The sequence below is a fragment of the Spinacia oleracea genome, chromosome 1 (assembly GCF_020520425.1).
Source record: "Spinacia oleracea cultivar Varoflay chromosome 1, BTI_SOV_V1, whole genome shotgun sequence".
Lineage (NCBI taxonomy): Eukaryota > Viridiplantae > Streptophyta > Magnoliopsida > Caryophyllales > Amaranthaceae > Spinacia > Spinacia oleracea.
The window spans coordinates 96009645-96081259 of record NC_079487.1 but is presented as its reverse complement, the minus strand read 5'-3'; the positions used below and the strand labels follow the sequence as shown (position 1 = coordinate 96081259).

General features: G+C 35.7%; 6 protein-coding genes across 15 annotated transcripts; 5 read left to right on the top strand and 1 right to left on the bottom strand.

Moving 5' to 3' along the window:
- Window positions 1-13817: 13817 nt before the first annotated feature.
- On the top strand, window positions 13818-15537 carry LOC110779368 (amino acid transporter AVT1I-like). Its single transcript, XM_021983882.2, has 2 exons — window positions 13818-14186; window positions 14341-15537. The coding sequence occupies exons 1-2, from the start codon at window positions 14012-14014 to the stop codon at window positions 15474-15476; spliced, it is 1311 nt and encodes a 436-aa protein (XP_021839574.1). The 5' UTR covers window positions 13818-14011; the 3' UTR covers window positions 15477-15537.
- Window positions 15538-27782: 12245 nt separating this feature from the next.
- Window positions 27783-31158, top strand: LOC110779367 (cytochrome P450 76AD1-like). The gene is made up of 2 exons (XM_021983881.2): window positions 27783-29700; window positions 30367-31158. The coding sequence occupies exons 1-2, from the start codon at window positions 28810-28812 to the stop codon at window positions 30976-30978; spliced, it is 1503 nt and encodes a 500-aa protein (XP_021839573.1). The 5' UTR covers window positions 27783-28809; the 3' UTR covers window positions 30979-31158.
- An 819-nt stretch (window positions 31159-31977) lies between these two features.
- Window positions 31978-33849, top strand: LOC130467891 (amino acid transporter AVT1I-like). Its single transcript, XM_056836887.1, has 2 exons — window positions 31978-32498; window positions 32653-33849. The coding sequence occupies exons 1-2, from the start codon at window positions 32324-32326 to the stop codon at window positions 33786-33788; spliced, it is 1311 nt and encodes a 436-aa protein (XP_056692865.1). The 5' UTR covers window positions 31978-32323; the 3' UTR covers window positions 33789-33849.
- Window positions 33850-43987: 10138 nt separating this feature from the next.
- Window positions 43988-48770, top strand: LOC130467880 (protein FAR1-RELATED SEQUENCE 5-like). Of its 2 annotated transcripts, XR_008927863.1 has the most exons (4): window positions 43991-45499; window positions 46479-47429; window positions 48303-48419; window positions 48528-48770. XR_008927863.1 is itself a non-coding variant. In XM_056836869.1 (3 exons), the coding sequence occupies exons 1-2, from the start codon at window positions 44148-44150 to the stop codon at window positions 47422-47424; spliced, it is 2298 nt and encodes a 765-aa protein (XP_056692847.1). In that variant the 5' UTR covers window positions 43988-44147; the 3' UTR covers window positions 47425-47429; window positions 48528-48770. The 2 variants fall into 2 exon arrangements, 1 of the variants encoding a protein (XP_056692847.1); XM_056836869.1 differs by lacking the exon at window positions 48303-48419 and having other exon boundaries at window positions 43988-45499.
- Window positions 48771-49508: 738 nt separating this feature from the next.
- Window positions 49509-57790, bottom strand: LOC130467883 (uncharacterized). 3 transcript variants are annotated; one of them, XM_056836879.1, is made up of 14 exons: window positions 56704-57011; window positions 56449-56578; window positions 55751-55836; window positions 54719-55475; window positions 54444-54626; window positions 54267-54347; window positions 54087-54182; window positions 53233-53460; window positions 52448-52660; window positions 52017-52357; window positions 51744-51936; window positions 50816-51055; window positions 50529-50738; window positions 49548-50058 (listed from the first exon to the last, which is right to left on the bottom strand). In XM_056836879.1, exons 3-11 carry the CDS (start codon window positions 55822-55824, stop codon window positions 51822-51824), a joined length of 2088 nt encoding a protein of 695 aa, XP_056692857.1. In that variant the 5' UTR covers window positions 55825-55836; window positions 56449-56578; window positions 56704-57011; the 3' UTR covers window positions 49548-50058; window positions 50529-50738; window positions 50816-51055; window positions 51744-51821. The 3 variants fall into 3 exon arrangements, with proteins under 3 accessions (XP_056692851.1, XP_056692857.1, XP_056692852.1); XM_056836873.1 differs by having other exon boundaries at window positions 49509-50058; window positions 52017-52660; XM_056836874.1 differs by lacking the exon at window positions 56704-57011 and adding an exon at window positions 57666-57790 and having other exon boundaries at window positions 52017-52660; window positions 56449-56574.
- A 73-nt stretch (window positions 57791-57863) lies between these two features.
- Window positions 57864-67572, top strand: LOC130467871 (uncharacterized). Of its 7 annotated transcripts, none has more exons than XM_056836856.1 (13): window positions 57864-58064; window positions 60728-60928; window positions 61673-61715; window positions 61911-62636; window positions 62731-62823; window positions 63999-64076; window positions 64505-65796; window positions 65872-66055; window positions 66132-66224; window positions 66589-66720; window positions 66821-66945; window positions 67034-67106; window positions 67202-67572. In XM_056836856.1, exons 3-13 carry the CDS (start codon window positions 61674-61676, stop codon window positions 67307-67309), a joined length of 2946 nt encoding a protein of 981 aa, XP_056692834.1. In that variant the 5' UTR covers window positions 57864-58064; window positions 60728-60928; window position 61673; the 3' UTR covers window positions 67310-67572. The 7 variants fall into 7 exon arrangements, with proteins under 7 accessions (XP_056692834.1, XP_056692829.1, XP_056692836.1 ...); XM_056836851.1 differs by having other exon boundaries at window positions 61869-62636; XM_056836858.1 differs by having other exon boundaries at window positions 60728-60964.
- The last annotated feature ends 4043 nt before the right edge of the window (window positions 67573-71615 follow it).

The window sequence follows — 71615 nt, the reverse complement described above, 5'->3', positions numbered from 1 at the left end:
GCAGGGGGCCTAGTCGCAGCAACAGCAGTCGATGACACCTGAAACGGCCTCGGTGGCGACGACGACGATAGAGGATGAAAACCTTCACCCCCTATAACAACGGGCGTCTCAGGCGACGCACCTATCTTAGAATAACGAGGCACAAGAGGCATCGCCTGACCACCCGTCATGGCCGACGAACCCTGCCCACCAGCGGCACTGTTCGACCTCAACCGCTTCCTCGCTCGTTCCATCATCTCGCTCTGCGACATCCTCGACACAGGCTTAGACGACAGCGTATGTTCTTCAACAAACAAAGAGGGAAACCATCAAAAACACACTCCACAGATAAACCAGGCAAATAAGAAATTAAACCAAAAAATACCTGATGTGTCAGCCATATCAACCTCTTCCTCTGATGCAGACGACGAATTCGCAACAACTTCCTCGCGTAAGTCCAACTTCCGTCGACGACGAACTAAGCAAACCGTCTCGTCTTCAGTCTCCTCCTTGTCAACGTCACCAGCTTGACTCCCCTCTTGACTTCCCAAGCGACCTCCGTCACGGCTGAACGATCTCTCCACGACAGAACAACCCAGAAACCTCAAACACTTATCGTGAGAATCAGAGTTCAAACCAGCTAACGACGTATCAACAACTGCAAGACAAAGCCAAGTAAGACAACGTTCAGTAAAACATCAGAAATCAAAAGTACAGGAACATAAAATACCTTCCGTCGTCCACCCTTCCACTAAGAAATTTCCTACTTCTCCCAGAGACGCCTTATTCACATAAACAAAACGACTTTGCCAACCTCTATCATTCACAGCTAACCCGATACACAAATTCTTCCTCTTTTTCTTCGTCACCAAGGTATACCGACTACACTCCTTGAAAGATAAATCATAAGCATGCATCAGATCAGCCAAGTTAAACGGTGTTCGCCAACCCGAAGTAACCCTATGCACTACAGTAAAAATACGCCAGATCTGGGGCATCAATTGGCCAGGGCTTAAATGAAGCACCTCGACAAAAGATCTAGCCAGAGGCGTAAAAGGAAACAAAAACCCCAGAGTAAAAGGGTACTCGTACATAACCACATAACCCTCCGGGCAATCCTTGGCCTCATCCTCTTGACCGGGAATCCTTACTTCGGCCGAAGGCGGCAGACCGGCGAGATTTATGAAAGCCACTGGATCCTCAACAGTAGAATAGATCGGGTTGAGTGACTTGACCCGACTAGCCCCAGCATCTTCTGAAGGAAATAATGCCCTTGGTCCAAGTATGCATTCTATGATAAGTCTAATAAATGCGGTTCAGTATTAATTAACAAGTTAACAATTCAGTGAGATCAAGTGAGCTGAATGCCTAGCTAGAGGCCGCTTCAGTTCAAGTGGAATTAATGATATTAATCCACAGCTTACTCTTGACTGAACCCGTAGGGTCACACAAATAGTACGTAAACGGATCAAGTATTTAATGGCATTAAATACTCCATCTATGAATATTCGGAATCGACGGATCTTGGTTTCAGTGGGAGCTGAGATCGTCACAGGCAAGAAATGAATACTCCGGAAACGATGATATTGCCGGAAACGGAAATATGGATCGTATCGGAAATATAAATATTATCCAAGTCGTAGATGTTGCCGGAAACGGAAACATGGTACGTATCGGAAAGTATTATCGGAAATGGAAATATTGCCAGAATCGGAAATATTGCCGGAAACGGAAGTATTGTCAGAATCGGAAATATTATCGGAATCGGAAAATAATTCCGGAAACGGAAATATTAAATATTTGTTCGAAACGGAAATTAATTCCGGAATCGGAAATGTTAAATATTGTTCGTATCGGAAATGAATTCCGGAATCGGAAATTTAATCGGAAGCGTATCGTACGAATAAGCATCGGACGAGGCCTGCCGGACGAGGGCCCAGCTCGAAGCCAGGCCATCGCCCAGCAAGCCAAACGCGCGCCACAAGCCCAGCCAAGGCAGCGCCCAGGCCTACCGCAAGGCAGGCCCAGCGCGCGCCAAGGCCGCGGCTGCGTGGGCCTCGCTGCGTGGGTTGCTGCTCGCACGCACGCGCATGGGCGGCCCATCGTGGCTGCCGTGTGTGTGTGTGAGTTTGTGTTCATGCACGATTCCTAAAACGTGCAGAGTTCGGTTAATGATTAAATTCCTAATTCTATTTGATAAATTAATTAATTAGAGTTCTTGTAGGATTCTAAGTTTAATTAATTCGTATCCTAATAGGATTCCAATTCTCTTTCCATACCCCTATAAATATGTGGCCTGGGTTCACAATTTATAACGAGTTTTTAAGTATTCAAAGTGAGTTTTTGAGAGAAAAATTCAGTCACACATCTTGCTCAAAAGTGCCGAAAATTCTAGTACCTTAAGGGCGATTCTAGTTGGTCAATCTTAAGGCGGATCCGGACGTGCTGTGGACTATCTATGGAGGGACGACACTTGGAGTCCTAAAGACTTGTTCTTGTTCGATTCGGGCGCAGCTAGGGAAGGCACGCAACAAAGAGTATGCATCTAAATTATGCTATATGATTATGTGTAAATAATATGTATTCCTGGGTATGTATCATAACCTAACAGTGGTATCACGAGCCCCTTATTATTTTCATAATCTAAATTGCATGAACATGGTTAAATATTACAAATTTGCAAGAATTAAAAGGGGTGATTAATTTTCGTAATTGTTAATTAATTGCAAATTGCGTTTATTTAATTATACGTACGCAGTTTTTCGGCAGTTTCTTCGTTACTCATCCAAATCGAGTGATTTTTGTGTCAATTCCGCATGTAAAAGGCATTCTAAAATTTTGACAAAAGTAGTTTTTTTTCTGCCGAACCCAGAATTCTCAAATTCGAAGCCTAACTATGACTTTTCGAAGGTTTTAGTTTTTCGAATGCAAAATTTCGTAAATTTAAGATGTTGAATTAAATATTTGCGATTCTTGTTGATAAATCTTGAATTTTTGATTGACCTACTGTATATGTTTAACAAGTTTGAATGCCTAGCCTTGTTAATTATACAATCTAATTTGTAATTATGATTAATTTGTTGAAAATTAGAATAATTTAGAATTAATTTGATTTTCATAATTAATTATAATTAATTAGAAACCTATGATTAAAAACCACCATAAAAATTGTAAATTTATAATAAATTTTAAATTTTTATGACCTAGACTTGAATCCATAATAATCGGAAATCAATTGGATAATAAATTTTCGATTTTTCGCCCTAAAATTATGAAATTAATATTATTTATTAATTTGTCATTAATTTTAAATATAAATTTTAAATTTTTTATGCGATTCGTTCATATAACTTGCACGCACAAAGCAATGGACGCTTCGTGTTACCCTTAAGGGGTGTTGTATAGTGCGGGCATGCGACGACGAGCAAGGGAGCTCGTCGCCCGTGCGGCACGAATGCAATGAGCAAGGGCGTGGTGCACGAGCACAAGGCAGCAGCCCTGCCTTGTGTCGTGGGCCACGAGCTATGAACAAATGGGCATGGGCGAAAGGCAAGCCAAGGCAGTCGCGTGTGGGCAGCAAGCGAGCTGCGCCACGATGCGCACTGCCTCGCGCAAGCGCGCGCAGCGAGCGCAAGCTCGCGTGCCACGAGCGCTGCGCCCAGCGTTTGATCGCGCGCAATTGCTCGCGCGCACAGCGAGCGATGGCTCGCGCGCACAGCGAGAAATGGCTCGCGCGCACAGCGAGCGATGGCTCGCGCGCACAGCGAGCAATGGCTCGCGCGCACAGCGAGCGATGGCTCGCGCGCAGCGAGCGTTGGCGAGCGCGCACAGCGAGCGATGGCTCGCGCGCAGCGAGCGTTGGCGAGCGCGCACAGCGAGCGATGGCTCGCGTGCGTCGAGCGCTGGCGCGCGCGCAACGAGCACCATAGCGTGCGATGGCTTGCGATGGAAGATGTAGCAGCTATGCGACGAGCGCATGGGCTGCGCGCACATGGTCAGCGATGGCTGTGTGCGTGCGGCCCATGGGCGTGCGATGCGTAGGGTGTTTTCGTTGCGATTAGATCGTTTTGAATGTTTAATTTGAAATTTTTCAGTTTACGTAATTTTAATTAATTTTAAAATTAATAATTTAAATTATTTTCTTGGATTTTGATTTTGAATATTGTAATTATAATAAATTTTATTTATTCTAATTATTTTACTAAAATTAAAATCATGAATTAATTTAAATACGACTGAAATTAAATTAAACTTTTGGATTCAATTATAAATTTATATGAGCTTTAAATTTTAATTAAATTTGTATGTTTCCGGTTAGACTAGAAATACATTTTTATGTTTAAAATTAGTAAAGCATATGAATTTATTGGTTTAAGTGGGAGCCCTTTTAGTCATAAACTCTTGATTATGTCTACAAATCCTTAAGGTTAAAACAACTTGATTAGAATTAATAACGACTGAATAATTGGTAGATTATTGGTGCCCTTGATTAATTGCTGCAAATGTTTACGTGATGCATAATGTGTTTTACTAACCAGCTATGTGGGCCATTCATGATAATGAATGGGTGAATGGTATATATTGTATATGTACTGTTTTGCAGGTTATGAAGTGACTAGTATGGCCCAAATAGGATAGAAAATATGGTCTGCGTACCATTAATTTGAATGTAATTGGTCTAAAGTACCAAAGTCATTTTTCAATTCAAATATGGTCTGCGTACCATCAAATAGTTGTAATTAGTTTTAATTATAGCTTATCCTATTTGAAGAAAATGGTGCCTCCCACGGAGATTTTCGAGACGGACTTTGAAGTTAAAGCTTCAAGATGAAGTCGGGCCATACTAGATCACATTTATCTTATGCATGTTTTAAGTTATTTATTGCTTTAAATATGTCTTAAAATGCATGAGATTACGGCTTGATTATGTTGCATGATTAAGGATTTTAGTTCACTTAAAATCTAACCAACATAGTAAGAGCCTTAAGTTCCAAACTTAAAAATTGAGTTAAAAGGTGCCATGCCAAAATATACACTTGCTTGGATATCCTTTACATCAATCTAGTAATAGTTTTCGCTCAGCGAGGTGTTACTTATTGGTCCTAAAGGGGCAAGGTACACAAATAATTGTGAGTACATGTTAGTTTTGGTGAAACTCAACGATATAAGTAAGGAGTCCTTTTATGTCGTGGCAAAATCGATAGGTTTACCTAATAAGTTCTTAGACGTACCTATCAACCAAGAGTAGTTTCTAGACTATTAGCAAAAGGCTTTTGCTTACCTAAGATGTTTTAGAATTGAGTCGACAAACTGTGCTTAATTCTTCAATGGTTTTAGGGTCTTGGAATCATTTTATTCACACCTGCCGGAACAATAAATTCGAATAAAATGCTAATAACTTGTTGAAATTGCATGATTGCTTTAATTTTCAAAGTTATTACTCATGATAAATGTTTAGACTTTGCATGCTTCAATGTATGTTTTAATTATTGTTTATAATTAAATATCTTGCACTGCAGTAAATCCTTTTAGAAAGGTAACAGTAAATTTCTTCGATTGGTAGTGAATCCAAGAACGATTCACGAAAATGAGAGAAAATGAGCAATTTAAAATGTACGTTTCTTTTAGCGACCTTTATGGTTGTTTTCGAATATCAAAATCGAATGGCAAACCAATTGGTGCTTGTGAATTCAAAATACACTGTAGTTTTGAGATCATAAAGCATTGAGTTTAATACGCTCAGCTTTACCAATGGTTAACAACCTAATATCTTTGTCCATTTAATTCTCGAATGAGTCTAGTCCCTAGACATTCGAATAGATCGATGCTTAGAGAACTTTAGAAGCTTCTGGTAAGATCATCTAGTTGAAACAAAATATTCAACATAAATTAAAATGGTAAAGAACCTTGTTGGTGACATTGGACATGTCTAACAAAGTATAAAAGTCAACACTAAAGAATTCAATTCTTAAGACTATAAGAAAAGGTACAAGAAATAGGAAAACGGGGAACAAATGAAAGGAATTTACGATTCCGGTTCTACCTATAAATTTATGTTTAAAGAGAAGTGACCTAGCAATCAAACTTCCTTGGTATCATATACCGCTTGAGGTTCTTACTTCGCTAATAACTCAAACAATGGAAGCTAGGATACACTAATGACCTACAAGTGGGAAATGAAGCATGGCAATGCTACATTAGTTGTAGGGTCATCTAGTTTGTTTTAAGTCCTTTCAAAGGCTGGAACTAAATGGCTATTTTGTTCCATAATCAGCATACCTAAATTTCTGCTTCAAACACAGAAAGACTCACATTCAGAAGAACAAAAACAATGCTTGTTTGTTTGTTTATTTGAATGAAATGGTCAATTACAGGTTGAGTCAATATGCTTGATTAAAACAAACAACTCTTTAAAGAACTTTACTAGGTTCAAATCAACCCCTTGATTTGAGTTCCACTAATCTTTGGCATTGTTGCTTAGACCATATCAACAAGTTAACATTCAAAAGCTCTATTTTAATGGACTTTTGAAAGTTGGTTGATTTCTAGATCAACTTAAGATAAGCTAGTCTTACTTGTTGAAAGTAACAAAAGATATGAAGTATTGTTAGAACGCCTAGACAATAGAGTTCGAAGCTAAAGAAAGGTTTTATGACTTTATTATTTCACACAGATTTGAGTGAATATAGGTTTATTTACTCAAATGTGATATAAGTTGAATCTGTTTGGCTAGTTCAAAGATTCAGAAGTATAAAATCCACTTGGCAAGAAATCATAAAGATCTAGGTTAGATCATGTTGATGATTACTTGAGACCAAATATGATCATCAATGATTGTGTGTTGTAATTTCACAATCTAGGTCCATAAGATATGGCATATCTTAATTGGAATAATCGAAGTCAATTGGTACTTGATTCGATTAATGATGAATCATAAAAACTTTTCCTATAATTTCTAAAACAAAATGCTCAACTACCACCAAACTAAACCAAATTCGTCAAAGCTATTGAAAAGTAATTTCAGGATATCTTTTCAATTAAATATATCTAAAGAGTTGCTAAACTCAGTGGGAGCTTAGTGTTTGTTATTCAACAAACTAAGGCCCAAGTCTAGATATATGTTTCATTGTGATTTATTCAAATGAGACACAAGGGTATTGTTTCTACCACGAATTTTTGAGAACATAATGTTTGTTTGCTCGAAATAATGTCCTTTTGGAGATTCGTTTCCAAAATGACAAGTGGGAGAAAATAGACCTCGAAAGTCTTTGAGGCGAACAACAAACATAAACGGACATTCCGGAGGCTTTTCGAAGTGCTTCAGAAAATCCGAACTTATTCTTTAAGGACTTTAGAAGTGGCTTTAAAGAATAGACATCTCTTAGAAGACTTTACAAGTGCTTCAAGGAGAACAGAATATTCAAAGGACTTTCAAGTAGCTATTGATATTCTATTGTTTGATGTTCTATACCCTAGTAGGCATAGAGTTCAAGTCACTGGAACTATGAGATTCTTCTATTAGATAGTGAAGAAACATGGAGATCAGGTCATTGAAGCTATGCGATTCTTCCATTAGATAGTGAAGAAACCTACAACTTGCAGTCAAACTATTATCATGTAGATTAATGAGTTTGTGACTTGTAAGAAAGCTATGACGAAACCCAGATTCCCTAAAATGGTTAGAGGCCATATATAGACTATATGTTTAATTGGTTAAAGGCCATAAAACATACTCAATGTTTTGATGACAAAATTAAAATTTTGTTGATTTGCAAGAATAGTTTCACACCTATTGGTTGCAAGTTTGTTTTAAGGATAAAAACCATCAAACATGAAATTGTGTTCACACGCAAAGCTAGATTAGTTGCTAAAGGTTACAAGAAAATTCATGACATGGATTGTGTTGAAACCTCATGCAAAATCGTAATGCTTAAGTCTATAATTCAAGCAATGATTGCATATTGGTACATATGGCAATTGGATGACAAAACGTATTCCTCAATCAAATGTTGGAATATAATATGTACATGGTATGTCATAGAATTTGTGGATCCAAATAATGCTTGAAATGAATGCCAGCTTAGGAAATCTAAGTACAGATTTAAGCAAGCAATTGGGAATTGGAATTGTATTTTAGTGAAGCTAATAAGTATTTTAGTTTCATAAAATATACATGATTCTTATAGATATATAAGAAGTTTAGTGGGAGTACTTAAAACTTAATTGGTCCTATGTGTATTACACACATATCTCTCTATTGTGAAACAACATTCAAATGCTAATGACTTAGATTTGAAATTATTCATCAATGATGGACCATGGCGAAACTTAGTACATACTGGGTATTAAGATCTATTTACAAAGATCTTATGATATTGTTTTGGATTAAGTAATGGCATTTACTAAATCAAACACGAAAGTCTCCATTGGAGATATTCGACCCATGTGAATAAATCTAAGTAAAGGATGTTTGAACTATGTATAAGCATTTACTAAGTTAAACATCAAAGGATCTAAATAAGATTCTTAACCTATATTATATGTCAAAGAATTTAGCTGAATTTAGTATCTACTGAAACTAGATAAGCTAAAGTTACATGAATAGAATTCAATTGGGAATTATTCTGCAAAAGAATTTATCATGTATGATATAATATGAGGATCGCCAAAAACGTATCGTATGACTTTAGCCATGACGAACATATACCAATCTCTATTGATCTAAGTAAAGATCAACTAGATTCAGATCAAGAATACTTATGGTACTTGAAAAGGTACATAGGAATAGTTCTTGATTCAAGGAAATAAAGATATGCTAAATATTGATGCTACACGCATAAACACTTGCAAAGGATCAAGCAAAGACCCTTTGGAGTTAACCATTGACAAGGACGAGCTAAAGAGCATCGTGTTTCGAAATGGCAACATGGATTGGAGACCATGAGTTGTTGCGTGGGAAATTAAAATAATAATTTCTATGTTCTAAGATATAGTTGGAGAGTCTTCCACATATCTATGAACTGCTTGGATAGGTAAATCCAAACAAAGCATCACTAGCAACCTATACAGTTGAAGTAAAAGTAATTATTGCCTAAGAAGCAATAAAACAGGGTTGTTTAAAGTTCTTCACTGAACTTGGGTAGATCACCTATCTGCTGGCTTGATGGTTCTTCATTGAAAAATGCGTAGAACCACTCTTGAAGCAAGAAAAACGTCTGCTAACTTGATGGTTCTTCATTGCAAAATGAGTAAAACCACCATCGAAGTAAGAAAGACTAGATCACATAATAAACAAACTCGAAAAGATCTTATCATCATATCTCGAAGAACATTCGATGAAAAGGATATTAAGATTGGCAAAGCATGATAACTAAACCTATGCAACAAGTGAGAAGCAACACTCACGTTGTAGCACTAGAAATCAAGCATAGCTTTGAATTCCATGAATTGTTTTAGAAGATGGGTTTGAGGCCCATGGTTATAAAACATTGGGGTTGAACATTTATCATATATTTTCATATTCCATTTAATCTTGGTTTAGTATTAAATGATGAGTCCCTTCAAATTTGACGATATATTCAAGATAGATTGTCAGGACCAGTCCTGTGACTAAGAAATGTCTATCAAGTGAACTTGAATGTCAAAAGGTTGAAAATGGTCCCTAGTCGGAGTTTTCTATAAAAATTGGACGCATAGAAAACGTTAGACGACTAGAATGCAAGATGACTAGTAGTTCTGTTTCTTGAACTATGTGGACATGGCAATGTCATAATCATTTGCATAGATACTTACTTTGGGAAGACTAGTATCGGACAAGACCTATGAAACTTTACTGTAAGAGATGAAAGTCTGTCATAAGTAAATTTCATTAAATTATTAGACACTAAATCCTCAATACCTGAGTGATTTGAGATTACTTGTTTGAGAACTGGTTGCTTTGACATTGACCAACCGTCGCACCGTAAAAGGAGGCTATAAAGGCAACGCTCAGGTAATCACCTATCAAACGAAGTCTAATCTCAAGATCGCAAGATTAGGATTGTCCTCCCATAAATCGGGATGAGATGCTTAAAAGTTGTACAAGGCCACTCGGAGAGCTAGAAACTGTGAAATGCATGGCCGTGCTCGGATGAATCATAGGCTATGATTATATGTTTATTTGATCAGTTGAACTCTGAAACCGAGGAACACCTCTGGACATAATAAGGATGACAACTCTTACCTTATGTTCAAGAGCAAGCATCGAGCGACAAAGGAATTAGGAAATGCACACTTGTCCCTAAGGACAAGTGGGAGACTGAAGGAAATAATGCCCTTGGTCCAAGTATGCATTCTATGATAAGTCTAATAAATGCGGTTCAGTATTAATTAACAAGTTAATAATTCAGTGAGATCAAGTGAGCTGAATGCCTAGCTAGAGGCCGCTTCAGTTCAAGTGGAATTAATGATATTAATCCACAGCTTACTCTTGACTGAACCCGTAGGGTCACACAAATAGTACGTAAACGGATCAAGTATTTAATGGCATTAAATACTCCATCTATGAATATTCGGAATCGACGGATCTTGGTTTCAGTGGGAGATGAGATCGTCACAGGCAAGAAATGAATACTCCGGAAACGATGATATTGCCGGAAACGGAAATATGGATCGTATCGGAAATATAAATATTATCCAAGTCGTAGATGTTGCCGGAAACGGAAACATGGTACGTATCGGAAAGTATTATCGGAAATGGAAATATTGCCAGAATCGGAAATATTGCCGGAAACGGAAATATTGTCAGAATCGGAAATATTATCGGAATCGGAAAATAATTCCGGAAACGGAAATATTAAATATTTGTTCGAAACGGAAATTAATTCCGGAATCGGAAATGTTAAATATTGTTCGTATCGGAAATGAATTCCGGAATCGGAAATTTAATCGGAAGCGTATCGTACGAATAAGCATCGGACGAGGCCTGCCGGACGAGGGCCCAGCTCGAAGCCAGGCCATCGCCCAGCAAGCCAAACGCGCGCCACAAGCCCAGCCAAGGCAGCGCCCAAGCCTACCGCAAGGCAGGCCCAGCGCGCGCCAAGGCCGCGGCTGCGTGGGCCTCGCTGCGTGGGCTGCTGCTCGCACGCACGCGCATGGGCGGCCCATCGTGGCTGCCGTGTGTGTGTGTGTGAGTTTGTGTTCATGCACGATTCCTAAAACGTGCAGAGTTCGGTTAATGATTAAATTCCTAATTCTATTTGATAAATTAATTAATTAGAGTTCTTGTAGGATTCTAAGTTTAATTAATTCGTATCCTAATAGGATTCCAATTCTCTTTCCATACCCCTATAAATATGTGGCCTGGGTTCACAATTTATAACGAGTTTTTAAGTATTCAAAGTGAGTTTTTGAGAGAAAAATTCAGTCACACATCTTGCTCAAAAGTGCCGAAAATTCTAGTACCTTAAGGGCGATTCTAGTTGGTCAATCTTAAGGCGGATCCGGACGTGCTGTGGACTATCTACGGAGGGACGACACTTGGAGTCCTAAAGACTTGTTCTTGTTCGGTTCGGGCGCAGCTAGGGAAGGCACGCAACAAAGAGTATGCATCTAAATTATGCTATATGATTATGTGTAAATAATATGTATTCCTGGGTTAATGGTTGTTTCCGCATGATTTATGTAATATCATATGTATCATAACCTAACATCTTCCTTATCTTTAACCACGGTCGGTTTAGTTTTAGCCATCGCTCTACTAAAATCTATAAGAAAATCGAAGGAAATAATCGAAATTTTACCTGGGTGTGGCTAACTCGAAGCAACGAAAGCAATTCCTCCCTTCTTTTCTCTCTCTTGTTTTCAGATCTGGAAACTTTCTTCGAAAATCCCTAAAAAGCTTTATCGCATGTCGCAAAAGTTGGCATTTATTACTTCGAGAATCGGAACGGTTCCGCCCCACGAACTGGACGGTTGTAGACGGTTTACTTTTTGAAATTTGAATTGTCTCTTTTGCTTTGTATACACTCCGCAAACTCACAATTGGGGGCAAACTGTTATCCCACTTTATTGAACTAACGACATAACTGCTTTGACGTCTGATATTGTCGTGCCATCCAGGTATCATCGTGTCGCAGGTAACGTCGCGTCAAGTGGACCTGTCAAGTAAGGCGACAGACGACAAGGCTTAGGCGACATAAGACCAGCGACAAGGCACTAACGACAAGGGAAGAACAACGCTCGAGCAAGTAAGTGAAGATAGGTCAAGATCCAAGCCCAGAAGCCCAACACAGGCCACGCCGTCATAAGATAGGAAAGAGTCCAAGCTTTGACCGAAGACTGCGGAGTTTGTTGAAGATGGGAAGGAGACGTGAGCAACGGCCAAGGAGAGATCCCTATCTTCCAGGGATTTTCCCAACCAATAGGGTCGTTGGCATTTGGCATATAAAAGCATAAGGAACAGCATAGTGGAGGAGATACGTTAACTCAAGCACTCAAACTCTTAAGCTGTCAAGTGTTTTAGCATTCATTGTTATATTCTAGATTTTCAGTATTGATTCTCAGAAAAAAGCATAAACAATCATATAGAATACTTAGTGGATTGATAGCCTCATAGCTATCCGCGGGTTTTTAACTTATTCCTGGGTTTTCCGCGTCAACACTTCTCTGTGTCGTGTCTCTTTATTTGTGTTATTAATTCTTTGCTTAGTTAGTGTCGATCCTAGCCGAAAGTCGCCCCCATACGAATTTTGGCATAAACAGTTTCTATTATAGCCGGGTTTAGGCCTAGCTAGAAAATAAGAGGGAAAATACATTGATGAGATAATAATAAATTAAGAGATTATTGTATTATTTTGCAAGAACTTAATTATAATACGATAATATTTAAGGTCACAAACACTTGTATATTTTATTATTGTTTTTTCTATTTGTTCTATATTGTATTTGCAGGATTTGTTCTCAATCGTTCGTGACTTGTGTTTGGTTATAACGGGAAGCAAATGAATCTTACGTTTTTGCACGCTAAGTTCAAAGTTGTGCTATCTACAACCTGAATCCAACTACCTATTTAAGGGCCAACAAAAAAGCGATTACTTTGAGATTCCATTTCAAGTTTTGGTGTAAGAGCAATTAATACATGCATGTTGTTAATTTAGTTCATGTAAAGGTCGCTAAACGCCTAGTAGTATTGTAAAACTCTTTATTTTATGTATGATTAAGCATTAAAAAAAAAACATTGCTTTGTACTTTGTATAGTGTGAAGATCTCTTTGTATCTTTTTGTTTACCCCATTTCCCGTTTTGGTTCATCTCTACAAAAATTTCGCAATACTAAAATTGGCCAGGACTACAACAAATTTACTCTCACATAAAATATTTAGGGCGTGTTTGGCGGTAGGTCAAGTCGCTACTTGTAAACTCTGTAAGTGTTTGACAAGGTAGCGATTTAAGTAACGTCTAGCGTTAGAGGTAACAGTTGGGTAACTTTCATTAAAAGTTAAAATTAGCAATAGTAAAAGGTAGCGGGTAGTGGGTAGCGTTTGATAAAATTATACGAAATAGTAAAGTTTAAAACAATGTATATACGAAGTAGCATATATGGTATTTTACAAGTATCAACCGTTATTTTTACCGAATAATCAAACTAGCTAGTTACTAACTGCTATTCAACGCTACTCGCTACAATAGTTTTATCGAACAAGACCTTGACGGGAGAATTTTAACACTCCGTAGTAAATATTTTATACTTCAACGTGAAACACGTTCAAGTTTCGACCTTCATCTAACTAACTAGCTAGTCCGTATATTTAATTATAGACTTTACAGTGTGAATATGTAATGTGGCCAAGTGGGAAGTATGTACCACTTGGTATGTATGTAGTACTCCGTAGGTGAAGAAATAAAGACCATTTTAGTAACTCTATTTTTGTTTTATTTATTTATTTGACATTGGGTGAAAAACTCTATTTTTTAGTTGAGCATAAAACAGATGGATATGAAAAATCACTATAAATAGTCTTAACTCTGGTCCTCATATTAAGTTAAGGATAATTATGGGAAGAATGGACGGTGAATACGGGAGCCGCATATCCTGTCTTGCGCAACCACTTGTGGAGGAGTTGGAGGCGGCGAAAGAGACGGCGGCCAAGGACAACAATCAGTCGTCCCTTGAAGAATCCAACACCTCTTTCTTCAAAACTCTATTCAACTGTGCCAACACTATCTTAGGTACGGATTCTAGCTTGTTTGAATAATAAAATTAATGAATTAGGGGTTTGTTTACTACTACGTACTACGTACGTACGAATATATTACGATAGTAGAGTTTGATGCTCAAATTATAATGTATGGAAATTGATAGTATTACAATGTGTGGTTTCAGGAAATGGAGTTTTGATAGTTCCATACGCCTTAGCAGCCGGAGGTTGGTGGAGCTTAGGCTTGCTTTTCACTATATCCGCAGCAGCAACCTACACAAGCTTGCTAGTGAAGCGATGTATGGAAGTGGATCCAAGGATCAAAAGTTATACACACATAGGGGAGTATGCTTTTGGTGAAATTGGTAAAATAATTGTATCCATTATTCTATATACAGATCTTTACATGGTCACTACAGGTTTCTTGATCTTAGAAGGTGATAATCTAAACAATCTATTTCCAAAGTTATCACTCGGAATCCCGATTGATGGGAAATCAAGCTTCATAATACTCGTCGCTCTAGTTCTTCTCCCGATTGTTTTGTTTGATAACCTCAGTATTTTGGCTTACATCTCAGCCACTGGCGTTTTCGCTTCTATTTTGATACTTGTGTCTGTTGTATGGGTTGGAGTTTTTGACGGTGTTGGATTCCATCATGTTGAAGATTCTGGCTTTTTCAAGTGGAAAGGAATACCAACTGCTATTAGCTTATACATGTTATGTTATAGTTCGCATCCTGTTTTTCCTGCTTTATACACCTCTATGCAGAAAAAACATGATTTCTCCAAGGTTTTACTCATCTGCTTTACACTCTCCACATTCATTTATGTCTCCATGGCAGTTCTTGGGTACTTAATGTTCGGGTCAAGTGTCGAATCACAAATAACTCTGAACCTTCCAACGGATAAAGTGAGCTCACAAATCGCAATCTACACCACATTGATCACCCCAATAGCAAAATATGCACTGATATTGAAACCAATAGTCATTTCTACAGAAGGTTGGTTTTCAAATGAATATCAGAATAGTAAGTGTTTTAAGGTTACAATTCGAATAGTGTTGTTGGCTTCACAAGTTGTTATAGCATTGGCATTACCGTACTTTGGATATTTCATGTCATTGACCGGAGCACTGTTGTGTTCAACGGCATCGCTTACAATGCCATGCTTGTGTTACTTGAAGATTACAAGCACCAATAATTCTCGTCCGGGATTCATCCAACAGTTGCTCATTTGGTGCATTGTATTCTTAAGTATTGCCATACTGATTTTTGGCACATACACCTCACTAGTTGATATATTGGCGGAAATCACGCATTAATTAATTCTTCACCTCTTTAAATAATTATGATTCTTTTTAATACAATGTTTTTTCTATGTTAGCCGTACTTTTCCATTTCATTTAAATTAGGTTTCGATTGTTGTTTATACGATGGTCTTACGCTAGAGGCTAGAGCTCATCTAGTATGTTTCGGCCTTATTCACACACTTAACCTACGTGCGATTTGTCTTTTTGCCGATTGTCCTTTCAAAACCAAATCGATCCACAAATAATTAAAAAATATGCATGTTTATACTCTTTTCGTTCCATATTGTTCCTCAATTTTTCCATTATGTGCCTTCTCCAGTACAATACTTTGATAGGTATTAGTTTAAATACACATTACTAAAAAATTAATATACTCCCTCCGTCCCTTAATACTCGCCTCATTTCTATAAATGACATACTTTTACTAATATTATATCATTTCTCACTTAACCATGGACTCACGTATATTCATTACTTCTTAAAAAGAACATTAAAAAATTCAACCTCTATCCACCCCCACCCCATCTCCACCCCTTTATTTGACACATTTATTACTAACTATATTTAAAAAAATAATCCATTATCTACTACCACCGAATAAATTAATAAGTCAATTAAATTGTCTAAAATTATGTGCCGGTCAAACCAAGGCGAGTATTAAGGAACGGAGGGAGTATATTTCGTGTCAGAGATTGATTTGGTCATCTCAAAATATTTAAGCGGAAAACATTTACTCCAAGGTTGGGTAATAATCGGGTTAAGGTGGTTGTCTGGTCAGGTGTGAATCGGGTTCAAATCATTGCCTGGTAGGGTCATTCAGTTATCGATCATCTTTCGGCTGGGTATCGGGTACGGGTTTAGGCCATACAACATCGGGTAAAAATCGGTTATCGGTTTTGTCGGGTCGGGTACATGTTAGGTTACATGTTACCTATTTTAACAAATTTTAGGGTCATGGTTGATTACAAATTTACAGGTTCAATAGGTTCAGGTCGGATTTTCAGATCGAGTTAGTTTTTGACGCTCTAAGAAACTAGACCAAGAATTACTTACAAAAGAAGAATTGAACCAAAGTGTCTTACACACTTGAAACGTTGTGCCTTAATAGTGGGAGTCCATATAATTACCGTGGGTAGATACAATCCGCATACCCTACAATGGGATGTTGACCTGTTTCAAGTTTTAGCCTAAGGGGGGAAAAAATTACACAATACCGCCATTGTGAACTGCTTAAGCGGGATATATTCTACCTCACTAAAACTCCCCCAAAAATTATGCCGCCCAAATTTTCCATAAAAAAAAAAAAAAAAAAAAAATTGTTCGACTTGTCTCCTAAACCTCCATTGCAACCATTTCTTGTTATAAGACAAGTCTTTGGTCCTCTTCTTAAGATGTTAATTTTTTTTCCACCAAACATTCTGTAAATCGATAAACACAGATTTAATTTGTAAATAGTTTATGGTTTAGTTATTGCCTATTGATTTAAATAATTTCATATTAAACTTAGGTTTAACTTCTAAAAAGTTTCATAGTAAACACAATTTAAATGGATGATGAAACGAATTAGTAGTCATTGATGATGATGATGGTGGAGTTAACAATGTAGGGCTTAATCAATTTAACGTAATTAGCTTTTGGACCGTTCTACGCACGGGCTATATTTTAGGAAACTCGATCATTTAAAAAAAATGGTAAATTAACATACCAAAATGATAAAGGTATAAATGTATAATACTTCACTAAAAACTTTCACTAATAATTTTGATACATAGACATACTAAAATTTCCTAAATATATTGGGTGGAAGCATTACTTTTATGGAATATATTATGAGCTCCCCAAGACCACAAATACATTCTTAGTTTAGGAGAATACGGAATATCTTTTTATCCAAGGGGTTAAAAGAAATGAGAATAAGAGAAATATGCTAGTACGGAGTAACTAAGTTAAGCATATGTATTCTTTGATTAAACCAAAGAAATCAACAAATCTTCAATATGCTAAGAAATTCACCATTGTTGTTTGTTGGATTAAAAACTATGTTTCAGTTGCCAAGTATACATGAAGTTTCGCACCCTGTCATTTGCATCACAATCAAGAAAAATACCCAAAAAGAAAATGACCTAAGAATTAAGAGTTGGGATCAAGAATGACATGGATATGTCAAAATACTGGAAAATATCAAAGACTAAACCATTTTTTTAAAACTCAAAAATTATGCTTATAGAGTTGGGGGTGTGGTAGTAGTAGATGTCATACAGATTTCAAAACAAAAATGCATCCATGTTTGTCGGTTTTAAAGTCGTTTGTAAAAGAACTTGAAATATGATGACGCTTGAGGTAAGTCAGGCAACGGGATGCAAAGAAGATGCACCGTTGATTTAAATGGGTTAAAAAAAATGAATATAATGATAGCTTTAACTAATACCAACCTCATTAGAAGAAATATTTTTCCAAAAAACAATGGGGTGGACATGAATTAGAAGTTCATAACATAATTTTAACTTCCACCCACTTATAGAAAAATAATAAAATTCTTCAAAATGAAGAAATTTAGCAAAATAAGTCAGGGAGGAATATCGGTCTATAAAAAATTGTAAACACATAGGTTTAATAAATAGTCAAATTCATTAACCAGAGAATTATAACTATCTGAAACGTTTCTCATTCTTGATTCACCATAACCGCCAATATATTAATCAATGTCTCTAATTAAATTGTTCTAAACGGTGGTAAACTAAAATTGGAAAGGGAAAGAAGAAATGTTGAGGTGACTAATTATGTTTTAAATGAAGAATTGATTATGTATTCTTGGCCACATGTCTTCTAAGTGTTCATGATTATGTGTCCGCCACGTGTCTTCAAAATGGTGTTGCTTACGTGTCGTAAAAAGGAAGTTGGTTTTCTTTTTTAAATACTAGGTATCGCGCATAAAACCCCAGCCCCGTTTTTTTTTTTTTTTTTTTTTTAAATCTTACTTCCTCCGTTTCAAAAAGATCTTAACACTTACTATTTGCACGGACTCCGGTGCAATGATCGTTAATATATCCAATTTTGTATGGAAAAAAATTATAAAAAATTAATATTCTCAAAATGAATAACGAGACCAATCTAACAAGATCTTACATGTAACATTTTGATGTATATAATAGTGGGAATTTACGGTCAAAGTTTTCATACCTTGGACACATTTTCCAAAGCGTAAAGAACTTTCTGAAACGGAGGTAGTATATTATAAATATTTTTTTATCCAGACCGTAGAATCGAACTCCTAAACTTCATAACCAACATCGACAGGCGTTTACCATGGAAGTATATATTCAATTTGCCAGAATATCGCGAATTACAGATTGGATGCATCTGATACCCGCAACATCGGCATCATCAAATTACATTTTGTATAAAACATCGGTTACATCGAAACTCAGTCATGGTTGATTTCAACTATGGTGTTCAATCAAAAATATACACAAATGTTAATATACAAACCAAAGTCACTATTGAATGCTTAAAAGACTCGAAATAATATACCAGATCAAAAAAATTTGGAGATAAACATAAGACTTCGATTTCATCGACATTGTAGACAAAAAGTAAAACAATTTTTTAAAAAAAACTATTTGAATTTGAAATTGAAATTCAAATTGGGTTTTAAAATTTTTGGGTTGAACTGGAACCGACTAGGATCTGACTAAGCAAATATAGCCAATAAGCAAATATAGCCAATAAGGTACCGAGGTATAATGACTATACCTACCCCGGGGTAAGTGTAGGTTTAGCTCTTAATAGTGGAGAAGCTAGCACCAAAGTTGTCCATTTCCATAATTACTTCTGTATCTGGTGGCCCTCCAGTGAGATCTTGGGACAGTGTTTGCACACCACATGCTGACATGTATAATGTGAAATAACATTAAAGTTGTCCATTTTAGGTGGGGTCTGGTAACCTCGAGTGTCCGTTCACGTTTAACTTTGTTGGGTTATGTTCCCAAGACTCCAAGTCATATCGACGTCGTTATTTGTATTCAACTCGAAATCAAGCTAAAGTGGAGTCAAGTTTGGGTCAGGTTTATGTTGGGTTGGGATTAATGCCAGTAATTTCAAGTTTTAGGCAAATTTGAGTCAAATAATTATCAATTTGGATTAAAATGAAGTCATGTCATTTTAAGATTTGGGTCTAGTTCGTCAAATTTGAGTCAAATAATTATCAAGTTGGATTAAATTCAAGTCATGCCATTTTAGGATTTGGGTCTAGTTCATAAAAATTTATCGTCGGACATGAAAAGGCGTAAAAAGTATTATAGAACTTACAAAGTACTTAAGAATAATCAAATATTTTATCGGAAATTACCTTATAATTTTATTTATCTACTTTGAAACATTTACTCCATACTTTAAATGAAAATTTACAGGGACATGTGAATCGTTACTAACGCAATTACTCCTAATATTTACGCACATATAGCAGGATCCGATGCAGAAAAGTATGCAGAGTATATATCATTATATCGCTTTGGCTCGAATAGCTCACGTGTCGGCCTGACCTATTCCAGCTCTATAGAAAAAATGATGTACCATTATATTGCTCTGGAAATCAAGTGGTCCGTAATATATTAACTTTGCGCCCCAATTTACTATCGTCGGCTTGGTTATGTGATCTGATTGTTGCATAGTACTATACAATTAAGTGGTTGATATTGAAAGTTAGAAAAATATCACATGTTTTATTGCACAAGTTTTCTATACCCACTTGATCTCCCAACTCCCCCCCCCCCCCATACGGCTCCACCATCTTTATAAAAAGTTAAGTGACTTTGTGGATTGGTTACAGACTTGGTTAACGCTCTTTTCACCTCATTCTTATGGCTTACGAGATATCACTTACTTTTGTTAAAACAAAAATATACAGCTTTTGAAAAATTCAAACCAAATCATAACATACCAAAAAAAGCAAAAATAACTCACATAAAATATTTAGATCAGATCAAACCAGACCAGGCGAAGGGAAAAAAAGTTTTAAATTACTTGGCCTATGACTCTATAAGAGTACAAATCTTGGCCCAAAAAAAAGTGTCGGTAACCACAACAAGTGAATGGATTCATTTCACACGTTTTGGCTTTATTGCTAAGCCATGTTGCCACAGGGCATTTAATACTACACGTTTTCGAGTCTTAAATAACCGATCCCGTTTACTTATTATTGAACTTGGCCACACACATATTAATATTGTCCTTAAGTAGTTCCGTAAGGAGAATGTAAAGTATTCCTTTTCTGAGGGAGGTACCCTACAAGTATATTTCTAATGTTATTTCGAAAATTGAGTTAGGTTGGGTAGGATTATTTCTGGTGTCGAGTCAGGTTATGTGGAATTACCTTATAAAGTATGATGTTTGTTATACCATATTAGCACTAAGATGAGATAATCCTACTCGAATCATCCACTATAAAATTATGCAATATTAGGGATGGATTTTGATACGGATATTATAAGCATCTCAAACTTGGGATGTATTACTAAAATTTTGTCTCTAAATTAAAATTGAAATGAAATTATATATTGAGTTTCAAAAATTCCGTCTCAAATTGTAACAGATTTGCAAAAATTCCGTATCAAAATTTTGAGACGCCCTTTTTAGGGATACCCTATGTCCTCAAATCCGTCTCTAATTATCGTTTAGACAGAATCAGACTATTTATCTCTACAAAATGAATATTGTTTAGTGATCACACTCTTAAATTATACCAGGTACGCAACTCCTCTTTCATTCCCACAAACCAATACGTCATGAAAACTATCAGTGTGCCTTAATTCAATAAATTTCACAAATTTAAAAGAATGGAAGAGGGAAAAGGAGTAACTAAAGTAGAAGAGGATTTCAGGTTCTGAAATCCAAATGTGTCGTAATAATTCAATTTATATATGATTTTAAGGTAGACAATTGTAGTTAATTTATAAAATCTAATAATTATTTAATATAATGTGACTTAAAATTAATTTTACCATCTTAATATTTAAAGTACGTCAGGTGCCTGTCTTTTAAACACCAAGTAACTGACAGGCCGACTGGGGTTGCTACACTTGCTGTAGAAATGCTTTAGAATTAAATCAGTTTCGACTTAATTAAACTATATAAAGAACGTTTCTATGGAATCATCTTTGAATTGCAAGCAAGTGTTGTCTTTAATTAGGGAGCAAATGTTGAGACTTGATAATGTTAAAAGATTTGTTACTCCGTGTTTGGTAAAGAACCACATGAGTCACAAAAAAAGGTAAAGAACCACATAAACAAATACCACTCCAAAATAAGTGGTTGATTTTGAAAGTTAGAAAAATATCACATGTTTTACTGAATAAGTTTTCTATACCCACTTGATCTCCCCACTCCCCCCACATACGACCCTATTATCTACATCAAAAGTTAAGTGACTTTGTGGATTGGTTACCGACTTGGTTAGCACTTTCTTCACCCCATTCTTCTTGCTTAAGAGATATCACTTATTTTTATTAAAATAAAATTATACAGCTTTTGAAAAATTCAGACCAAATCATAACATACCAAAAAAAGCAAAAATAACTCACAAACATTTAGATCAGATTAAATCGGATCAGGCGAAGAAGAAAACAAATTTTAAATTACATGGTCTATAACTCTACAAGAGTACGAATCCTGCCCAAAAAAAAATTGTCCTTAGCCACAACAATTAATGGTTCATTTTACACGTTTTGGCTTTAGTGCGAACTGCTAAGCCAAGTTGCCAAAAGAAGATGGGCAGGATTCTTTTCAACCGGTCCCGTTTACTTCTTATTGAACTTGCCCCCACAGTCCCACACATATTAATATTTTCCTTAAGTAGTTCCGTAAGGAGAATGTAAATTATTCCTTTTTTGAGGGAGGCACCTTACAAGTATATTTCTAATGTTATTTCGAAAATTGAGTTAGGTTTAGGTAGGATTATTTCTGGTGTAAAGTCAGGTTATGTGGAACTAATTTATAAAGTATGATATTTGTTGTACCATATTAGCACTAGGATGAGATAATTCCACCCGAATCACCTTTACTATAAAATTATGCATTTTTACAGACGGATTTTGAAACGCATATTATAGGCATCTCAAACTTGGGATATATGACTAAATTTTATCTCTAAGTTAAAATTGAAATGGAATTGTGTGTTGAGTTTAAAAAATTCCGTCTCAAATTTGTACCGGATTTGCAAAAATTCCGCCTCAAGATTTTGAGACGCCCTTTTTAGGGATACCCTATTTCCTCAAATCCGTCTCTAACTATCGTTTAGACGGAATCAGACTATTTAGAAACGAAATTTCTCATCTCTATAAAATGATTATTTTTTTAGTGATCATACTCTTAAATTATACCAAGTACGCAACTCCTTCAGCCCACAAACCACATCCACCTATTTAACCAATACATCCTTATAACTACCAGTGTGCCTTATTTCAATAAACTAGTTCAGGATCCGTGTAACGCACGATTACTAATAAAATAATTTGTTGTTTTAATACTCATTATCACTCAAAAGTCATCCTTATATTTGATCGTTAGAAAAATATAGATCACAGGTGTACTATAGTTAGACGTTTAACATACGTTGTTGGGTAGTAGTAGAGTTTACTAGCTACATGCTACAATTCTACAATGAATAAAAGAGGCTATTCGACTACTTATTCTTTTGAATAAAGAAACTATAAATCTCATTGAATTTGAATATAATCATGATCATACCATTAGAAATGTTGTGTGCGACAAACATGTCGCAACAAAGTATAACCAAAGGAAATTACTCCGTGTAAGCAGCCCACTTGGATTTCTCTCTCCGTCATTTGTCATCAACTACAACAAACCAAGACAAACCTCACAAAATCACCGATTGAATAAATCAATTTCTCTCTCCTCTTGCTCCCACAACAACCACCCTCCTACTTCTCCATCATCCAATCTTCAATAAATCTGTTCCAAAAATATAAATGAATGGATGAAGAAGAACGAATTTAGAGGGACGTGTCCATTAAAGTTTCAATAGATTTGCTTCGGTGACGTCGACAATGGCGGTGTTCCTCCACTTGCTGAGTTTTCTGGGTTGAATCATCGATGGCATCGACAATGACCACCACTTGTTGGATCATTCTTAATCCTTGCTTGAAGCTCCAAAATCTAATTTGGGTATTTTTTTCAATTAAAAGGGACAATTTAATTTGGGTATTCCTCATTTGGATATGTGAAAATTGAGGAGAGAAATAAGAAAAATGAGTAAGGAGGATGATTTCAGTTTATAAATTCGGTTAAGTGCTGCAAATTTTAGTTAAATATCATTAAAATTTGATTGCTATTTTTGTTAAAATATGGGTCTTGTGTCTCATAGACATTTTGATTTCCATGGAACTCGTATAAAATTTACGAATTTGGGCACAAAAGTTGGTTTTAGTAGTATCCTAGAGTTTGTAAATTTTGCTCATTTCATCAAGATGAGCAAAAGAAAGTTTGTAAATTTTTCTCATTTCATCAAGATGAGCAAAAGGAAGTTCAAATGAGCAAAAAAAATATCAAATGAGTAAACTATATTTAAATGAGCAAAATTTTCAAATGAGCAAATTTGGTCTTGACAACGTGGATGTTCTGGATTTCTTCTCATTCTTCTAATTTTAAGGTGTTCTTATATATATATATATATATATATATATATATATATATATATCTTTGTAGAGCAATTAGAGTGTCCACATAGGATTTCCACGTCACAAAATTAAATAATAAATAAAAATAATTTCAGATAAGTGTTGAAAAATTCTGTAAAAAAATATCGGATAAAATATATCATACAAGAAATTTGTGGTTATTTTGGGATGAGTTTGGAATTGCTGATTTATATCAGTAGGAAGAACTTTCAGCATGCATGGCTTTGTTTCGGCATAACTGACGGACCAAACTTAGGACTCATGCAACTTATACTCTTCAGCAAAAGAATTTGATGCGTATGAATCTGCAATTCATAATCGAAACAGAATATTACTAGAGTTTCAGTGTTGTATTTACGATATATGCTTAAGATTTACACCGTTGTATTACTCCTTTTTCCTATGATAGAGGTATGGGTTTATCATTTCTTTTTTTAATAAGTTATAAAAAATTATTGCTTCTTAATTAATAAATTGTGTACGTATATAATTTTTCATATAATCGATTAAGATTTGATTTCGTAAAACTCTAGCTTTATAATGTGTAATATTTCATTTTATTAGGTACGAGGTTTGAATATTATGAATATGAATGCCCATGTGTTAAATATAGATATAGTCGATAATGAACAGGTGAACAACTACAGAGTAAAATAGGTTTATTATGTGTAATCCTTCAATTTTATTATATTATAAGGATAATGAACAAGTGAACAATTGCAGAGTATGAGATAAATTTTGGTAGTAGTCAACTACCATACTCTATACAGAGTATAATGCTGATAATGAACAGGTGAACAACTACGGAGTAAAATAGGTTTATTATGTGTAATCCTTCAATTTTACTATATTATAAGGATAATGAACAAGTGAACGATTGCCGAGTATGAGATAAATTTTGGTAGTAGTCAACTACCATACTCTATACGAAGTATAATGCTGATAATGAACAGGTGAACAACTACGGAGTGAAATAGGTTTATTATGTGTAATAAATTTTGGTAGTAGTCAACTACCATACTCTATACGGAGCATAATGCTAGCTAATATGCACGATTTTACCCCATAATAAAAATAACATATTATTCATTCCCTCTTTTACTATTAAATTCTCATATATAATATGAGAAAGTTACACAACTTTCACTTCGTAGATTGTTATCATTATTTTAAGTTTTTGTTTTTGATATTGTTATCATTCTTTTATGTTTACTCATTCTTCCTCGTCAGACCCTGCTCGGTTTGCTCCTCCTCAGCAGAAGGGACCTCCTTCTCAGCTTCGGGAACCTCTATGTGAGCTTCGGTGAGATCCACCATCTCCTTATCTGGACTTTTCTCCCTTTCGAGAGAAACGTCAGCAGATTCCTCCTTCTGCTCGGCCACAATAGGGACATCCGAGCCAGGAACAAGGTCGGCTTCAATCGCCTCCATCTCCTTGGTTATATCCTGGATCTCGATCCCTAAAGCAGCAGACGGCTTCAGCGGAGAGGGAATGGTATCTTCCTCAGCCAACGGTTGGTCCACGGGCGGCGGTTCCGCAACCACCACACTCTTCAACTTCTGCCCTGGCAAGGGCATGAAGTGAAGGAGATTTTTCGGAGGAGGCATGACTTCCGAAACCGCTTCCTACAGGGCAAACGCTCAAAGGTCAGTTTCAGAAAAAGAGAGAACGGACCACAAAAAGCTCCAAGTCAGAGCAAATACCTTCTCCGAGGACTGAGAAGCCTTCGCTTTCTTCGGACCCGCGGAAGGCCTCAAAAGAGTGCTGCCCTTCCTTTTGCGCTGATCCTAAGCAGAGGAGACCAAGGGTCAATAAATGTAAAAGAAGACAAAGGAAGGAACGAAGAAAAAACGTGAAGTACCCGGTTCCTAGATAAAGAGATATCTATCCGAGCCGGAGATGAAACCGAAGGAACGGCAGGCGGCACAGCGTCAGTCCCAGGACCCTAAAAAGATGGTCCAGGACCAAGACGTTAGCCGACGGCCAACCAGAAAGAAAGACAAACAAAAGACTTCGAGATATAGAAACACTCACCGGATCCGAGGTTGTCCTCAAATCAGGGAGCACAACCTTCACTGGAACAGCTTCGGGAGAAGAGGCAGAATCCCACGGATCAGCTCGAACTTCAGATATCCGAGCGACACCCGACGGAGACAGCACGTAATCCTTCAAGCGAGGATTACGAGGATTCTCTTTCCCGAACTTGTAATCAGGAGCCGAGTCGTGAATGGTCTTCAGATCCAAAGAAATGCCCAAGACCACAGGATCAACGCAGCTAAAGCCGTACTCTGCAGAAACAAAGCACAAAACAAAGTCAATAAAACGAGACAAAAAGGAGGAGGACAAACTTACTAAAGCACGGTCCCAGCCGAAAGACACCTACCCCTGTCAAAAATCCTGCTGAGACCGGCAACAGCAAGAATGTCCTCCCGCAGGATATAGTTGAGGTTCGGGAGCCAGTTGGACGGCAGTTTGTAGTTGTCCTCCCGAGCCAAAAACCACTGGAGGAGATCCACGTAGTGGTGATGGTTCCGATCCGGAGCAGCCACGCTTCGCATATCAGGATCAGGAGTCACAAACCACTTCGGAGGGCGGTAAAAATGTGGATGCTTCGGATCTGTCGGCACACGAACGAACAACCACTCCGTCTTCCAATTATGATCAGAGCTGAGGTAAGGGTAGGCCGTAATGTAGTTCGGCTCCCCCTTCCTTCGGGACCTTTTGTTGATGATGGTCCACCAACCATACCCATCCCCTTGGAAGCGTGGTTGAAAGACAGATCGTGCAGATCCCGAAACACGGCAACAGAACAGGGAAAGTTAATAAAATCGCACACCCATCTAAATCCGATGATGTGCCTCATAGATTTGGGGGTAAGTTGGGCCAAACTGATGTTGTACGACACCAGGAGCTCGGAAATGAAGGGATCCAAAGGAAAGCGGAGACCGTTCTCCAAATGATGAGTATACACAGAGATAAACCCCCTCGGCGGATGAGTCACCCGAGGACGCTCCTGGTCGGGAAGCTCGCACCAGTACCCCAAGGCGTGCTGGATTCCGTATAACTCTTCGGCCCTCCGATGGTAGTTCCCCAGCTTCGCCTCCACCAACCAGTCACCACTGGCCGATTTTTCCAAAGGACCATCGATCTTAGTGGTCTCATGCAGAATCGGGGCATACTTGCCCTGCGGATCAGCTTCAGTCCAATGAACTGGAAACTCAGGGTAAGAGCGGCGCACACCCGAAGAACCAGCTTTCTTACCAGAAGTTGCGCGTTCAGACACGCTAGACCCGCCAACAACATCATCTTTGGAAGCATCCCAACCAGTCGAATGCCTCTCCACCGGCCTCTCCGAAGGCCGACCCCTCGAAGTTTTCGGTAACCTTCCCGAAGGCACGTTCTCCCTCTCACTAGAGGAGCCAACGACGAACTTGCTTTTCCCCCTATTCTTTGCCATGGCCGCGAATTCTCGGTCTAGGGTTGAGATTGAGGGGTAGAAGGAAAAACGAAGAAAAAGAGGAGAATTCAAAAACAAATTACCTTTTTCCGAAGCGGAATTCGCCGATAAAACGAACAACACAAGTTCCCGAAGTCTAAAGTTGGCCGAATTTCGTAGATCTGAAGAAACAAATTGCACTGCGATCGCCGGAATTTAGAGAGAGAATGGGTTTGAAAGAAGGAGTAAAAAGTTCGAAAAGAGCAAAGCACCCCGTATTTATAGAAAAGAAAAGGGGCGCATCAACTTCCTCAACCCACGATCTCCACGACACAATACAACTCCCAACACTTGTCATCAACGCAAATCATCCCTTTTCAAAAAAGAGAGGGAACTTTCGGACTTCTGACAGCTGGAAACCCACCCATTTAATTCTAAATGGACCGGGTCTGGGGGGCATGTTGTTTGGGCTCCCAATTGATTCTCAATTGGGCCACTAAGTCCAAAGCCCAATGGCTCTAAACAACAGCATCAAACCTACCAATGGCTATTCAGCCATCCATTAAGGCCCAAGGCCCAATAGCAATAAATGACCTATGGGCATTTATTATGCAAACACTATAAATAGGCCGCCAAGGCTCACACCTCAAGGTACGTCCAATTTATCGCCTTAAGACTACTCTTCTAGGGAACTTCTCTCTAGAATCCGAGCATCGTTCTTACTTAGGCATCGGAGGGGCTTTCCTCGGAAACACCCCCGAGGCTAGTGACTTTGCTCTTGTGTAGGTGAATTCGGACTCTACTCATTCAAACAATCAAGATCTTCAACACATACAAAAGGGCCTTCATTCGAAGCCCATTGTTTCCATATTTACAACACCGGAACACGTTGTATTTTGTACTCATATGATTAGCTTTTGTATTATTAAAATTAGGTCCACTACAACGTGTTTCATGTATCAAGTAGTGAACAAAGAAATTTCTTGCTGTAAATCTAGATTTTTTTTATTATTTTGGTATACTACATGTGGAGAATATGCGAATATTTTATATTATTTGAAAACTTTTTAAAATATTTCAATAGTTTCACTCAATTGAGGTGTATAAATAGTGGGTTAAAGCATGCATGAAATCATATAACAATAACTAAATTAAAGGTTCTCTATACATATTTTCTCACACTTCATATTTTGGCCTTTAAGCATTTTATCAACCATGGAAAACACAACACTTGCATTAATACTTCCCATTTTATTTATTTGTTTTCACCTGATTCATTCATTCATTTGCCAGTCTCGAAAGTCCAGCAAACTCCCACCGGGGCCGAAAAGAATGCCAATTTTTGGCAATATTTTCGACCTTGGAGAAAAACCTCATCGTTCATTTGCGAATCTTGCTAAGATTCACGGGCCTTTGGTGAGCCTTAAGTTAGGAAGCATCACAACTATTGTTGTGTCTTCTGCTGAAGTTGCCAAAGAAATGTTCCTTAAAAATGACCAGTTATTATCAAATCGAACAATTCCTGATTCGGTTAGGGCAGGAGACCATGACAAACTCTCCATGTCATGGTTGCCTGTGTCAGCCAAATGGAGGAATCTTAGAAAGATTTCCGCCGTTCAATTGCTCTCTAATCAGCGACTTGACGCTAGTCAAGCCCAAAGACAAGCCAAGGTCAAACAACTTCTTGCATACGTGCAAGATTGTTCTAAGAAAGGGCAACCGGTTGACATTGGGAGAGCCGCATTTACCACCTCACTAAATTTGTTATCAAACACATTTTTCTCAGTTGAATTAGCGAGCCATGAGTCTAGTGTCTCCCAAGAGTTCAAGCAACTCATGTGGAATATGATGGAGGAAATTGGCAGACCAAATTATGCTGACTATTTCCCCATTCTTGGCTACGTTGATCCTTTTGGTATAAGGCGTCGTTTGGCTGCTTATTTTGATCAACTCATAGTTGTTTTCCAAGACATTATTCGTGAAAGGCAGAAAGTTCGATCAACAAATGGTTCAAATGCTAAACAAACAAATGACATTCTAGACACACTTCTCAACCTCCACGGAGAGAATGAGTTGAGTATGGGAGAAATCAATCATCTTCTTGCGGTAAGTAATGTTGCTTCAATTTCCATCAACATTGACCTTATGTTCTAGGACTAAATATGATGCTTGAAAATTTTAAAACAAATTGCATCTTTTCTAGTTATTATAACTTAACTAATAATTCCCCTCAACAAAATAAATACATAAATAAAATAACTAATGTAGCCCAATATTTTACGTAGTACGTCTATCTGTTAGAGTATGAGATATTCATAATAACTGAAAATATATTTTGTGATATATTTTTCCATATTGATAATATATTTAGGTTTATATATGTTAGGATATGATTTGCTAAAAATATTGAAATGATGTAGTAAATCATATATGTATTATTTTATTGTTTTATATCACATTTATAAAGAACCACCTACGACATCGAAAATTTAATCAAAGTTCAATGTTTATATTTTAAACACTACAAGAAAACGGTGTTATTCCGACCGCAAAGTAATCGGTAAAGTAGATTTTTTGGTCGCAAAAATTTTTAGGTTGTCTGTGATATACTGGTCAGAGTTTGGCCGAATTTCGACTAAAAAGTAGTCGGTAAAAATTACCTACTACTAGACGGTAAAATAATTGATTAATGAATTAGCTTCCGTTTCCTTCAAAAATATATATATTAAAATAATTAACCATAATAACAATTTGCACCCAATATAATGGCAGGATATTTTCAACGCTGGAACAGATACAACCGCAAGCACTTTAGAGTGGGCGATGACAGAGTTAGTAAAAAACCCGAATATGATGGGAAGAGTTCAAAACGAAATTGAACAAGCTCTTGGAAGAGATTGTTCCAGCATTCAAGAATCCGACATATTAAAACTACCTTACTTACAAGCAATTATCAAAGAAACATTACGTTTGCACCCTCCCACAGTGTTTCTCCTCCCTCGAAAGGCAGACACCGACGTAGAGCTTAATGGCTATCTTGTGCCAAAAAATGCACAAGTTCTTGTCAATCTTTGGGCTATTGGTCGCGATCCAAAGGTGTGGGAGAACCCGGAAGTATTTTTGCCGGAACGGTTCTTAAATTCTGAAATTGATGTGAAAGGACGAGATTTTGAGCTTTTACCTTTTGGAGCTGGTAGAAGGATTTGCCCTGGACTGACATTGGCATATAGAATGTTGAACTTGATGTTGGCTACACTTGTTAACAACTACGATTGGAAACTTGAAGATGGAATGAATCCTGAAAATTTAGATATGGATGAAAAGTTTGGGATTACGTTGCAGAAGGTTAATCCCCTTCGAGCTATCCCAATCCCAAGGAATTAATTACTTAGTCGCACGACAACATCGAGTCGCTTCTTATAAGAATAAACCTAGTATTTTTGTTCTAATGTTTTTATGTAATTCTTTTCCCTAAAAGAGTACGTAGTACTTTGAATTGTTTCACCGATATTGATAATTATTGTAAGCGACTTATTATATATGAATTACTTTTAATAAATATTATTTATCCCGTAAAAATATTGAAAACTTTATACTAAAAATATAAATGTCAATAAAAAAAATGTGTGGAGAATAACATGAGGTTTAGGCTCACGTGAGAAGGCTTGTTAAAATGAGAACGGTGAGAAGCAATAAGGACCGTTTGATTAAAAAGATGGGTGGCCGCGATTATACAACATTAACGCCAACTTCCGCACTTTCTCTACTAAACCCAAACAAAGGCTCCACGTCATTCACATTTTTTTCTCCCCTCTAGTCCCTCTCCTTCTTCCCTGTACTTCTACTGGAGCTCTTTGATAATGGCCCCCCAACATTTAACATTTTTTTCACATCTACAATATCAGCCATGCAATGTGGCAGTAAATGTTCCAATTATGTTCCCCCATCCCTTACTCCTACTGACGTAATAATTTTCACCCTCTCCTCCAAGTGAATCCCCACCTTTGAAATTTCAAACACAATTCTTCCTCTAACTTTTCAACCGTTTCATCTACCCTGCAAATGCATCAATTGTGTGTGAATACATCAACTGTGTATTAGAGATACAATGGTCATATATTACTGATACATCACATCAGTATAATAGATACAATGGCTCATCAGTACATCTCAATTACATTAATTGATGTATCTGTATACATCAATGATGTGAAACAGATACATCAATAATGTAATAGAGATGTATCAATGATGATCTAAACCAGACTACCAATAGTCCTCCATTGCAATTTGCATCAATTAACTCATATACGGTATAACACACTAGTCATCTTACTTACTCCCTCAGTCCCTTAATACTCGCACCACTTTCCTTTTCGGGCCGTCCCTTAATATTTGCACCGCTTCTATAAATGGAAATTTATACCAATATTATATTATTTCTCACACTTACTTACTAACCCCACCTACACACTCCGTATATTTAATTATAGACTTTACAGTGTGAATATGTAATGTGGCCAAGTGGGAAGTATGTACCACTTGGTATGTATGTAGTACTCCGTAGGTGAAGAAATAAAGACCATTTTAGTAACTCTATTTTTGTTTTATTTATTTATTTGACATTGGGTGAAAAACTCTATTTTTTAGTTGAGCATAAAACAGATGGATATGAAAAATCACTATAAATAGTCTTAACTCTGGTCCTCATATTAAGTTAAGGATAATTATGGGAAGAATGGACGGTGAATACGGGAGCCGCATATCCTGTCTTGCGCAACCACTTGTGGAGGAGTTGGAGGCGGCGAAAGAGACGGCGGCCAAGGACAACAATCAGTCGTCCCTTGAAGAATCCAACACCTCTTTCTTCAAAACTCTATTCAACTGTGCCAACACTATCTTAGGTACGGATTCTAGCTTGTTTGAATAATAAAATTAATGAATTAGGGGTTTGTTTACTACTACGTACTACGTACGTACGAATATATTACGATAGTAGAGTTTGATGCTCAAATTATAATGTATGGAAATTGATAGTATTACAATGTGTGGTTTCAGGAAATGGAGTTTTGATAGTTCCATACGCCTTAGCAGCCGGAGGTTGGTGGAGCTTAGGCTTGCTTTTCACTATATCCGCAGCAGCAACCTACACAAGCTTGCTAGTGAAGCGATGTATGGAAGTGGATCCAAGGATCAAAAGTTATACACACATAGGGGAGTATGCTTTTGGTGAAATTGGTAAAATAATTGTATCCATTATTCTATATACAGATCTTTACATGGTCACTACAGGTTTCTTGATCTTAGAAGGTGATAATCTAAACAATCTATTTCCAAAGTTATCACTCGGAATCCCGATTGATGGGAAATCAAGCTTCATAATACTCGTCGCTCTAGTTCTTCTCCCGATTGTTTTGTTTGATAACCTCAGTATTTTGGCTTACATCTCAGCCACTGGCGTTTTCGCTTCTATTTTGATACTTGTGTCTGTTGTATGGGTTGGAGTTTTTGACGGTGTTGGATTCCATCATGTTGAAGATTCTGGCTTTTTCAAGTGGAAAGGAATACCAACTGCTATTAGCTTATACATGTTATGTTATAGTTCGCATCCTGTTTTTCCTGCTTTATACACCTCTATGCAGAAAAAACATGATTTCTCCAAGGTTTTACTCATCTGCTTTACACTCTCCACATTCATTTATGTCTCCATGGCAGTTCTTGGGTACTTAATGTTCGGGTCAAGTGTCGAATCACAAATAACTCTGAACCTTCCAACGGATAAAGTGAGCTCACAAATCGCAATCTACACCACATTGATCACCCCAATAGCAAAATATGCACTGATATTGAAACCAATAGTCATTTCTACAGAAGGTTGGTTTTCAAATGAATATCAGAATAGTAAGTGTTTTAAGGTTACAATTCGAATAGTGTTGTTGGCTTCACAAGTTGTTATAGCATTGGCATTACCGTACTTTGGATATTTCATGTCATTGACCGGAGCACTGTTGTGTTCAACGGCATCGCTTACAATGCCATGCTTGTGTTACTTGAAGATTACAAGCACCAATAATTCTCGTCCGGGATTCATCCAACAGTTGCTCATTTGGTGCATTGTATTCTTAAGTATTGCCATACTGATTTTTGGCACATACACCTCACTAGTTGATATATTGGCGGAAATCACGCATTAATTAATTCTTCACCTCTTTAAATAATTATGATTCTTTTTAATACAATGTTTTTTCTATGTTAGCCGTACTTTTCCATTTCATTTAAATTAGGTTTCGATTGTTGTTTATACGATGGTCTTACGCTAGAGGCTAGAGCTCATCTAGTATGTTTCGGCCTTATTCACACACTTAACCTACGTGCGATTTGTCTTTTTGCCGATTGTCCTTTCAAAACCAAATCGATCCACAAATAATTAAAAAATATGCATGTTTATACTCTTTTCGTTCCATATTGTTCCTCAATTTTTCCATTATGTGCCTTCTCCAGTACAATACTTTGATAGGTATTAGTTTAAATACACATTACTAAAAAATTAATATACTCCCTCCGTCCCTTAATACTCGCCTCATTTCTATAAATGACATACTTTTACTAATATTATATCATTTCTCACTTAACCATGGACTCACGTATATTCATTACTTCTTAAAAAGAACATTAAAAAATTCAACCTCTATCCACCCCCACCCCATCTCCACCCCTTTATTTGACACATTTATTACTAACTATATTTAAAAAAATAATCCATTATCTACTACCACCGAATAAATTAATAAGTCAATTAAATTGTCTAAAATTATGTGCCGGTCAAACCAAGGCGAGTATTAAGGAACGGAGGGAGTATATTTCGTGTCAGAGATTGATTTGGTCATCTCAAAATATTTAAGCGGAAAACATTTACTCCAAGGTTGGGTAATAATCGGGTTAAGGTGGTTGTCTGGTCAGGTGTGAATCGGGTTCAAATCATTGCCTGGTAGGGTCATTCAGTTATCGATCATCTTTCGGCTGGGTATCGGGTACGGGTTTAGGCCATACAACATCGGGTAAAAATCGGTTATCGGTTTTGTCGGGTCGGGTACATGTTAGGTTACATGTTACCTATTTTAACAAATTTTAGGGTCATGGTTGATTACAAATTTACAGGTTCAATAGGTTCAGGTCGGATTTTCAGATCGAGTTAGTTTTTGACGCTCTAAGAAACTAGACCAAGAATTACTTACAAAAGAAGAATTGAACCAAAGTGTCTTACACACTTGAAACGTTGTGCCTTAATAGTGGGAGTCCATATAATTACCGTGGGTAGATACAATCCGCATACCCTACAATGGGATGTTGACCTGTTTCAAGTTTTAGCCTAAGGGGGGAAAAAATTACACAATACCGCCATTGTGAACTGCTTAAGCGGGATATATTCTACCTCACTAAAACTCCCCCAAAAATTATGCCGCCCAAATTTTCCATAAAAAAAAAAAAAAAAAAATTGTTCGACTTGTCTCCTAAACCTCCATTGCAACCATTTCTTGTTATAAGACAAGTCTTTGGTCCTCTTCTTAAGATGTTAATTTTTTTTCCACCAAACATTCTGTAAATCGATAAACACAGATTTAATTTGTAAATAGTTTATGGTTTAGTTATTGCCTATTGATTTAAATAATTTCATATTAAACTTAGGTTTAACTTCTAAAAAGTTTCATAGTAAACACAATTTAAATGGATGATGAAACGAATTAGTAGTCATTGATGATGATGATGGTGGAGTTAACAATGTAGGGCTTAATCAATTTAACGTAATTAGCTTTTGGACCGTTCTACGCACGGGCTATATTTTAGGAAACTCGATCATTTAAAAAAAATGGTAAATTAACATACCAAAATGATAAAGGTATAAATGTATAATACTTCACTAAAAACTTTCACTAATAATTTTGATACATAGACATACTAAAATTTCCTAAATATATTGGGTGGAAGCATTACTTTTATGGAATATATTATGAGCTCCCCAAGACCACAAATACATTCTTAGTTTAGGAGAATACGGAATATCTTTTTATCCAAGGGGTTAAAAGAAATGAGAATAAGAGAAATATGCTAGTACGGAGTAACTAAGTTAAGCATATGTATTCTTTGATTAAACCAAAGAAATCAACAAATCTTCAATATGCTAAGAAATTCACCATTGTTGTTTGTTGGATTAAAAACTATGTTTCAGTTGCCAAGTATACATGAAGTTTCGCACCCTGTCATTTGCATCACAATCAAGAAAAATACCCAAAAAGAAAATGACCTAAGAATTAAGAGTTGGGATCAAGAATGACATGGATATGTCAAAATACTGGAAAATATCAAAGACTAAACCATTTTTTTAAAACTCAAAAATTATGCTTATAGAGTTGGGGGTGTGGTAGTAGTAGATGTCATACAGATTTCAAAACAAAAATGCATCCATGTTTGTCGGTTTTTAAGTCGTTTGTAAAAGAACTTGAAATATGATGACGCTTGAGGTAAGTCAGGCAACGGGATGCAAAGAAGATGCACCGTTGATTTAAATGGGTTAAAAAAAATGAATATAATGATAGCTTTAACTAATACCAACCTCATTAGAAGAAATATTTTTCCAAAAAACAATGGGGTGGACATGAATTAGAAGTTCATAACATAATTTTAACTTCCACCCACTTATAGAAAAATAATAAAATTCTTCAAAATGAAGAAATTTAGCAAAATAAGTCAGGGAGGAATATCGGTCTATAAAAAATTGTAAACACATAGGTTTAATAAATAGTCAAATTCATTAACCAGAGAATTATAACTATCTGAAACGTTTCTCATTCTTGATTCACCATAACCGCCAATATATTAATCAATGTCTCTAATTAAATTGTTCTAAACGGTGGTAAACTAAAATTGGAAAGGGAAAGAAGAAATGTTGAGGTGACTAATTATGTTTTAAATGAAGAATTGATTATGTATTCTTGGCCACATGTCTTCTAAGTGTTCATGATTATGTGTCCGCCACGTGTCTTCAAAATGGTGTTGCTTACGTGTCGTAAAAAGGAAGTTGGTTTTCTTTTTTAAATACTAGGTATCGCGCATAAAACCCCAGCCCCGTTTTTTTTTTTTTTTTTTTTAAATCTTACTTCCTCCGTTTCAAAAAGATCTTAACACTTACTATTTGCACGGACTCCGGTGCAATGATCGTTAATATATCCAATTTTGTATGGAAAAAAATTATAAAAAATTAATATTCTCAAAATGAATAACGAGACCAATCTAACAAGATCTTACATGTAACATTTTGATGTATATAATAGTGGGAATTTACGGTCAAAGTTTTCATACCTTGGACACATTTTCCAAAGCGTAAAGAACTTTCTGAAACGGAGGTAGTATATTATAAATATTTTTTTATCCAGACCGTAGAATCGAACTCCTAAACTTCATAACCAACATCGACAGGCATTTACCATGGAAGTATATATTCAATTTGCCAGAATATCGCGAATTACAGATTGGATGCATCTGATACCCGCAACATCGGCATCATCAAATTACATTTTGTATAAAACATCGGTTACATCGAAACTCAGTCATGGTTGATTTCAACTATGGTGTTCAATCAAAAATATACACAAATGTTAATATACAAACCAAAGTCACTATTGAATGCTTAAAAGACTCGAAATAATATACCAGATCAAAAAAATTTGGAGATAAACATAAGACTTCGATTTCATCGACATTGTAGACAAAAAGTAAAACAATTTTTAAAAAAAAACTATTTGAATTTGAAATTGAAATTCAAATTGGGTTTTAAAATTTTTGGGTTGAACTGGAACCGACTAGGATCTGACTAAGCAAATATAGCCAATAAGCAAATATAGCCAATAAGGTACCGAGGTATAATGACTATACCTACCCCGGGGTAAGTGTAGGTTTAGCTCTTAATAGTGGAGAAGCTAGCACCAAAGTTGTCCATTTCCATAATTACTTCTGTATCTGGTGGCCCTCCAGTGAGATCTTGGGACAGTGTTTGCACACCACATGTTGACATGTATAATGTGAAATAACATTAAAGTTGTCCATTTTAGGTGGGGTCTGGTAACCTCGAGTGTCCGTTCACGTTTAACTTTGTTGGGTTATGTTCCCAAGACTCCAAGTCATATCGACGTCGTTATTTGTATTCAACTCGAAATCAAGCTAAAGTGGAGTCAAGTTTGGGTCAGGTTTATGTTGGGTTGGGATTAATGCCAGTAATTTCAAGTTTTAGGCAAATTTGAGTCAAATAATTATCAATTTGGATTAAAATGAAGTCATGTCATTTTAAGATTTGGGTCTAGTTCGTCAAATTTGAGTCAAATAATTATCAAGTTGGATTAAATTCAAGTCATGCCATTTTAGGATTTGGGTCTAGTTCATAAAAATTTATCGTCGGACATGAAAAGGCGTAAAAAGTATTATAGAACTTACAAAGTACTTAAGAATAATCAAATATTTTATCGGAAATTACCTTATAATTTTATTTATCTACTTTGAAACATTTACTCCATACTTTAAATGAAAATTTACAAGGACATGTGAATCGTTACTAACGCAATTACTCCTAATATTTACGCACATATAGCAGGATCCGATGCAGAAAAGTATGCAGAGTATATATCATTATATCGCTTTGGCTCGAATAGCTCACGTGTCGGCCTGACCTATTCCAGCTCTATAGAAAAAATGATGTACCATTATATCGCTCTGGAAATCAAGTGGTCCGTAATATATTAACTTTGCGCCCCAATTTACTATCGTCGGCTTGGTTATGTGATCTGATTGTTGCATAGTACTATACAATTAAGTGGTTGATATTGAAAGTTAGAAAAATATCACATGTTTTATTGCACAAGTTTTCTATACCCACTTGATCTCCCAACTCCCCCCCCCCCATACGGCTCCACCATCTTTATAAAAAGTTAAGTGACTTTGTGGATTGGTTACAGACTTGGTTAACGCTCTTTTCACCTCATTCTTATGGCTTACGAGATATCACTTACTTTTGTTAAAACAAAAATATACAGCTTTTGAAAAATTCAAACCAAATCATAACATACCAAAAAAAGCAAAAATAACTCACATAAAATATTTAGATCAGATCAAACCAGACCAGGCGAAGGGAAAAAAAGTTTTAAATTACTTGGCCTATGACTCTATAAGAGTACAAATCTTGGCCCAAAAAAAAGTGTCGGTAACCACAACAAGTGAATGGATTCATTTCACACGTTTTGGCTTTATTGCTAAGCCATGTTGCCACAGGGCATTTAATACTACACGTTTTCGAGTCTTAAATAACCGATCCCGTTTACTTATTATTGAACTTGGCCACACACATATTAATATTGTCCTTAAGTAGTTCCGTAAGGAGAATGTAAAGTATTCCTTTTCTGAGGGAGGTACCCTACAAGTATATTTCTAATGTTATTTCGAAAATTGAGTTAGGTTGGGTAGGATTATTTCTGGTGTCGAGTCAGGTTATGTGGAATTACCTTATAAAGTATGATGTTTGTTATACCATATTAGCACTAAGATGAGATAATCCTACTCGAATCATCCACTATAAAATTATGCAATATTAGGGATGGATTTTGATACGGATATTATAAGCATCTCAAACTTGGGATGTATTACTAAAATTTTGTCTCTAAATTAAAATTGAAATGAAATTATATATTGAGTTTCAAAAATTCCGTCTCAAATTGTAACAGATTTGCAAAAATTCCGTATCAAAATTTTGAGACGCCCTTTTTAGGGATACCCTATGTCCTCAAATCCGTCTCTAATTATCGTTTAGACAGAATCAGACTATTTATCTCTACAAAATGAATATTGTTTAGTGATCACACTCTTAAATTATACCAGGTACGCAACTCCTCTTTCATTCCCACAAACCAATACGTCATGAAAACTATCAGTGTGCCTTAATTCAATAAATTTCACAAATTTAAAAGAATGGAAGAGGGAAAAGGAGTAACTAAAGTAGAAGAGGATTTCAGGTTCTGAAATCCAAATGTGTCGTAATAATTCAATTTATATATGATTTTAAGGTAGACAATTGTAGTTAATTTATAAAATCTAATAATTATTTAATATAATGTGACTTAAAATTAATTTTACCATCTTAATATTTAAAGTACGTCAGGTGCCTGTCTTTTAAACACCAAGTAACTGACAGGCCGACTGGGGTTGCTACACTTGCTGTAGAAATGCTTTAGAATTAAATCAGTTTCGACTTAATTAAACTATATAAAGAACGTTTCTATGGAATCATCTTTGAATTGCAAGCAAGTGTTGTCTTTAATTAGGGAGCAAATGTTGAGACTTGATAATGTTAAAAGATTTGTTACTCCGTGTTTGGTAAAGAACCACATGAGTCACAAAAAAAGGTAAAGAACCACATAAACAAATACCACTCCAAAATAAGTGGTTGATTTTGAAAGTTAGAAAAATATCACATGTTTTACTGAATAAGTTTTCTATACCCACTTGATCTCCCCACTCCCCCCACATACGACCCTATTATCTACATCAAAAGTTAAGTGACTTTGTGGATTGGTTACCGACTTGGTTAGCACTTTCTTCACCCCATTCTTCTTGCTTAAGAGATATCACTTATTTTTATTAAAATAAAATTATACAGCTTTTGAAAAATTCAGACCAAATCATAACATACCAAAAAAAGCAAAAATAACTCACAAACATTTAGATCAGATTAAATCGGATCAGGCGAAGAAGAAAACAAATTTTAAATTACATGGTCTATAACTCTACAAGAGTACGAATCCTGCCCAAAAAAAAATTGTCCTTAGCCACAACAATTAATGGTTCATTTTACACGTTTTGGCTTTAGTGCGAACTGCTAAGCCAAGTTGCCAAAAGAAGATGGGCAGGATTCTTTTCAACCGGTCCCGTTTACTTCTTATTGAACTTGCCCCCACAGTCCCACACATATTAATATTTTCCTTAAGTAGTTCCGTAAGGAGAATGTAAATTATTCCTTTTTTGAGGGAGGCACCTTACAAGTATATTTCTAATGTTATTTCGAAAATTGAGTTAGGTTTAGGTAGGATTATTTCTGGTGTAAAGTCAGGTTATGTGGAACTAATTTATAAAGTATGATATTTGTTGTACCATATTAGCACTAGGATGAGATAATTCCACCCGAATCACCTTTACTATAAAATTATGCATTTTTACAGACGGATTTTGAAACGCATATTATAGGCATCTCAAACTTGGGATATATGACTAAATTTTATCTCTAAGTTAAAATTGAAATGGAATTGTGTGTTGAGTTTAAAAAATTCCGTCTCAAATTTGTACCGGATTTGCAAAAATTCCGCCTCAAGATTTTGAGACGCCCTTTTTAGGGATACCCTATTTCCTCAAATCCGTCTCTAACTATCGTTTAGACGGAATCAGACTATTTAGAAACGAAATTTCTCATCTCTATAAAATGATTATTTTTTTAGTGATCATACTCTTAAATTATACCAAGTACGCAACTCCTTCAGCCCACAAACCACATCCACCTATTTAACCAATACATCCTTATAACTACCAGTGTGCCTTATTTCAATAAACTAGTTCAGGATCCGTGTAACGCACGATTACTAATAAAATAATTTGTTGTTTTAATACTCATTATCACTCAAAAGTCATCCTTATATTTGATCGTTAGAAAAATATAGATCACAGGTGTACTATAGTTAGACGTTTAACATACGTTGTTGGGTAGTAGTAGAGTTTACTAGCTACATGCTACAATTCTACAATGAATAAAAGAGGCTATTCGACTACTTATTCTTTTGAATAAAGAAACTATAAATCTCATTGAATTTGAATATAATCATGATCATACCATTAGAAATGTTGTGTGCGACAAACATGTCGCAACAAAGTATAACCAAAGGAAATTACTCCGTGTAAGCAGCCCACTTGGATTTCTCTCTCCGTCATTTGTCATCAACTACAACAAACCAAGACAAACCTCACAAAATCACCGATTGAATAAATCAATTTCTCTCTCCTCTTGCTCCCACAACAACCACCCTCCTACTTCTCCATCATCCAATCTTCAATAAATCTGTTCCAAAAATATAAATGAATGGATGAAGAAGAACGAATTTAGAGGGACGTGTCCATTAAAGTTTCAATAGATTTGCTTCGGTGACGTCGACAATGGCGGTGTTCCTCCACTTGCTGAGTTTTCTGGGTTGAATCATCGATGGCATCGACAATGACCACCACTTGTTGGATCATTCTTAATCCTTGCTTGAAGCTCCAAAATCTAATTTGGGTATTTTTTTCAATTAAAAGGGACAATTTAATTTGGGTATTCCTCATTTGGATATGTGAAAATTGAGGAGAGAAATAAGAAAAATGAGTAAGGAGGATGATTTCAGTTTATAAATTCGGTTAAGTGCTGCAAATTTTAGTTAAATATCATTAAAATTTGATTGCTATTTTTGTTAAAATATGGGTCTTGTGTCTCATAGACATTTTGATTTCCATGGAACTCGTATAAAATTTACGAATTTGGGCACAAAAGTTGGTTTTAGTAGTATCCTAGAGTTTGTAAATTTTGCTCATTTCATCAAGATGAGCAAAAGAAAGTTTGTAAATTTTTCTCATTTCATCAAGATGAGCAAAAGGAAGTTCAAATGAGCAAAAAAAAATATCAAATGAGTAAACTATATTTAAATGAGCAAAATTTTCAAATGAGCAAATTTGGTCTTGACAACGTGGATGTTCTGAATTTCTTCTCATTCTTGTCATTTTAAGGTGTTCTTCTCATATATATATATATATATATATATATATATATATATATATATAGGGTCCCCCTCCAATGAGAAGGACATTAAAATGGGAAGAATAGGAAGCCATCGTAGCCGTAGATCTCGCGAAATTCTGAGCCGTAGATCTGGCGCGTGAAAAAAACGCGACAAACCCCCAAACCAAGAAATAACGCCACATAATTTCCCCCCAAACCCCGACAATTCTCTTTCTTCTTTCGAAAACTCTTCAATGGCGAAAACCTAGGAAATCCAAGAAACAAGAATTAAAGAAATCATGAGCAATTCGTCCATGGCTGAAACCAAGAATTAATTCTTCCAACTCGTTTTTATCATCCTTCTTGCTAAGCTATTCAAATTCGTCCATAATGGAAGGTACTTTTTTTAATTTTTAGTTGAAATTAATTAGCTTTAATTTTAAAACTAAACTTTCGAAATTATTGAACAAATTACAAATTAATTGTGAACATGAATTGATTAAAATTGCGTTAATTTTGAATGAATTTTGCATAAATTTTGATTGTGTCTTTGGTTGTTCATGAGAAATTGAAAGGGAGAGTAAACCCCTGTTTTTAATTGCGAAAATATTAAAATAAATGAAACAATAATTAATTTATAGTGAATAGAGTTGATTAGTAATTTTGAATGAAAATTGCGAAAATTAGGTATGTAAATTGCATAAATTTTTAATTACTCATGTTGAGTTTTAGGAAGGGTTTAAAGTCCCTGCTGTTTGTTTTTTGAAGAAACAAAAAAGAGAGTGCAACTGATAATCAATTGAGCAAAAGAGCAAAATTGTTTCAACTGTTTAGGGTGTGAACCAATTGAGCAAATGAGCAAAATTGTTTCAACTGTTTAAGGTGTGAACCAATTGAGCAAATGAGCAAAATTGTTGCAAGTATTTAGGGTGTGAACCAATTGAGCAAATGAGCAAAATTGTTGCAAGTATTTAGGATGTGAACCAATTGACCAAATGAGCAAAATTGTTGCAACTGTTTAGAGTGTAAACCCCCAATTGAGCAAATGAGCAAAGTTGTTACAACTATTTAGGGTGAATCAATTTTGCTCATTTATGCTAATTTTGCTCATTTATGCTAATTACGGAAGCAAAACTGATTTTTTGGAAATTATTTGCTCATTTGTTCAAATGAGCAAATATGGACAAAATCAGTAAATGTGTGGAAGAAATTATTTTGCTCATTTGGTCAAATGAGCAAATTTTAGCACAGGCAGTAACTGCCTGGAATATTAAATTTTGCTCATTTGGTCAAATGAGCAAACTTTACCACAAGCAGTAAAAGCCTGAAATATGTAAATTTGCTCATTTGGTCAAATGAGCAAATTAATTTTGCTCATTTGGTCAAATGAGCAAATTTTAATTTTGCTCATTTGGTCATTTTAATTTTAATTTTAATTTTGCTCATTTTAATTTTGCTCATTTGGTCAAATGAGCAAATTTTTGCACAAGCAGTAACTGCCTGGAATATTAAATTTTGCTCATTTGGTCAAATGAGCAAATTAATTTTGTTTTGCTTGAATCTGATTGTTACTGCTTTCATTTAATATATGTAATTATTTTTGGCTTGTGCATTGCCTATTTCAGTTCCTACTGCAGTTCCTACAACAGAGCCTACAGAGCCTGCAAAGGAGGGGCCTGCAAATCCTACAAGAGTATCTACAGTGCCTACGACAGTCCCTATGGAGTCTACAACAGAACCTATGGAGCATAGAACAGTACCTACGACGCCTACACCAGTCTCTACAGTGCCTACAGAACAACCTACACCAATCGAATATATTCGAAGTCCTAGAGCAGAAACATATCTGACTCAAGATGGAACTAGGGAATGGATTCCATATTGTGTTGAAGATAAGAAACCACGTGAAGGAATGGTATTCAAAACTTTAGAAAAGGCTATCGAATTTTATAAGGAGTATGCTGTAATATGTGGTTTTGACGTTCGTTCAGCTACGGTATACAAGAATAGCAAAGGTATCATTCAAAAGTATTATCTTTGTAGTAGAGAAGGTATCTTAGAATCCGAAGGTAATTATGATGAAAAAGGGAAGCGACGCCGTAAAAGAAACTCAAAGCGAGTTGGTTGCAAGGCTAGAATCATTTGGAATCTTATCAATGAAGATGGAGAATACAAAGTTACCAAATTTTTTGAGCCTCATAACCATTGCCTAGCCTCTCCTACATCCATGCCATATTTGAGAAGTTCAAGGAAAATGACGATGGTTCACAAGAATTTTGTGAATAATAATACAAGAATGAACATTGGACCAACGAAATCTTTTCGGCTATTTAAGGAAAATGTAGGTAGTTACGACAATGTTGGAGCCACAATGAAAGACTTTATGAACTTTCATAGAGATTTGAAGGAGCACATCAAGGGTGATGATGCTAAGATGTTAATTGAGAATTTTATACGAAAAAGAGATGTTTTCAATGGGTTCTACTTTGATTATGCCCTAGATGAACATGATCATGTTTCCCATCTGTTTTGGGCGGATGCAACTAGCCGTAAAAATTATTCATTGTTTGGAGAGATGATATCCTTTGATTGCACCTACGACTCCAACACATACTCAATGGTTTTAGCTCCTTTCACCGGAGTAGACCATCACAAGTCTTGCATAACATTTGGGGTTGGTTTACTTTCTAAAGAAGATGCTCAATCATTTGAATGGCTTTTTAGGACTTTCCTTAATGCTATGGGAAATTGTGAGCCTAGATATTTGATAACCGATCAAGATCCGGCAATGAAAGTTGCCATAAATGAGGTGTTTGTTAACACTCGCCACCGACTTTGTTTGTGGCATATAATGAAAAAAGTTCCTGAAAAAGTAGGCCCTGAGCTCAAACAAGATGAAGATTTTCTTAAGTTGTTAAATGAGTGTGTGTGGGACATGGAACAAGAATCCGAGGAATTTGAAGCTACTTGGAACTCGCTTATGGTTCAATATAACCTTGTGGAGAATGGTTGGTTCCAACATATGTTTTCAATAAGAGAACATTGGATACCATGCTACTTTAGAGATCTCAGGTATGGCAGCATTTTCTCTCTTTATTAATATGCATTGATGTCAAATTTTGTTATTTTGTTAATCTAATTTAATCTCATCAAAAATTTGATATCATTTCTGCTTATTTACTTTCTGTCAATCTGTTTTTTTTGGCACCTTTCACCAGTTAAGTTGTGATGTATGGTGTTTACTTGAAGTCTAGCTTAAGATTAAGTTGCTGAGAATGCTCTTTCCAGATCAGTTACGTCCTGCATTCACTTTTTTGAAGTCTTCTTGTATCCTGTCTTCTTGAATCCTGCCTTATTAGATTTGTGGGTTTCTGATTTTTTCTGTGCCTTTTTTGATTAATTAGGTACAACTTTTGTTTTTTTTATTAATTATTCTTGCTCCTTTTCTATAATTGGGGTGTTGTTTTTTTATTGTTCAGATGATGTTTGCATTTTGTGTAATTCAAATTTGGTTTGATTTGGGGTTTTGGAATTGCATTCATCTCAATAAATTTACTCATTTAAACAAATGAGCAAAATATATTTACTCATTCATAATCAGAAACTTTAATTTCTGCAAATGAGCAAAATTCATTTACTCATTTGTTTAAATGAGTAAAATAAATTTACTCATTTAGACAAATGAGCAAAATAAATTTACTCATTTAGACAAATGAGCAAAATAAATTTACTCATTTAAAATCAGAAACTTTAATTTCTGCAAATGAGCAAAATTCATTTACTCATTTGTCTAAATGAGTAAAATAAATTTACTCATTTAGACAAATGAGCAAAACAAATTTACTCATTTGGCTAAATGAGCAAAAAAGGTACTCATTTTTGGAAATGAGCAGAAATCTGTTCAAACCATAATAGTTACTTGTGTAGAAAATTTACTCATTTGTCTAAATGAGAAAAAATATTACTCATTTGTGCAAATGAGCAGAAATTTTTTTGATTACTTTTTTGTTTTAAATGTCATAAATTTCATATGTTAAGCTATTGAATGCAGGTTAGGAGGCATTTTAAGAACTACCTCTAGATCAGAAAGTGAGAATAGTTTTTTCAATAATTTCACCAATCCGCATGTGACACTTGTAGAATTCTACATGCGTTTTGAAAGTGCAATGGATGCACAAAGGCACAAGCAAGATAAGCTAAATACAGAATCCATTCACTCTGTTCCTCAATTTATAACTCCATTGCCTTTGGAGAAACATGCAGCTGAGGTGTATACCAGAAAAATGTTCTACATGTTCCAGGATGAGGTGTACAAGGCTTGTTTCAGATGTGGGATTAGTTCTATTAGAATGGAAGAAAATATTGAAATCGCACAAGTCATGGACCATTCTCGACAGAAAACAAGTAAGGTAACATTTAATTCTGGAAATCTCATGACATCATGTTCTTGCAAATTGTTTGAGAGATTGGGGATTTTATGTAAACATGCAATATGTGTTTTAAATGCAAGACAAGTTACAAAGATTCCAGAGTACTACATTCTTGATCGATGGACAAAAGAGGCAACCAAAAGGCCAATTTTTGATATGCATGGTAACTTCCTTGAAGAATGTAGGAAGATGAACACAACAACTAAAATGTTAGGGGAAGTCTGGTCGGAGATTTTTAACTGTGTAGGCCTTGCAGAGGGAAATGAGGAAAATTTGCAACAATTTCTCGATAATCTTAGAGATTTTAGTAAGAATTTGGTAGAAAAAGGAAAGTGTGTGCCAATGACAAAAACTCAAGAGATGGAGCTTTTTGTTGGTCCTAGTGCGTCTTCTAACCTCAATATCCAAAATCCAATACCATCAAAGAATAAAGGCAAGAGACATAGAATAGTAGGAGAAAAGGAGGCAGCAATTGAGCAAAGTCAGAAACCCAAAAGAAAATGTAAAGCTTGTGGGGCATATGATTATCACGACAGTCGTAACTGCCCGAACAAAACTACAACCTAAGCAAGGTAACTGCCAAATTAAATTCAGCTTATTTACTTTCTGTCAATCTGTGTTTTTGGCACCTTTTCACCAGTTAAGTTTTGATGTATGGGGTTTACATGAATTCTAGCTTAAGATTAAGTTTTGATGTGTGGTGTTTTCATGGAGTCCAAGGGAATTGTGTCTACTTTGTTAATGATGATGATCTCAAATTTGTATCTTCTTACAGCCTACTAGATGATAGGCAAGAGTATATATTGACCATCAACATCAACACAATTATTCTTTTAATACCTTCTTACTGTAAGTCTCCTCCTGATTTTCTGCTGGTGGGCAAGTTTTCCCTAAATGTTGATGGTCAATATATACTCTTGCCTAGTTGTTTATTGTTGTTAGCTCAACATATTGCATTTTCCTTTTGGAGAGGGATTAGAATTAATTTACAGAGGGTTGAAGGAGAGGTGTGTCAGGAGGAGGGGGGTCGGGGTCGGGTAAAGTATAAAGTAAGCTATGATAGATTCCTGGATTACTGGGTGCGGTTTTGAATTTTATGTGCTGATTGGGGGTAATGATCACGAGTAAAAACCTCAAAATCTTAATCCACTCTGCAAGATGGAGTAACCATTTATTGTTGTCGGTTCTGTAACTCGATATTACTGTAAGGGCTAGAGGGGAAGATATTGTCTCTTTTGCGGATCAGAAAGTGTGACTAGTAATAAGTGTTTTAACCTAGAATTATTTATTTCACGTGGCAAAGATAACAGAATGGTTACTCTATTAATGTTACGTTCGTGATCTCTTGATCACCCACCCATCTCTATTCTGTTATAGTTGTTGTGTGTAATTCTGTTTGGTTATTGTAAACCTCTGACTGGAAGTGTAATTCTGTTTGGTTACAGCCTACTAGATGATAGGGTAACCTTGTTTTCACAATGCCCCAACTTACAAACCCCTCTCAAATCTCCTGTCTGGTTTAATCTGATGCCACAACATCAACATCAACATCAACATCACAGGTTAGTAATTAATGTACTCACTCGATCAGTATTCATTCATAGTTGTGTAATGCTCTTTCCGGATCAGTGGACATTATTTACTAGAAACATTCTCTTTGGCTCTCTCAGGTAACTAGGAATCTAGAAGCAGTGGACATATTTAGGCACGTAGATGATCGTCAAGAAGCTGCTGAATGCTTAGCAAGGGAAGCTTTGGGAAGAATGAGCAAAAGCAACATAAACATTTCCTGCTTAGTTATTCTTTTTGAGTACAATTTTGTACATTTTGGAACGTATTTAAGTGTAACAACTAATTATTGTGGAATACAATTGGCACTGGAAACAAATGAGAAAATATTTTTGCTGTGTTTATTTCTTGTGTTACATCTTGCACTGCTTAGTTCAGTGTTCTATTTATTTCTTGTGAACTGCATTGATGATCTGAACTGCATTGTTCAGTAGAGGAGTGCAAAACATAAGGAATATTAAAATTTGCTCATTTATAAACAAATGAGCAAATATTTGGATTCGAAACTTAAATATTTGCTCATTTAGAATAATGAGCAAATATTTAGAATCTAATCTATATTTTTTGTTCATTTAAATACAATGAGCAAATATTAAATTGAAATTCAAAATTTTCTTATTTAAAAACAATGAACTAATGTTTAACTTTTAACTTCCAAATTTTGCTCATTTCCAATCAATGAGCAAATATCGAAGTTCGAAATTTAAAATTTGCTCATTTAGAGACAAATGAGCAAATGTTTAGACTCCTATTTGCTCATTTAGTATTTGCTCATTTAGAAACTTTAACATTTGCTCATGTAGTATTAATGAGCAAATGTTTAAATTCCAAACTTTAAAAATTGCTCATTTAGTAATAATGAGCAAATGTTTAAATTCCGAACTTTAATATTTGCTCATTTAGGAACAATGAGCAAAAGAAAAAAACCGAACTTCAAATATTGATCATTTACAATCAATGAGCAAATATCGAACTTCGAAATTTAAAATTTGCTCAAATATCGAAATTTAAAATTTAAAATTGCTCATTTAGTAAAATAATGAGCAAATGTTTAAATTCCGAAATTAAAAAATTGCTCATATAAAACCAAATGAGCTATCAAACACCAAATATAAATTAGATCTTTGATATTTGCTCATTTATAAATAATGAGCAAATGTTTAGACTCCTATTTGCTCATTTAGTAACAATGAATGAAACTTTAATATTTGCTCATTTAGTAATAATGAGCAAATGTTTGAATTCCGAACTTTCAAAATTGATCATTTACAAAGAATGACCGAATGTTTAACTTTCAAAATTGCACCTATTTCTTTACTGCTGAAACAACACTACTACAACCAAGATATACAGAATCCCCTCGAGAAGATACTGACTGAACAGTTACACCAATCTTAGGTATCTTAAGACCAATACCAGATGGCTGACGGAAGTCAAGGACGCTAATGGAATCAGCAGTGCAGAACAACCCATCATTTCCTTCTTTGCAGAAATTAGAAGAATATGAGATCATCTTTAGCTAACTCTGGTTTTGCCTTTGATTTTCTTGTCTATGATGACTGATGCTTCATTGATATCACTTTTGATTATATCCACGCAATATTTGGAAGCAAGTTTGTCCATTGTCAATAGCTGCAAAAAAAAACATCCGTTAATCAAAATTTAGTGGCGTTGACCTAGTAAACAACAAACACCCTTCCATGTTGCGATGAACTTGAGTACTTGAAACAAAAGGAATTACTTTATAAAAAAATTCCAGAATTCTGATCCAAAAACTGCAGATTATTTGGAGGAAAGGTTTATAAAGTAATCTACAAAAACTGCAGATTACTTTATAAAACTGCAGATTATTTGGAAGCAAAACTGCAGATTTTTCATTAATTTTGCTCATTTGATCAAATGAGCAAATTAATTTTGTTTTGCTTGAATTTGATTGTTACTGCTTTCATTTAATATGGTTGGTAAAATTATGGTGCATGCCTTACAGTAGAAGAGTAGAGATTGATTTAAGAAAAATTTTGAACAAGAAATATATCACTGGAAGAAAACAGTAGAAAGCAACTATTTTCTACTAAAAATACTATCAATATTAAAATACTTACATCGTTTTTCTTCAAACCACAATCCCACTTTTTCACTCCCATATAGGCCTCCATGTGCCGCATAAGAGAAATTCCACAGTATTCGTGCGCAGCATCAGTGGATTGCCAATCAAAAGGCAGCAGACAAGAAGTCATATTCATGATATCTTTCTTCAACAAGTTACCTTGTACCGAGCCCTGATTTCCCATCACGTGGGCAAATGCATACCTCTGTATAAAATATAACACGTGTATTAGTAAATATCAATAGCTAAGATAAACAAATGTAAGAGATTATAATTGTATACCAGGTTCTTCATAAGGTTACAATAACTTGGAAAACCTTCAACCCAATCAATCAAATCCATTGAATTTAGGAGAGTGTTGAAGCAGACAAGAAAATAATGGGCAGCCCGACAAACAGGGAAGAAATACAACGCAATATCCTTGATTTCAAACCGACTTCTCTTCAATTCTTTGTCTGCTGCTTCTAAAAACTTTGCATTCCTAAGTTTAACAGATTCCTTGCTAAATTCCAAAATCATTTCCTAAAATGATAAAAAATAGATGTAAGAAATAAATAAAAGACGATATGTGTTTATGTTTAAACAATGAGAATATTGAGCAAATGAATAAGCTGATATGCAATAATAGGGGTGCCGAAGCAAAGCCAACATCGATTCTGCAAAGTTTGCTCATTTGGTCAAATGAGCAAACTTTGGCACAAGAAGTAACTACCTGGAATATGTAATTTTGCTCATTTGGGCAAATGAGCAAATTTTGGCACAAGCAGTAACTGCCTAGAATATGAAAATTTGCTCATTTAGTCAAATGAGCAAATTTTGCAACAAGCACTAACTGCCTGGAAAATATAATTTTGCTCATTTGGTCAAATGAGTAAAATAGAAGAAGTAACTTTCTGGCACAAGCACTAACTGACATGGCTACTTAGTGAAAAATGAAAACTCTGAGTGAAATAGGGGGTTGGGAGACTACAGGAGTAGCGTACTCAAACAGTTTCTCACCAGAGAGGCAGAAACTAATTCGTTTAGAATATTTGTAGCAATGTGCCAATGTTTTGTTCAAATAGCTGAATGTCCATCCCTTGGCCTTAAGACAGGGGAGGGGGACTAAGCATTCTGATAATTCAGGAGATGATATAGCCAATGCCCTAAATGAGAAACTTAAATGCAACCAAAATCATTGAAGATTTTTTAACAAGAAATAAAAACTTACTGCTGGTAGACAACTGAAAAAGAAACGAGCTGGTGAGGAATCAGATTTGTACTGTTCTTTGGAATTTAGAATCAACGACTAAGCGTCAATTATGGGAGAGAACATTCCATTGCCTTGTTTGAATGACTGAAAATGAAGCCTTGTCAAAGAAAATTCATCACGTTCACCAACTTTCCACACAAAAAGTTTTTCACTGAAAAAAAAAATCAAGTAATAAATCAGAATGTAAGTTAAATGACTTTTTTTTTAAAAAAAAAATGATAAGAAACATACTCAGCAGGTTCTTGAGGGTTTATCACATAATCCACAATGGCTTTTTGTGCAGGTGTTAGCGCACTTTTTATATTCACCATTCGATCCTTATATGGTGAGCACAAAGACTTCGACAGAGTAACTTCCCTATTCTCCACCTTCTGCCTTTTGTTTACCTCACAGGGTCCTTTTCCTTTTGTTGGTGAATCCCTCTTTTTCTGATTCCTCCTTCTATCCAACCTCAGTTCTCTTTCAGCCACTTCTTTCTCTAAAAACACGGCTTCTTCAAAAATTGCATTTTCATGGAATTTAATAACAGTGTCTATCCCTGGCAGAGTATCATCCACCTCAACCTCGTTATCCTTCAAAATTTTGTGTAAAACATCAGCAGCAATTTCAGAAACAGTTTCATTAAGCGGTGAGTCAAGACCAAGGCTAAAGGACGGGGGTACCAGCTCCTGTGCACATCTTGCATTTTTGTTTCGTATCCCTTTTTCAACAATATCATCCCAAGCTTTAATCACAATCGGATTCCTCCAAAACTCATCATCTTCATCTTGGCTAAATCTTAGAACAGACTCTTCACGAGGAATTTCAGCACGCTCTTCACGAGGAATTTCAGCACGCTCTTCACGAGGAATTTCAGCACGCTCTTCACGAGGAATCTGCACAAAAAAAAGAATCAGAAATCTAAGCAGCTCTATGAATCAGTCCTTATCTTTGCTCATTTGAACAAATGAGCAGATGTTTTTGCTCATTTGAACAAATGAGCAGATTGTTTTAAATAAGCAGATTTTTTTGCTCATTTTAATTTTTTTTTTGCTCATTTGAAAAGAATGAGTAAATTTTTTTTTTCATTTACATGAAATATGAGTAATTTTTCTAATATCTTCTTCTTCCTCCTCCTCCCAGACCACCCAGAAACTCTACCAAAAATCCTCAATTTAATCAATCCCAAATTCCACACAAAAAATGTAATAACTCAATTAAAAATTACTAGCTCATTTCTAATATTCACAAAGATATATTCACCGACAAGTTAAGGATGGCAGCGAAAGAAAGAGGGTTGGAAACAGATATATTCTACTTTGATCAAAAAGCTATTAACTGGGAAGACTATATATTGAACACTCATTTTCCTGGTTTAGTAAAATATGTCTTCAACTGATCAAAACCATTTGCAACAGCAAAAGTAATTAAGGTGATCGATAAAAATTATACAAAGTCGTAATCATACCCCAGATTGATTCTCTGTTATATTTGGATTGGGAGTAACAACATTCTCTGTTTGGTTGACGTTGTTTGTAGAAGAACAGTTGTCCCACACAACTGAAGCTGAATCTCTCAAGGACTGAATTCTTTGATCATCTGGGAAATCAGAATATGCTTGTTGCGCCTTTAGCTGAAACTTCTCCATTGCCATTGCAAGTTCATTAGCAGCAACAGCCAACTCCAAAATACAATCCTACAAACATGACACAATAAGCAAAACTTTAAACTCGAACTTTAAATGAGAATATTCTGATCGAGGAACTAAAACAGGCTTAGGGAATTCAACTCAAATCCTATGATGGTGGTGAAATCAATGTGATAGAATTGAGGAAGTTTGAGGATTGTTGATTTCTTATTTTTGACTCAAACCTCTGTATTTTTTCATTGCTCGTTTGAACGATTGAGAAATCAATAAGCACGTATACATGAGATCAGCATAAATCGAGGGAGTGGGAAATTGGGTACACGAGTCCCGAGAGGATAAATACGAATTTAATCAGGGATGCATAAATGAGTAAATTACATTCAAATTTTGCTCATTTGTGCAAATGAGCAAGTTATATTTTGCTCATTTGGACAAATGAGCAATCCAAATTTTGGTGATTTGTTAAAATGAGCAAGTTACATTTTGCTCATTTGGACAAATGAACAACTTACATTTGAATTGCGCATTTGGACAAATGAGCAAGTTATATTTTGCTCATTTGGACAATTGAACAATTCAAATTTTGCTCATTTGTCAAAATGAGCAAGTTACATTTTGCTCATTTTAACAAATGAGCAAGTTTCAGAATGCTCATTTTAACAAATGTTACTTACTTGTTTCAACTGAAACTTGTTCTTCTCAACAGGAGGGTTGACATTTTCTACAATTTGAGGGGCTTCATTCTCTTCAGGACAAGCAGAAGCGTTTTCCTTCAAGAAAAAAAAAACAATCCGTGTTAATATAGGGGTATAAAGTGCTTAAACAATATGAAATAAAAATATACAAAAATTAACCTTTGATTGATATTCAGGAACTTCTTGTTCAGTCGGTACATTTTGTTCGGGATTCTCATTTTCAATAACCTCTTCTTGTTGCTAAATAAAGTGATAAAAAGTTAATACTATTCAAACTCAAAATAATAAAAAAAAAAAAAAAAGGAAAAGCAGTTAAAAAGGTATTGAATTGAATACCTTTTGAGTTCCAGATGTTTCACCCTTATCTACTGCATCATTCATCCCGTGGAATGCAATCCTACCCAATTCGATCTCAAGTTTTTCTCGTGTGGATAGCATATTACAATTCCATCCTTTTATTATAGGCAGTGATCTTTCAATACGCACTTCCTCTAAGGCAACTTTATCCACATAGAACAGCTACAAAAAAAAAAAAAAAAAGATTAGATGATAAATAAGAGAATGTGAATGAAATTTATAAAAAAAAAAAAGAAGAAAAAAACAGTAATTACCATAAGAAATACCAAAGATCCAGCAAACCATCTTCCCTCTACCTCTTCCCAGTACATCTTACTGTTAACCAAGCATTGAAGCACAAAATTACACCAATTCAAATTTTTGATTTGACTCATTTCCTTCAAATAACGCAGAATCCAGCAGTTAACAAATTGGTTCTGTCCTCCATGAATAAGAGTCGAAGTAACAAGAACTACGTAATTCCTCAACCACATATCCGAAGATGCTTTACTTGACTTCAAATGATCAGTAAGAACCCCAACAGGAATCAGTTGAGTGAAAGTCTCCTTCACCTTCACATTTTCACCTTTAACTGCCTTAACTTTTTTTGCTTTTTTCGCTGCTTTCTCCTTCATGAACTTCTTGAATTGTTTCTTCCAACAATCCAAGATTTCTACGTCCTTACAATCATTATCCAAGTTGATCTCTTCAACACCTAGAGGAAGCCCCAACACCTCGTGCACGTCCTTCTCAGTGATGAAGAATTCATTTCCGTGAATTCTTAAACAACACGTATTAGCATCAAAACTCTCCACAAGAAACAAACCTAGATGTAGTGGCAGTTTGGAGATTTTCAAAGATAAAAGGTCCCCAAAGCCTACATTCTCGATTGCACTTCGTTGAGAAGCAGAAATCGTCTTGTTCAGTTGAGCAATACTATTCGGGGACATCCTTGTCAACAACTTGGGTAGTTCTTTCTTTATAGGTATTGTAGGTTTCCTTGCAATATGTTTGAACGATACTGTTCGCAAGCTACATTAAAATTAAAAAAAAACACATTCATAATCAATTATTAAATTTTGCTCATTTGGTCAAATGAGCAAACTTTGGCAGAAGCAGTAACTGCCAAGAATATGTAATTTTGCTCATTTGGACAAATGAGCAAATTTTGCAACAAGCAGTAACTGCCTGGAAAATATAATTTTGCTCATTTGGTCAAATGAGCAAATTTTAATAGAAGAAGAAAGTTTCTCGTATAAGTTATGTTGCTCATTGTCTCAAAATGCAGAGAATGAAAAGTTTAGTACCTCGGTTTAGCAGCTTTTGAAGCAGTGACATTTTCATCTTTAGGCAACTTCGGTGTTGAAGTGTTATCAGCCATTTTACATGTATACTGTTAAAAAAAATATCAAAAAAAGTCAATAAAATGGAATTTTAGAGTAGGCATAGTTGTTGATTCAGAAATGAGCAAAATGGAAGCAAATGAGTAGTTATTTATTTGCTCATTTTAAATAAATGAACAAATTTCTAAAATCCGAAACAATAATTTTTACTCATTTACAAACAATGAGCAAATGTTTCAATTCAAACATTAATAAAATGATCAAGATTTTCAAGAATGAGCACTTTTCCAGACAAATTAAATGAGCAAATTATAAAACAAAATAAACGAGCATGATTTTCAGAACAATATGAAAAATGATCATTTTCATAAATGAACACATTTTCCAAAACCAGAAAAATGAGCAAAAATAAATATAAATGGCTAATTTTAAATAGTAATTGCTCAATTATTTGCTCAATTTCACAAAATAGTAATTGCTTATTTAAATATGACCTAAATTTATTAAAAAATAAAACTAAAAATAAAAAAATAATTCACGAAAAACAAAAAAACTAAATGCTATGTCAAATTAGATCTACACAATTTCACTTCAAACAACAAAAATCAACTACAATTACACATTATATAACCCTAAAAATTGAAAACACCAAAATCACTCACTAAAGAAGAGGACGAAGATATTGAGACGATCGGCGATGAGTTAAAAGTCGCCGGAGTGGTGACCGTCGGCGAAGAGTTGTCGGAGCAGTGAATTTCGCCAAAAATTGTTCGCAATTTCCTCAATTACTACCTAATCACATAAAACAAGAATAAAATTGATGTTAACTACTTTTCAAATGAGAAAAATTAAAAACGAAATTAATAAATCATCAATGCAAACCATAACATTTACAAAAAAAAACAAAAAAAACTCACAAATTTGAAGAAGAGAAGACAACGCGTTGATAATGTCACAAATTTGGAGATGGTGGCGGCGCGACGGTTGTAGCAAGTGACGAAGGAGAACACGGTGGCGAGTGAAAATGGAGGAGAGAGAAAATGAAGAGAGAAAACGTGAGTTCTGGAAATGAGGAGAGAGAAAAGTAAAACGCGAAAATGAGGAAAGAAGTTTGCTCATTTGATTTTTTTCATATTTACGAAAATGCCATTAGTAAACCGCGATTGATTTGTTTTCAGCGGTTAGATTTAATCACGATGAACGCACACGATTCCTTCTCATTCTTCTCATTTTAAGCTCCCTTCTCATTTGAGTGCAATTCTATATATATATATATATATATATATATATATATATATATATATATATATATATCTTTGTAGAGCAATTAGAGTGTCCACATAGGATTTCCACGTCACAAAATTAAATAATAAATAAAAATAATTTCAGATAAGTGTTGAAAAATTCTGTAAAAAAATATCGGATAAAATATATCCACATTAAATTTAAGATAAAAATTGAATATATATGTGAAAAAAGATAAATGCCGTAACACTTTTATATAATGGTAAGCTAATTTCAAAGGTTAGGGATTTATTTACGCTCGTGAATCTACCTAATTATCAACCCCAAATCCCACCCCCTCCCCTAACGTTTACTGCGGCCTTGCTTCCCCTATCGTAGTTGTATTATTTAAGTTGATGTAAATTAACTTATATTTGTAAGTTGATGTAAATTAACTTATATTTGTATGATGAGGATCGGAAAAGTTTTACATTGACATGGTATTTTATACTGATAAATTAACTAATTGATGTGTGACTTTTGAAGGGTTCAGTTGGTGATTTTGATCACAATAACGGGAGTAACAATGGTACGTAATGGCAATGGTGGTGGTTGTGATAAGGGTAGTGGAGAGTCTGGTGATGAAGATGTTTACTTTGAGGATTTTGAGGATGACGACGACAACGACGACGAAGGAGGACTGTCCAGGCGAAATCTATTTACAAGAGGTATGAAAATTAAACAACAATGAGCCGGGTTGTTTTTGATGTTTTGTTTAAGGATCATACAAGAAATTTGTGGTTATTTTGGGATGAGTTTGGAATTGCTGATTTATATCAGTAGGAAGAACTTTCAGCATGCATGGCTTTGTTTCGGCATAACTGACGGACCAAACTTAGGACTCATGCAACTTATACTCTTCAGCAAAAGAATTTGATGCGTATGAATCTGCAATTCATAATCGAAACAGAATATTACTAGAGTTTCAGTGTTGTATTTACGATATATGCTTAAGATTTACACCGTTGTATTACTCCTTTTTCCTATGATAGAGGTATGGGTTTATCATTTCTTTTTTTAATAAGTTATAAAAAATTATTGCTTCTTAATTAATAAATTGTGTACGTATATAATTTTTCATATAATCGATTAAGATTTGATTTCGTAAAACTCTAGCTTTATAATGTGTAATATTTCATTTTATTAGGTACGAGGTTTGAATATTATGAATATGAATGCCCATGTGTTAAATATAGATATAGTCGATAATGAACAGGTGAACAACTACAGAGTAAAATAGGTTTATTATGTGTAATCCTTCAATTTTATTATATTATAAGGATAATGAACAAGTGAACAATTGCAGAGTATGAGATAAATTTTGGTAGTAGTCAACTACCATACTCTATACAGAGTATAATGCTGATAATGAACAGGTGAACAACTACGGAGTAAAATAGGTTTATTATGTGTAATCCTTCAATTTTACTATATTATAAGGATAATGAACAAGTGAACGATTGCCGAGTATGAGATAAATTTTGGTAGTAGTCAACTACCATACTCTATACGAAGTATAATGCTGATAATGAACAGGTGAACAACTACGGAGTGAAATAGGTTTATTATGTGTAATAAATTTTGGTAGTAGTCAACTACCATACTCTATACGGAGCATAATGCTAGCTAATATGCACGATTTTACCCCATAATAAAAATAACATATTATTCATTCCCTCTTTTACTATTAAATTCTCATATATAATATGAGAAAGTTACACAACTTTCACTTCGTAGATTGTTATCATTATTTTAAGTTTTTGTTTTTGATATTGTTATCATTCTTTTATGTTTACTTATTTTATATATATATATATATATATATATATATATATATATATATATATATATATATATATATATATATATATATATATATATATATATATAGGTTTAGGCTCACGTAAAAAGTAGTATTTAGGTGAGTATTTAGGTGAGAAGCGTGAGAAACAACCACGACCATTCGATCACCTTCATCTGACGGATGTCAACTGACGCGCGTAACTAATGACAATTTTAGTAACTTTTAATGTAATTAGTTTTCAAGTCACGTGGTCCTTAAGTCCTTATACCCATAAAGTTTTTTTGACCCAAATTTCCTTTCTGCCTTCTTGTCTTCCCTGTCAAATTTACCAATGGCGTAGCCGTGTAGGTCTCGAACAAAAATGGCCAACAATTCAGATAATTTTTATATTTGTCTTTAATGTATCTCTAATATTTACTCAGTGTATTTCCAATTGTTACCTAATGTATCTTCAATGGGTATTTAATGTATCTTCAATGGTTACTCAATGTAACTAAACACCCATTGATCTCCCTGTTTCTGTGATGTTGTGGAGCTCAATAATGTCGCCCATCCAAGTCATTCAATTTGTAGAGTAAATATTAGATTTCAATTGTGATTTTATTTTTTTTGTCATAATTCTTGCGTAGGAGAGGGAAAGATAGTGTGAGAAACAAGATGAAGGATTTAGTAGCAAGTCTAGGGACGAAAACTGGATTAATGTCAGAGAGTTGGGTAGTGTGGATATGGACATTATTGAAGAAATAACAATAATCATAAATCATACTACCTCACTTCCTAAATAAGTGTCACATTTCCTTTTTTGGCGTTCCCTTATAAATGTCACATTTCTATTTTTGAACATATACTTTTCCCACTTTTCCATACACTTTTCACACTTTTCCATACACTTTTCCTACTTTTCTATAAATCATGATTACTTTTACTTACACATTCTACACTTTTCCACTTTTCAATCCCCACATCCACTTTATTTGTACTTACTCAATTAAACAATTATCCACTTTATCCTTTCCCCAAAAAAAACATTCTCAATCATTAACTCTTACACACTTTACAATTTTATTAATTACCGCACCGAAGCCCAAATATGACACTTATTTAGGAACGGAGGGAGTACTGTATTATGTATTCATTAAAGAGTATTTAAATCCGTGACAAACCAAAGTAATGCTAATTAATTATTGAATAAAAACAAAGAAATTTAACTAAGTATTGTCCTAATAGGGATTTAAAACTGCATGTGGTAGATGAGATCAACCGAGTTGTAGCAAGTTCAACAATAATCTCCTCAACCCTTGTCATCATAACATCTCTAGCCTTTGCAACATGCATATAAGCATATCATGTACGCATCTGTTTGCAAGATCTTATGATGTATCTATAGAGTAGATCTGTTGTATCTCCAATAAATTTTTGATGTATCTTAGCTGTATTACCAGTGTATTTACATTTATCATACGGAGTACTGTAGATGGGTCATGGAGAATATGAATATGGAGGAGAGAGAAAGAGGGGGGTTCGGAGAAGAGAGATAGAATGTGTCTTGTCTTTTTTTTGAGGGTTTCTGAGACTCTACCAGCTAGAGTCTTTTAAGACTATACCAAGGGTATAAAGGTAAATGCAAAGGGATGAAGTTGTTTGGCCCACTTTTAATTTCTTTCTCCTTTTATTTCTCATTCTCTCTCTAAAAATCTGGCCCAAAATTCAAAATTCAAAAAATATAATTTGTTTTCCTTTTAATTATTTTGGGGAAATATTGTTGGCAACTGTAAATTGTAATAACTGATGTAATTAAATTTTAACACCCAACTTTTCACTCTCTCTCCTAAAACTTACCTGGGAAGCTTCAGTTCTTGCAGTTCGTCTCCCGCTCGTTTCGTTTCTTCTCCCTCCAAATTCGGAATCATCAATCGATTAACCGCCTCCCATTCTACAACTTCGTAACTGCCGTAAAACCGCCACACTTCTTAACTGCCGTCCCGTACTATATAATTGATAGGAGGTTGAAGTTTTTTCTTGCGAGAGGAAGTTGGTGAATTGCGAAATCTCAGGTAAAGAGTTAATCTTTATTGAAGAATATTTTATAGGTATTCTGCTGTTATAATCTAGGGTTCATTTCGATTTTGGGTAAAAATCTGATTTTTATTAACAATAATATAATTAGGGTTTATAATTCTGGATTTGGTATGATTTTTATGCAATTCTGATATAAGTTGGTGATTATTATGCAAGTTGTATGATTTCTGGAATATAGAAAGTGTTGATTTTTTACATAGTTTGGAAATTTGCATGCAATTTTACATTGTAGTTGGAAATGACTTTGTACTCTGTACTAAATAATCTTTATCTGATTCAAGTTAGTAATGAATTTGTAGTCATAAATCTTTATCTGAATTATAGTTATAATACGTATTAATTAGATGGTTTGGAGTGGGTTATGTTATAATAAATTTGATTAATAATCCCGAGGTACAAAAATTGTTCTTTAATTGTCATTTTGATTTCTGCTTATGTTGGTCAAAATGTTCTTAAAATATGTTAATGTTTGTGTATTTTGTCATGAATATCCCAAAATATGGTTACTCGTTTATTGAATTGTTATATAAATTGACCAAACGTAGGGTTTAATATTGCTTATATTTGTTATGTTTTGGTTATGTGTTCATCTGTTGCTTCTTATTCAGTGTCGTATTTGTTTGGTAATGCCTAGCTGTTCTGAAAGTTCAAAATCCTGAAGTAATTGTTAGTTTGTTATTCAGTTTCTTATTCACTTTGTTGGCCCCTTGTAATTTCAGGATGGTCTTCAAAAAGGGTCACACCGGATCAAATAAGCAATGGGTGAGTGTTGTTAAGTGTTGTTTATATAATTTTATGATAGCCATATAATATTTTGGTTGGTATTACTTAATATTGTATATGTCTTTTCATTAAATAATCATGAATATGTTTGTGCATTACGTAATCATGGAATTTGTTTTCGTATATTAGCAGAAATTTGCAATGAATGAAGTTTTTAAGGATAAACCTCCCCAGGTACCCGGCACTAGTAACCGTAAGAAGTATGTGGAACCGGAAATTGATGAAGATGATGAAGAGTACGAGGAAGATCTCGTTGGATCAGGGGATGATAGTGAAGATACACCATATGAAGAGGAGGGTGAGGAATTAGAGGACGAAGAAGAAGACGACGACGAAGAGTATGTAGATGAGGATGAGGATGAGGGGGAAAATGATGTTGGTGTAAAGTGTAAGTTGAAAAATCAGGGCAGGAAAACGGGTAATGCTAAAGGAAGGCGTCCTGTTGTTGTAGAGGAGGATGATGAGTTTTATGATGATCTTGAAGTTGATGCTCGTGCTAAGTTGAAGATGAAAGAGCGCTGTAGGAAGTATGCTAAGAGCAGGCGTTTAGCTAATGATGTAGAGGATGAAGGAAATGATGATGAAGAGGATGACGAGGAAGATGGAGAAGCTGATGTCCGTAGAGTGGGGAAGAAGCATCCGAAGAATGTAGGCCAAAATGTTAGGCGGTATCCAGAAGATGAACAACATGGGTTGAGGAAGAAACATTTGAAGGTGATTAGGAAGAGGCGTCGTGGGGATACTGATGACGAGGAAGAACAGGGGAAGCCTGTGAAGAAGAAGTTGTTGCTGAAGAAAAAGGTTGGTAAGATTGTTGATAAAGAGCGTAGAAAAGGAAAGTCTCCTCTTAAAGACAAGGGAATGACTAAGAGAGGCAAGAATAGGAGAGTGTTTCTGCGGGTATGAATGACATCTATACCGTTATTTTAATATGTATTCATTAAATTAGTATCAACTAGTTGTTTAATAATATGTTGTTGTACCCTCTGATCAGGTTCCAATCCCCCAACATCCAATGTCTAGGGGTGAATATGCCAAGTGTCATGATGTTGTAGTTGCTACCCAAAGGGCTAATTGCGATCGCAAGGTATATGGTAATTTAATTCTTGAGATTATGATTATGTGATTGTGAAGCAGATATTATGTTAGGTTCTGACTTACTTAATGGCATGTTGGTAGCAACCGAGTGTTATATGCCGCACTGATGCTTTCTCAAAGATCATTGCTGGATTTGATGACTCTAGAAGAGCCTGTGTGCAAAAAATGGGGTTTGGAGGATTGTTGGAGTTGAAAATATCCAAGCTTCCGAGGCAGCTTTGTTATTGGCTTATGACCAGATTGGACGGAGTCAACAGTTATCTGGTAGGTGGTGACGGGCATGTGTTGCCGATCACACCTGGCCATTGGGAAGATGTGTTTGGTTTGAGGAACAGCGGGCTTCCCGTCCCTGAAAAGGATTCTGATTTGCCGGCTGGAAAAGCTCTAGCGTATGCAGTGAAGTATGGTGAGAAAACCCTGCAAACAACAAGACCACAATACTGATATCCAACGCAACTCGCGTGTTGTTAGGTCCCTTGGACAAGCTCGGCAACTTAGTGCCGCTCGCAAATCAACGTCAAAGGACTGAGTTCATGGAGAACTTCATGATTGTGCTAATGGGACAGATTCTTTGTCCTTCTACTGATGGTGCAAACATGTCGACGAAACTGCTAGGTGCTGTATGTGTTGCAAAGGACGCAGATCAGTATAACTGGTGTGAGTTTTGTCACAAATGGCTGCTAGACTACGCGATCACATGCCAGCGGAAGCTAGAAGTTCAGGGTTATGCGGCTGGGACTGGTGGTTGTGTTTTGTTTTTGTTGGTGAGTGCTCTCCTGAAATTGACATTTAATAATTATGTTCATTATAAGTGTTGTATGTTGTAGTCCTTTTCTGGCATGTTTTAATTAGTTATCCATTTCTGGCAGTTTTTTATCTAGATCGTTTATGTCGGCTTCCTGTCCGTTAGGACGAGTTCCCCAGACTAAAAGTCTGGACTGAGGAGGAAGTGGAGAAGGTGAAACTTCATGATAGGAAGCCTACCGAAGACTATGGGAGGTTATCGGTGTGTATTCTCCTATGATCAATATATGTGGTGTTTGTTGCTTTAAATATGACATTGTTATTAGTACTTCTTAAATATATGTGGTGTTTGTTGCTTTAAATATGACATTGTTATTAGTACTTCTTAAATATATTCTTGATTTTATTTCATTTCAACAGACGGTTGATGTTGTTTACCGGGAGCCCCGTCCTCTATTTGGAGAAAGAAGGCCGTTGGCAGAAGAGGTTGCTGATCTGGTATGAGTAGCAGTAGTTTGATATCAATTTTTCTGGTATTGGTATTAAACACATTCTATATGCTGTTGTTTGAAGGACGATATACAAGTGTACAAGTGTAGCTTCAGAAAGCTTATAATAATACCTTGGGAGGATTCTGTAGTCCAATGACAATGAAAGAATGGTGATTCTTTCATTTAAGGACTGCTTAATCCCCCAAAGTATTATTGTGAAGTCTTTTAAAGCAGATGAAAGACTTATGAGTGTCATGGTGGTTAAGAAATTTGGTACACCGGACTGTGTACCAAATAATAGAAACTAGAATATATTTGTAAATACTGAACGTGTACCAAACGGTATTATTTGCATTTTTATAGACGGTTCATTATTAATAATATTGTGTCATTGTATTAGACTAAAGCGTCCTATTTGTTTGACCTTGGTATTAGGTTATGGAAAGGATGGCCCCCTTACTGCAAGACCTCCGTGCCGTGATACGAGAACAAGTAATCATACGCAGGCTGGGGGCAAAGGAAAGTGTTGCTGAAAAAGATCCCTCCCCTGGTGTTGCTGAAAAAGATCCCTCCCCTGCTAGCAGTTCCCATCGCCAAATCAGCGATAATGCTTATATTAACGTGGATGGTGAGCCAATGGCGGTGGATAAGTCGGTCAACAAGGTCCTGAGTGAGTTAGATGTCATTGTACTGGAGGAGGATGAAACAGACAATGTGCAACACACAGTGGAACAACCATTGGGAGGTGAAGAAAATGTGTTTGTGAATTACCAGTCCTTGCCTGTGGAGCAGCCCGTGTTTGAGTTTCTGCATGTTCCAGCAGTGGTGGCCGTGCAGAATGAGCCTATGGAGGAGGCAGAGCAATTGCAGCAGGGCCCCCCACAGCAAGTGGTTGAGCTAGTGCAGAATGAGCCTATGGTGGCAGAGCAACTGCAGAAGGGACCCCCACAGCAGGCCCCCCCACAGCAAGTGGTTGAGCTAGTGCAGCACTTGGAGGCCATGCAGAATGAGCCTATGGAGGCACTGCCGCAACACGAGCCACAACAAGAGCCACGTCATGAGCCTGTCCAGCAAGGTCATACCGAGGGAGACCAAGGCGAACCACAAGAAGAAGGGCTAGTGGTGCCTGTTGTGCAGCAAGAGGCAGACCCCCAGGGCCCAGTAGAAGAGCCACCACAAAATGATTTTGCGGAGCCACAAAATGATGTTTTGGAGGACCCCGAAAACGAAGATGAAGAAGATGGCGAGGAAGGTGATGAAGAAGATGGCGAGGAAGGTGACGAAGATGAAGAAGATGTTGGTAATACCGCGGATCAAGATAAACCTGGTGATGATGATGATGAGAACCAAGGAGCAAATGGTGGTACAACGGGTCCGGTTGCGGGTGAAGCTGAAGGTGCAGATAATGCAGAGGGTCCGGGTGCCGATGGGACCGAGAATACAAGGGGTGGGGGTGAAGGTTTGGACCATGGTGCTGTTCATGGTTCCAATCCTGAAGATTTTGATGGTGCTGAACCAGGTGGTGATGGTCAGGTGAGAACAAGAATAAAGGCAGCGAGGCCTAAACCTAGTCCCAAACCCCGCACTGCGACAAAGAGATCCCGTAAGCCTAGTGAGAAGGCAATAGCAATGAGAAAACCTCGTCAACGACTAGGTATTAGAATGACGAAGGCAGACAGTTCTATTTTGAAGTACGTAGAGGCTTACGACACCAAAAAGAAAGCAGGGTATGTTCGATTCTCTAAAAGATGATAATTACCCCACTGTTTGTTGAAATCTACTAAATCGTTGTTGTTTTGCAGAGGGGCTATGTTGATTGAATATGATGGGAACGACGCAAACCAGCAGATGTGTTACTCGGTTGTTCACCCCAGGTCCTATGTGAATTCCCAGTATGTTCGTACAATTGGATATCTCTACAACCGGGAGTGGGCTAGTGAATTTCCAAAGAGTTGTCGCAGACTTATGCTTGACTCTATGTTTGCAGTGAGTACTAAAACTAGGTCTTTAATATACGTTATGCTTGATCCAGTTTATTGAATGCTAAATCCTATGTTGGCAGCATCAAAAGCTAAAGACGAAAGAAACATATGCTGGGTTGTTGAAGAAGTGGTCGCAACCACTTAGGAAGGTGGTCTCCTCGGATATTTCTGTGGTATTACCATCTTATACTATTCATCCCTCATTATTAGATATTTTGTATGTTCGCAATAGTTGACTCATGTTGACTTAACACATGATCGCTAACCAAAACATCATCATGCATGTGACTATTATCCATATTCATTGGTACCAAACGTTCACATGGCATGTGATTGGGACCCATTGTCCTTAGGTTTGATACAAACAGTTGATGGTGTTGTTCCGTATTGGTACCAAAAGTCGTTAGGAATTGGTATATTGAATACCAAACATTATATTGTGTACCTGTTTTGTTAGTCCATATCTCATCACCTATGTGTCATTGTTATTACTGAATGAAGACAGGTTTAAGAGATATTAGACTTTGTAAATTACAGGTTTTTGTTCCAGTTGTCGAAAACGAACACTGGTGGTGTGTTGCTTTTGCACTCAAAGACCTGAAGATATGGTTCATTGACAGCATGTATAAAAATCCCGCTGCAGAGCATTCTGCGGAATTAAAGAAATTGGTATACGGACTAGAGATTTGTAGTCCTTACTAATTTTTGCGGTGGTAAACATTATTGAATAGTGTTTTTAGCTTCATTTAACCAGTTTTTTAAATTCCAGATACCTGCCGTTGACTACGTCTTACTGGAGACTGACAAGGAGTTTAACGCATCCCCGGCATGGCAGACTAAGCAAATGGGGAAATGGCCCCTGGATGTTGTTGGTTTTCCTGATTATAATGACAAGTATATGGCCGTTGAAATTCCCTTAGTTTATTTTCCCTCAGTTGTGTACATTTAATATATAATTAACTATGCTATTCCTCCTACACAGTCATGCATGCGGGGTTGTGATGCTTATGGCGATCCGGGAGACTGCTAATGCTTTCAAAAAGTCAATGCATGTGGTAAGTGTTATGTTAATCAAATTTGTTGATTGGAACATAACGTTATGTTAAAATACACTTAGCATAACATACTGGTTATTTACTTTCCATGGCAGGGGGAGATAGGCGCTGCCCGGAAGGCTCTGTTCTTGTCCCATTTGAATTCAGACTACAACTCTTGCCGTCCATTGATACCGGAGATAATTGCTACCCATTGCCGTTGATTTATAATAGTCTAGTGTCATGAACTTATGTTTATTTTAGTTCGAGTGTTTAATCATCAACTTTGTTTATCGGTTGCGTATGAACTATACCGTGCTTTTGTTGTTTGGTGACCAATACTTCCCTTACATTATGCATTTTGGTTAAAGGGGATGGAATATTTTGTAGTTTTGGCACCAATATATGTGTGTAATATTTTAACGACATTGTTCTGTATTGCAATGTCGTCAAGTTCTACAAGTTGATCCCTTTAAATGTTGGTTTAGTCAAATTTCTTATGATTTGTTACCCCCAACACTCGCTGGTGTTGATCCCTTTTACATTTGTGTTTTTAGTTCGTGTACTACAAGTTGTGTTCATTTCAAACTTCTTATGATTTGGTGTGAAAATGTGTTATTAGCCTGGTACCCAATGTCATATAGGTTTGGTACAATATTAACTTTTATAGCTGTGGTACCCAAAGTCATATATGTATAGTTGGTACCCAATGCGTGCACCTGAAATAAAACGACATAAAAAACACATATAACGCGCGTGTTTAACAAAAGAACATTTATCTTGAACAAAAGAACAATACCCTAGAACAAAAGAATATTAAAGGCTCTAGTCTTCTCATCTCTGTTTTTTGCGTTATTTATTCGATTTGCTTTCTTCTTGCGATATATATTTTTCTGCTTCAACATCAAATTAAATCGATTATCTTCTTCTGCAAATAATGTTTTGATGAATTTGATTTTGTAATAATCGTGTGTTTGATGATTTAGTTTTTGTAATAATCGAGTTTTGGTGTTTTTGATGATTTTAATGAATCAAATTATGTAACAACACATTGATTTCATTGAAATCGCTGATTGATTTTGAAGAATTTGATTATGTAAATACGATTTTTTTTCATAAAAGGACTGTTTTACCTCTATATGCTCGTATTACAAGAAAAGTTTCTTTATGGTAGAAAAATAGACCATTTTCGTTTCATAATTTGTTCTTTCATTATATTGTTTTCTTATTTTTTATTATTTTCAATTTCATTTGTGTTTCATAACTTGTTGTTTTTATGTTATTGTGTTATTTTTCTTCTTACTTTTTATTTATCCTTTGTTCTCTTGGTTGCGTTCTTTTTATTATTATCAATGTTATTGTTGAATAAGGTACTTGTCTTGTTCTTTTAGTCTCTCCATTTGTTCTTTTAGTCTTTTGGCATCCTTGATTTGAGTTAATCTTTAGTTATACGTTGGATGCATTGTTACGTTGGATCCAAAATAACTGTAATTATATGTAAGTTAGTTTAAGTGTATAATAACTGTAATGATATCCAAATAACTGTAAGTTAATCCAAATAACTGTATGTATTTACAAAAATATTTAACTGAAATATGCAACTGTAATTTTTTAATTTCCGATTTTTTAATTAGTCGTTCATGTAATAGGGTTATCGTATGACGTTCATTCAATCACCATAATATATTAAAATATTTAAAATTTACGACCAAACACCATAATTCACATCTAAACAACAGATAAACTTTAAACTTAATCTTAAACTTTAAATCACATAACATAAATCACATAACATAAAAAAACAGATAAACTCCTTAAACAACAGATAACAACGTATTGTTGAATAAGCATCTTCCCTCCTTAAACAACATATTCAGGTTCTTCCTTGCGGGGGTGGTGGTGGGGAAGGTGTCTCATCTCCTCTCCTTCGTTTTTTTTCATTCACTTGAGGAGGAGTTCTTGGTCTTATGTTCACATCAGCTTCAAGTTCAGCCACAACCTCCTCGATCTCCTCAGCATCAGGTTCAACATCAGCTTCAAGTACGTCCTCGATCTCCTGAGCGACGTTCACTACAGCAACATCCTCGATCGCCTCTTCGATGTTCACTGCACCAACTTCCGGAACAACACCTAGGGGAACATCTGGAATTGGTAAATTGGCATCCAATTCCTGATCACCAGCAACACCTAGGGGAACATCTAGAATTGCTAAATCGGCATCCAATTCAGCGTGTAGGTGGAGCAACGGGTCGGGGTGTTCCTCATGAATGCCCTCAGCTTCAAACACTTGCCAATAATGCTCGAGAAGTTCTTCGAAAGTAAGGACGTCCTCTAGTGGAGTGTGTGGAGGAGTGGGAATTGGGGTACCTCCCGAGCTTGAAGACGAAGAAGCCATGGTGGTTGAAAAGGAGAAAATGTGGTTACACAAAGGTGTTTTGGAGGGAAAAATGGGTTTTGGAAAATGGTGGTTTAAGTATGGTATTTATAGATATCAAACTCCCTTGATTCGATGGTGTACGTCATACGATAGTAGGGGAGTTAGATGGTCGTTTTGAAAATTTAAATTAGTTGGTATACGTTTTGGGTATACGAAATGGTATTGAAAATTGTTACTTTTTTTTTAGAATTGTGCCCTAATTAATATCCAAACACGCCTAGTTAATAATTGTGCCCTAATTACTACCCAAACACGCCTAGACAATAATTGCACTGCACTAATGAATAAGCCTTGCATTGGTACCAGAAATTTAAAATTAATACATATTAGAATTAGTTGTACATGTTTAAAATTAATACATATTAGAATTAGTTGTACATGTTTAATATTAAAATTAATACATGTTTAATGGAAAAATTAGTGTGCAATGAAAAGATAAATTTATTATCTAATGTTAATATAATAAATTTATTATCTAATGTTATTATCATAAGACACACTTACAAACATCTCAAACCCTAATTTCATAAACAAAGAGACACTAAAATACTAGTAATGTGTGCAACATACACTGCGTCACACAATATGACAAATTTGAACATAATATTTACAACTTACACTGCGTCACACTAACTTACTATTAATATGTACAACTTATAATGCGTCACACCTTACTTTAGCAAACATACGAAATTTCACTCCCGAAGCAATGTATTGTCTCACGGAGCAAGTGTAGGGGACTTGATACGCTCAATTCCTATATTAAGATCAATCACCCTTTGTTCTGCGTCATCATATTGCTCAATGATTTCTTTCATATGGTCATATAGATCTCCATGACCACCAATACGCAGCGCCTGGTGAAGCGATGTGAAGAACTGACGTTGGATGGATTTCAATCGATGTATATGTTCTTTGCAATTTCGTATCCCATTCTCCCATTACCTTGTTCATTTCATCAACGCCTTGTTCCACATCGTCATAGCTCTGTAGCAAATCCTTGAAAAGGGTCTCAGCCCGACTATTCCCTTCCCACCTCATTCTTATCATTGTTGATTTTATGTGTTCACACTGATTTTTTTTCGCGTCCTTGATTTGTTGAACCTTTGCATTAATTTCTGCCATGGCACGTTCTTCCGCCGTGGGTCTACGCGGGACGCTAGACCATCTTGAGTTTGCGGATGATGCCATTTGATTTTCGTATTTCTAACAAATGTGTTCTCCTAAATATGCACTCTTAAAACGTGGCGTAGTCCGACCTATTTATAGAAGACGATCACTGGGTCCGTCCTTATCCAAATAATGTGGAAATAAATAACTACCCTAATAATGAAAATAATGAAACTGCCTTTAACTACCAATAATGTGGAAATAAATAACTATCCTTTATTATTATAATAATGAAAATAATGACCCTTTATTATTATAATAATGAAAATAATGAAACTGCCTTTAACTACCAATCGGGGGAAATAAATAACTACCCTTTATTATTATAATAATGAAAATAATGAAACTGCCTTTAACTACCAACCGGCTAGTACTAGACTATGTTACCCTTTCTTTTAAAAAAAATTAGTACTAGAGATTGGAGACTATAACAAAAACAACATAAGGGAAGTTATATTTAGTACAAGGTTACCAATACGAATACATAAGGAGTTCTAAACATAAGAAGTTCTAAACATACGAGTACAAATCGTCTCTTATGTAACATGAAGTATAACATAAGGATTTCTAAGCATAAGAAGAAATAGTACTAGAGACTGGGGACTATTTAATACAACTCATATCATTTACGATGAATCGAATGCCGATGATAGTCTTTAAATCTCCTCACTAGCGTCGCTGTTCGAACTATCTTCTTCGTCAGCTGAATCCTCCACAACATGCTTCATGTATTCTTCATCGAAGTACCATTTCCCCGTGTAGCGCATTGCATTTGCCAATGCCATCTGCCTTTCGTAAGACTCAGGATAATTATGTTCAGAGTAAAACGGATTTTCTAGTAACAAATCAAGCTCGCTCATTGTGTCTAACCCATTAATGTCTATCATTTCGTTCTTAAACTTCAAATACTTACAATCATCGTA

Bases quoted from the DNA above. Each gene is read 5' to 3' on its own strand.
- LOC130467883 (XM_056836874.1), bottom strand. From the start codon at position 55,824: ATGGCTGATAACACTTCAACACCGAAGTTGCCTAAAGATGAAAATGTC. The intron at 55,476-55,750 runs GTACTAAACTTT...ATTTTAATGTAG, and splicing joins TCAAAAGCTGCTAAACCGAG to CTTGCGAACAGTATCGTTCA. The intron at 51,937-52,016 runs GTATGTTTCTTA...TTTTTTTTTCAG, and splicing joins AACCCTCAAGAACCTGCTGA to TGAAAAACTTTTTGTGTGGA.
- LOC110779367 (XM_021983881.2), top strand. From the start codon at position 28,810: ATGGAAAACACAACACTTGCATTAATACTTCCCATTTTATTTATTTGT. The intron at 29,701-30,366 runs GTAAGTAATGTT...ATATAATGGCAG, and splicing joins AAATCAATCATCTTCTTGCG to GATATTTTCAACGCTGGAAC.
- LOC130467891 (XM_056836887.1), top strand. From the start codon at position 32,324: ATGGGAAGAATGGACGGTGAATACGGGAGCCGCATATCCTGTCTTGCG. The intron at 32,499-32,652 runs GTACGGATTCTA...GTGTGGTTTCAG, and splicing joins CTGTGCCAACACTATCTTAG to GAAATGGAGTTTTGATAGTT.
- LOC110779368 (XM_021983882.2), top strand. From the start codon at position 14,012: ATGGGAAGAATGGACGGTGAATACGGGAGCCGCATATCCTGTCTTGCG. The intron at 14,187-14,340 runs GTACGGATTCTA...GTGTGGTTTCAG, and splicing joins CTGTGCCAACACTATCTTAG to GAAATGGAGTTTTGATAGTT.
- LOC130467880 (XM_056836869.1), top strand. From the start codon at position 44,148: ATGGAGTCTACAACAGAACCTATGGAGCATAGAACAGTACCTACGACG. The intron at 45,500-46,478 runs GTATGGCAGCAT...TATTGAATGCAG, and splicing joins TGCTACTTTAGAGATCTCAG to GTTAGGAGGCATTTTAAGAA.
- LOC130467871 (XM_056836844.1), top strand. From the start codon at position 61,674: ATGGTCTTCAAAAAGGGTCACACCGGATCAAATAAGCAATGG. The intron at 62,824-63,998 runs GTATATGGTAAT...TCATTTCAACAG, and splicing joins GGGCTAATTGCGATCGCAAG to ACGGTTGATGTTGTTTACCG. The intron at 67,107-67,201 runs GTAAGTGTTATG...TTTCCATGGCAG, and splicing joins TCAAAAAGTCAATGCATGTG to GGGGAGATAGGCGCTGCCCG.